General features: G+C 50.2%; 15 non-coding genes across 15 annotated transcripts; all 15 read left to right on the top strand.

Moving 5' to 3' along the window:
• Nucleotides 1–2,123: 2,123 nt before the first annotated feature.
• Trnaa-agc (transfer RNA alanine (anticodon AGC)) lies at nt 2,124–2,196 on the top strand. The gene has a single exon. It is a non-coding gene; the product is annotated as a tRNA-Ala (tRNA).
• Nucleotides 2,197–8,010: 5,814 nt separating this feature from the next.
• Nucleotides 8,011–8,084, top strand: Trnaa-agc (transfer RNA alanine (anticodon AGC)). The gene has a single exon. It is a non-coding gene; the product is annotated as a tRNA-Ala (tRNA).
• A 5,831-nt stretch (nt 8,085–13,915) lies between these two features.
• Nucleotides 13,916–13,989, top strand: Trnaa-agc (transfer RNA alanine (anticodon AGC)). The gene has a single exon. It is a non-coding gene; the product is annotated as a tRNA-Ala (tRNA).
• A 2,872-nt stretch (nt 13,990–16,861) lies between these two features.
• Nucleotides 16,862–16,935, top strand: Trnaa-agc (transfer RNA alanine (anticodon AGC)). The gene has a single exon. It is a non-coding gene; the product is annotated as a tRNA-Ala (tRNA).
• A 2,846-nt stretch (nt 16,936–19,781) lies between these two features.
• On the top strand, nt 19,782–19,855 carry Trnaa-agc (transfer RNA alanine (anticodon AGC)). Its single transcript has one exon. It is a non-coding gene; the product is annotated as a tRNA-Ala (tRNA).
• Nucleotides 19,856–21,243: 1,388 nt separating this feature from the next.
• Trnaa-agc (transfer RNA alanine (anticodon AGC)) lies at nt 21,244–21,317 on the top strand. The gene has a single exon. It is a non-coding gene; the product is annotated as a tRNA-Ala (tRNA).
• Nucleotides 21,318–22,703: 1,386 nt separating this feature from the next.
• Nucleotides 22,704–22,777, top strand: Trnaa-agc (transfer RNA alanine (anticodon AGC)). The gene has a single exon. It is a non-coding gene; the product is annotated as a tRNA-Ala (tRNA).
• A 1,387-nt stretch (nt 22,778–24,164) lies between these two features.
• Trnaa-agc (transfer RNA alanine (anticodon AGC)) lies at nt 24,165–24,238 on the top strand. Its single transcript has one exon. It is a non-coding gene; the product is annotated as a tRNA-Ala (tRNA).
• Nucleotides 24,239–28,544: 4,306 nt separating this feature from the next.
• Trnaa-agc (transfer RNA alanine (anticodon AGC)) lies at nt 28,545–28,618 on the top strand. The gene has a single exon. It is a non-coding gene; the product is annotated as a tRNA-Ala (tRNA).
• Nucleotides 28,619–30,004: 1,386 nt separating this feature from the next.
• On the top strand, nt 30,005–30,078 carry Trnaa-agc (transfer RNA alanine (anticodon AGC)). The gene has a single exon. It is a non-coding gene; the product is annotated as a tRNA-Ala (tRNA).
• Nucleotides 30,079–31,475: 1,397 nt separating this feature from the next.
• Nucleotides 31,476–31,549, top strand: Trnaa-agc (transfer RNA alanine (anticodon AGC)). Its single transcript has one exon. It is a non-coding gene; the product is annotated as a tRNA-Ala (tRNA).
• A 1,386-nt stretch (nt 31,550–32,935) lies between these two features.
• Trnaa-agc (transfer RNA alanine (anticodon AGC)) lies at nt 32,936–33,009 on the top strand. The gene has a single exon. It is a non-coding gene; the product is annotated as a tRNA-Ala (tRNA).
• Nucleotides 33,010–34,536: 1,527 nt separating this feature from the next.
• Trnaa-agc (transfer RNA alanine (anticodon AGC)) lies at nt 34,537–34,610 on the top strand. The gene has a single exon. It is a non-coding gene; the product is annotated as a tRNA-Ala (tRNA).
• Nucleotides 34,611–35,997: 1,387 nt separating this feature from the next.
• Trnaa-agc (transfer RNA alanine (anticodon AGC)) lies at nt 35,998–36,072 on the top strand. Its single transcript has one exon. It is a non-coding gene; the product is annotated as a tRNA-Ala (tRNA).
• A 10,098-nt stretch (nt 36,073–46,170) lies between these two features.
• On the top strand, nt 46,171–46,244 carry Trnaa-agc (transfer RNA alanine (anticodon AGC)). The gene has a single exon. It is a non-coding gene; the product is annotated as a tRNA-Ala (tRNA).
• The last annotated feature ends 24,485 nt before the right edge of the window (nt 46,245–70,729 follow it).

A 70,729-nucleotide genomic window follows, 5' to 3' on the forward strand; every position in this document is an offset into this window, starting at 1 on the left:
AAACTACTTGGAACTCTTGTGTATATGAACGTGTCCGCGCCTTTGTATTCTGGTACCTTCGCCGCTGCAAACCAACCAACCATCGTGTCCGTGCACATCAGAGACGCAAAGAATGGAGAATAGCCAGGCTTGGTCGTGTGTGTAGCTGTAGCTCAGTTGGCAGATCGTTCGCTTAGCGTGTGAACGGTCTCGGGTTCAAGCCCCGGCTCCTCCATGTTTTGTGGTCAGTGCATGGTAAGTGTTGGTCGCGGCGAACATAAACGCACGCAAGAAGTTGCAAAACCAGCGTCACAGACTGATATGATGTATACTGTCATAAGGAGAGCAAGGTGTAAGTGTGGGGACCGGCTGTTATCGTGGTGTCATCGAGTGCAGATCTGTCTTAGGTATCACGGCTTAACGTCATTGAAGTCTAGAGGTGGACAACACGTTCGTCTTACTCAGAGCGGTGTCTGAACTCTATTTTCGACGTTATGCGTGCCACTTTCATTGTGGCCAACTACGATTCGATACAGAATGCACGAAACCTGAAAGACACCCTCACTGATACATAGAGAGTAGTGTTTGTCTGCGGAATAATGGGAGTGCAAGGGTCTGTGACGTTGATATGACTGTATGTAGCACTACTAGTTATCGGCGGGGGGGGGGGGGGGTGGGCGTAGCTCAGATGGTACAGCGCTCGCTTAGCGTGCGAGAGGTACTGGGATCGATACCCAGCGCCTCCAGAATTTTTAACACACCTACATGCGCACCTTGCCATGCAAGTGGAATAATTCCCAACCGGCAGAGGTGTGTAGGCAGATACAAGCGAACGATTAGCATCCACAATTGCGCCGATTTCACGTAAATCCCACTGCACGTTCCCATTCTTTGCGTGCAGTCGGCTGCTACTGGTGTTGCTGGTTGTGACTGCTGATAACAGATGCCGTAGCAATCAATTCATGGAGTGAGTTGTATGTTTTGCGATAGTCTGTCTCTGACAAGGAAGCACAGGTGATATAGGTGCGAACACAGGAAGCTTGCAGCCCCTCGCTGCCTGCAGACACAGAGCAGCCACACTAGAAGAGCGGCCTAAGCCGTAGGCGAAATGTGCTCATTCGCTTTGGCGCGACGTCGAACTATAAATAAGGCTGTCACTAGCGTGAGCGTTGCGTGAGCGTCGTGTAAAGTCGGAAAAGTCATCTGCATGGGTGATTGCCAAGTTTAGGGAGCGTTTCGTAGTACGATCAGTGCTAAGGGGACGCGGAAACTTATTGTGTGCCAGTGTTTTGCAGTTGGACGACAAGAGTTTTACGCAGTAGCAAAGAGCGAGGCACTGAGTTGGCATGAACAATGGAGAGCACAATGGGGCTCGAGATGTGCTTGTTACCTCAGGTGCTGTGTGATTGTGGACAAGGAGTGAAATGGACCAATTTGTGACCGCCCTTTCAATTTAAGACGTTCAAAACAGACGGAATTTGCATTCGTAATACCAGAGCATCGAAACTACTTGGAACTCTTGTGTATATGAACGTGTCCTCGCCTTTGTATTCTGGTACCTTCGCCGCTACAAACCAACCATCCATCGTGTCAGTGCACATCAGAGTCGCAAAGAATGGAGAATAGCCAGGCTTGGTCGTGTGTGTAGCTGTAGCTCAGTTGGCAGATCGTTCGCTTAGCGTGTGAACGGTCTCGGGTTCAAGCCCCGGCTCCTCCATGTTTTGTGGTCAGTGCATGGTAAGTGTTGGTCGCGGCGAACATAAACGCACGCAAGAAGTTGCAAAACCAGCGTCACAGACTGATATGATGTATACTGTCATAAGGAGAGCAAGGTGTAAGTGTGGGGACCGGCTGTTATCGTGGTGTCATCGAGTGCAGATCTGTCTTAGGTATCACGGCTTAACGTCATTGAAGTCTAGAGGTGGACAACACGTTCGTCCTACTCAGAGCGGTGTCTGAACTCTATTTTCGACGTTATGCGTGCCACTTTCATTGTGGCCAACTACGATTCGATACAGAATGCACGAAACCTGAAAGACACCCTCACTGATACATAGAGAGTAGTGTTTGTCTGCGGAATAATGGGAGTGCAAGGGTCTGTGACGTTGATATGACTGTATGTAGCACTACTAGTTAGCGGGGGGGGGGGCGTAGCTCAGATGGTACAGCGCTCGCTTAGCGTGCGAGAGGTACTGGGATCGATACCCAGCGCCTCCAGAATTTTTAACACACCTACATGCGCACCTTGCCATGCAAGTGGAATAATTCCCAACCGGCAGAGGTGTGTAGGCAGATACAAGCGAACGATTAGCATCCACAATTGCGCCGATTTCACGTAAATCCCACTGCACGTTCCCATTCTTTGCGTGCAGTCGGCTGCTACTGGTGTTGCTGGTTGTGACTGCTGATAACAGATGCCGTAGCAATCAATTCATGGAGTGAGTTGTATGTTTTGCGATAGTCTGTCTCTGACAAGGAAGCACAGGTGATATAGGTGCGAACACAGGAAGCTTGCAGCCCCTCGCTGCCTGCAGACACAGAGCAGCCACACTAGAAGAGCGGCCTAAGCCGTAGGCGAAATGTGCTCATTCGCTTTGGCGCGACGTCGAACTATAAATAAGGCTGTCACTAGCGTGAGCGTTGCGTGAGCGTCGTGTAAAGTCGGAAAAGTCATCTGCATGGGTGATTGCCAAGTTTAGGGAGCGTTTCGTAGTACGATCAGTGCTAAGGGGACGCGGAAACTTATTGTGTCCCAGTGTTTTGCAGTTGGACGACAAGAGTTTTACGCAGTAGCAAAGAGCGAGGCACTGAGTTGGCATGAACAATGGAGAGCACAATGGGGCTTGAGATGTGCTTGTTACCTCAGGTGCTGTGTGATTGTGGACAAGGAGTGAAATGGACCAATTTGTGACCGCCCTTTCAATTTAAGACGTTCAAAACAGACGGAATTTGCATTCGTAATACCAGAGCATCGAAACTACTTGGAACTCTTGTGTATATGAACGTGTCCGCGCCTTTGTATTCTGGTACCTTCGCCGCTACAAACCAACCAACCATCGTGTCAGTGCACATCAGAGTCGCAAAGAATGGAGAATAGCCAGGCTTGGTCGTGTGTGTAGCTGTAGCTCAGTTGGCAGATCGTTCGCTTAGCGTGTGAACGGTCTCGGGTTCAAGCCCCGGCTCCTCCATGTTTTGTGGTCAGTGCATGGTAAGTGTTGGTCGCGGCGAACATAAACGCACGCAAGAAGTTGCAAAACCAGCGTCACAGACTGATATGATGTATACTGTCATAAGGAGAGCAAGGTGTAAGTGTGGGGACCGGCTGTTATCGTGGTGTCATCGAGTGCAGATCTGTCTTAGGTATCACGGCTTAACGTCATTGAAGTCTAGAGGTGGACAACACGTTCGTCCTACTCAGAGCGGTGTCTGAACTCTATTTTCGACGTTATGCGTGCCACTTTCATTGTGGCCAACTACGATTCGATACAGAATGCACGAAACCTGAAAGACACCCTCACTGATACATAGAGAGTAGTGTTTGTCTGCGGAATAATGGGAGTGCAAGGGTCTGTGACGTTGATATGACTGTATGTAGCACTACTAGTTATTGGTGGGGGGGGGTGGTCGTAGCTCAGATGGTACAGCGCTCGCTTAGCGTGCGAGAGGTACTGGGATCGATACCCAGCGCCTCCAGAATTTTTAACACACCTACATGCGCACCTTGCCATGCAAGTGGAATAATTCCCAACCGGCAGAGGTGTGTAGGCAGATACAAGCGAACGATTAGCATCCACAATTGCGCCGATTTCACGTAAATCCCACTGCACGTTCCCATTCTTTGCGTGCAGTCGGCTGCTACTGGTGTTGCTGGTTGTGACTGCTGATAACAGATGCCGTAGCAATCAATTCATGGAGTGAGTTGTATGTTTTGCGATAGTCTGTCTCTGACAAGGAAGCACAGGTGATATAGGTGCGAACACAGGAAGCTTGCAGCCCCTCGCTGCCTGAAGACACAGAGCAGCCACACTAGAAGAGCGGCCTAAGCCGTAGGCGAAATGTGCTCATTCGCTTTGGCACGACGTCGAACTATAAATAAGTCTGTCACTAGCGTGAGCGATGCGTGAGCGTCGTGTAAAGTCGGAAAAGTCATCTGCATGGGTGATTGCCAAGTTTGGGGAGCGTTTCGTAGTACGATCAGTGCAAAGGGGACGCGGAAACTTATTGTGTCCCAGTGTTTTGCAGTTGGATGACAAGAGTTTTACGCAGTAGCAAAGAGCGAGGCACTGAGTTGGCATGAACAATGGAGAGCACAATGGGGCTCGAGATGTGCTTGTTACCTCAGGTGCTGTGTGATTGTGGACAAGGAGTGAAATGGACCAATTTGTGACCGCCCTTTCAATTTAAGACGTTCAAAACAGACGGAATTTGCATTCGTAATACCAGAGCATCGAAACTACTTGGAACTCTTGTGTATATGAACGTGTCCGCGCCTTTGTATTCTGGTACCTTCGCCGCTGCAAACCAACCAACCATCGTGTCCGTGCACATCAGAGACGCAAAGAATGGAGAATAGCCAGGGTTGGTCGTGTGTGTAGCTGTAGCTCAGTTGGCAGATCGTTCGCTTAGCGTGTGAACGGTCTCGGGTTCAAGCCCCGGCTCCTCCATGTTTTGTGGTCAGTGCATGGTAAGTGTTGGTCGCGGCGAACATAAACGCACGCAAGAAGTTGCAAAACCAGCGTCACAGACTGATATGATGTATACTGTCATAAGGAGAGCAAGGTGTAAGTGTGGGGACCGGCTGTTATCGTGGTGTCATCGAGTGCAGATCTGTCTTAGGTATCACGGCTTAACGTCATTGAAGTCTAGAGGTGGACAACACGTTCGTCTTACTCAGAGCGGTGTCTGAACTCTATTTTCGACGTTATGCGTGCCACTTTCATTGTGGCCAACTACGATTCGATACAGAATGCACGAAACCTGAAAGACACCCTCACTGATACATAGAGAGTAGTGTTTGTCTGCGGAATAATGGGAGTGCAAGGGTCTGTGACGTTGATATGACTGTATGTAACACTACTAGTTATCGGGGTGGGCGTAGCTCAGATGGTACAGCGCTCGCTTAGCGTGCGAGAGGTACTGGGATCGATACCCAGCGCCTCCAGAATTTTTAACACACCTACATGCGCACCTTGCCATGCAAGTGGAATAATTCCCAACCGGCAGCGATGTGTAGGCAGATACAAGCGAACGATTAGCATCCACAATTGCGCCGATTTCACGTAAATCCCACTGCACGTTCCCATTCTTTGCGTGCAGTCGGCTGCTACTGGTGTTGCTGGGTGTGACTGCTGATAACAGATGCCGTAGCAATCAATTCATGGAGTGAGTTGTATGTTTTGCGATAGTCTGTCTCTGACAAGGAAGCACAGGTGATATAGGTGCGAACACAGGAAGCTTGCAGCCCCTCGCTGCCTGCAGACACAGAGCAGCCAAACTAGAAGAGCGGCCTAAGCCGTAGGCGAAATGTGCTCATTCGCTTTGGCGCGACGTCGAACTATAAATAAGGCTGTCACTAGCGTGAGCGTTGCGTGAGCGTCGTGTAAAGTCGGAAAAGTCATCTGCATGGGTGATTGCCAAGTTTGGGGAGCGTTTCGTAGTACGATCAGTGCAAAGGGGACGCGGAAACTTATTGTGTCCCAGTGTTTTGCAGTTGGACGACAAGAGTTTTACGCAGTAGCAAAGAGCGAGGCACTGAGTTGGCATGAACAATGGAGAGCACAATGGGGCTCGAGATGTGCTTGTTACCTCAGGTGCTGTGTGATTGTGGACAAGGAGTGAAATGGACCAATTTGTGACCGCCCTTTCAATTTAAGACGTTCAAAACAGACGGAATTTGCATTCGTAATGCCAGAGCATCGAAAGTACTTGGAACTCTTGTGTATATGAACGTGTCCGCGCCTTTGTATTCTGGTACCTTCGCCGCTACAAACCAACCAACCATCGTGTCCGTGCACATCAGAGTCGCAAAGAATGGAGAATAGCCAGGCTTGGTCGTGTGTGTAGCTGTAGCTCAGTTGGCAGATCGTTCGCTTAGCGTGTGAACGGTCTCGGGTTCAAACCCCGGCTCCCCCATGTTTTGTGGTCAGTGCATGGTAAGTGTTGGTCGCGGCGAACATAAACGCACGCAAGAAGTTGCAAAACCAGCGTCACAGACTGATATGATGTATACTGTCATAAGGAGAGCAAGATGTAAGTGTGGGGACCGGCTGTTATCGTGGTGTCATCGAGTGCAGATCTGTCTTAGGTATCACGGCTTAACGTGATTGAAGTCTAGAGGTGGACAAAACGTTCGTCTTACTCAGAGCGGTGTCTGAACTCTATTTTCGACGTTATGCGTGCCACTTTCATTGTGGCCAACTACGATTCGATACAGAATGCACGAAACCTGAAAGACACCCTCACTGATACATAGAGAGTAGTGTTTGTTTGCGGAATAATGGGAGTGCAAGGGTCTGTGACGTTGATATGACTGTATGTAGCACTACTAGTTATCGGGGGGGATGGGCGTAGCTCAGATGGTAGAGCGCTCGCTTAGCGTGTGAGAGGTACTGGGATAGATACCCAGCGCCTCCAGAATTTTTAACACACCTACATGCGCACCTTGCCATGCAAGTGGAATAATTCCCAACCGGCAGAGGTGTGTAGGCAGATACAAGCGAACGATTAGCATCCACAATTGCGCCGATTTCACGTAAATCCCACTGCACGTTCCCATTCTTTGCGTGCAGTCGGCTGCTACTGGTGTTGCTGGTTGTGACTGCTGATAACAGATGCCGTAGCATTCAATTCATGGAGTGAGTTGTATGTTTTGCGATAGTCTGTCTCTGACAAGGAAGCACAGGTGATATAGGTGCGAACACAGGAAGCTTGCAGCCCCTCGCTGCCTGCAGACACAGAGCAGCCACACTAGAAGAGCGGCCTAAGACGTAGGCGAAATGTGCTCATTCGCTTTGGCGCGACGTCGAACTATAAATAAGGCTGTCACTAGCGTGAGCGTTGCGTGAGCGTCGTGTAAAGTCGGAAAAGTCATCTGCATGGGTGATTGCCAAGTTTGGGGAGCGTTTCGTAGTACGATCAGTGCAAAGGGGACGCGGAAACTTATTGTGTCCCAGTGTTTTGCAGTTGGACGACAAGAGTTTTACGCAGTAGCAAAGAGCGAGGCACTGAGTTGGCATGAACAATGGAGAGCACAATGGGGCTCGAGATGTGCTTGTTACCTCAGGTGCTGTGTGATTGTGGACAAGGAGTGAAATGGACCAATTTGTGACCGCCCTTTCAATTTAAGACGTTCAAAACAGACGGAATTTGCATTCGTAATGCCAGAGCATCGAAAGTACTTGGAACTCTTGTGTATATGAACGTGTCCGCGCCTTTGTATTCTGGTACCTTCGCCGCTACAAACCAACCAACCATCGTGTCTGTGCACATCGGAGTCGCAAAGAATGGAGAATAGCCAGGCTTGGTCGTGTGTGTAGCTGTAGCTCAGTTGGCAGATCGTTCGCTTAGCGTGTGAACGGTCTCGGGTTCAAACCCCGGCTCCTCCATGTTTGGAGGTCAGTGCATGGTAAGTGTTGGTTGCGGCGAACATAAACGCACGCAAGAAGTTGCAAAACCAGCGTCACAGACTGATATGATGTATACTGTCATAAGGAGAGCAAGGTGTAAGTGTGGGGACCGGCTGTTATCGTGGTGTCATCGAGTGCAGATCTGTCTTAGGTATCACGGCTTAACGTCATTGAAGTCTAGAGGTGGACAACACGTTCGTCTTACTCAGAGCGGTGTCTGAACTCTATTTTCGACGTTATGTTTGCCACTTTCATTGTGGCCAACTACGATTCGATACAGAATGCACGAAACCTGAAAGACACCCTCACTGATACATAGAGAGTAGTGTTTGTCTGCGGAATAATGGGAGTGCAAGGGTCTGTGACGTTGATATGACTGTATGTAGCACTACTAGTTATCGGGGGGGGTGGGCGTAGCTCAGATGGTAGAGCGCTCGCTTAGCGTGCGAGAGGTACTGGGATCGATACCCAGCGCCTCCAGAACTTTTAACACACCTACATGCGCACCTTGCCATGCAAGTGGAATAATTCCCAACCGGCAGAGGTGTGTAGGCAGATACAAGCGAACGATTAGCATCCACAATTGCGCCGATTTCACGTAAATCCCACTGCACGTTTCCATTCTTTGCGTGCAGTCGGCTGCTACTGGTGTTGCTGGTTGTGACTGCTGATAACAGATGCCGTAGCAATCAATTCATGGAGTGAGTTGTATGTTTTGCGATAGTCTGTCTCTGACAAGGAAGCACAGGTGATATAGGTGCGAACACAGGAAGCTTGCAGCCCCTCGCTGCCTGCAGACACAGAGCAGCCACACTAGAAGAGCGGCCTAAGCCGTAGGCGAAATGTGCTCATTCACTTTGGCGCGACGTCGAACTATAAATAAGGCTGTCACTAGCGTGAGCCTTGCGTGAGCGTCGTGTAAAGTCGGAAAAGTTATCTGCATGGGTGATTGCCAAGTTTGGGGAGCGTTTCGTAGTACGATCAGTGCAAAGGGGACGCGGAAACTTGTTGTGTCCCAGTGTTTTGCAGTTGGACGACAAGAGTTTGACATAGTAGCAAAGAGCGAGGCACTGAGTTGGCATGAACAATGGAGAGCACAATGGGGCTCGAGATGTGCTTGTTACCTCAGGTGCTGTGTGATTGTGGACAAGGAGTGAAATGGACCAATTTGTGACCGCCCTTTCAATTTAAGACGTTCAAAACAGACGGAATTTGCATTCGTAATACCAGAGCATCGAAACTACTTGGAACTCTTGTGTATATGAACGTGTCCGCGCCTTTGTATTCTGGTACCTTCGCCGCTACAAACCAACCAACCATCGTGGCCGTGCACATCAGAGTCGCAAAGAATGGAGAATAGCCAGGCTTGGTCGTGTGTGTAGCTGTAGCGCAGTTGGCAGATCGTTCGCTTAGCGTGTGAACGGTCTCGGGTTCAAGCCCCGGCTCCTCCATGTTTTGTGGTCAGTGCATGGTAAGTGTTGGTCGCGGCGAACATAAACGCACGCAAGAAGTTGCAAAACCAGCGTCACAGACTGATATGATGTATACTGTCATAAGGAGAGCAAGATGTAAGTGTGGGGACCGGCTGTTATCGTGGTGTCATCGAGTGCAGATCTGTCTTAGGTATCACGGCTTAACGTCATTGAAGTCTAGAGGTGGACAAAACGTTCGTCTTACTCAGAGCGGTGTCTGAATTCTATTTTCGACGTTATGCGTGCCACTTTCATTGTGGCCAACTACGATTCGATACAGAATGCACGAAACCTGAAAGACACCCTCACTGATACATAGAGAGTAGTGTTTGTCTGCGGAATAATGGGAGTGCAAGGGTCTGTGACGTTGATATGACTGTATGTAGCACTACTAGTTATCGGGGGGGGGGGGGGGGGGGGGCGGGGCGTAGCTCAGATGGTAGAGCGCTCGCTTAGCGTGTGAGAGGTACTGGGATCGATACCCAGCGCCTCCAGAATTTTTAACACACCTACATGCGCACCTTGCCATGCAAGTGGAATAATTCCCAACCGGCAGAGGTGTGTAGGCAGATACAAGCGAACGATTAGCATCCACAATTGCGCCGATTTCACGTAAATCCCACTGCACGTTCCCATTCTTTGCGTGCAGTCGGCTGCTACTGGTGTTGCTGGTTGTGACTGCTGATAACAGATGCCGTAGCAATCAATTCATGGAGTGAGTTGTATGTTTTGCGATAGTCTGTCTCTGACAAGGAAGCACAGGTGATATAGGTGCGAACACAGGAAGCTTGCAGCCCCTCGCTGCCTGCAGACACAGAGCAGCCACACTAGAAGAGCGGCCTAAGCCGTAGGCGAAATGTGCTCATTCGCTTTGGCGCGACGTCGAACTATAAATAAGGCTGTCACTAGCGTGAGCGTTGCGTGAGCGTCGTGTAAAGTCGGAAAAGTCATCTGCATGGGTGATTGCCAAGTTTGGGGAGCGTTTCGTAGTACGATCAGTGCAAAGGGGACGCGGAAACTTATTGTGTCCCAGTGTTTTGCAGTTGGACGACAAGAGTTTTACGCAGTAGCAAAGAGCGAGGCACTGAGTTGGCATGAACAATGGAGAGCACAATGGGGCTCGAGATGAGCTTGTTACCTCAGGTGCTGTGTGATTGTGGACAAGGAGTGAAATGGACCAATTTGTGACCGCCCTTTCAATTTAAGACGTTCAAAACAGACGGAATTTGCATTCGTAATACCAGAGCATCGAAACTACTTGGAACTCTTGTGTATATGAACGTGTCCGCGCCTTTGTATTCTGGTACCTTCGCCGCTACAAACCAACCAACCATCGTGTCCGTGCACATCAGAGTCGCAAAGAATGGAGAATAGCCAGGCTTGGTCGTGTGTGTAGCTGTAGCTCAGTTGGCAGATCGTTCGCTTAGCGTGTGAACGGTCTCGGGTTCAAGCCCCGGCTCCTCCATGTTTTGTGGTCAGTGCATGGTAAGTGTTGGTCGCGGCGAACATAAACGCACGCAAGAAGTTGCAAAACCAGCGTCACAGACTGATATGATGTATACTGTCATAAGGAGAGCAAGATGTAAGTGTGGGGACCGGCTGTTATCGTGGTGTCATCGAGTGCAGATCTGTCTTAGGTATCACGGCTTAACGTCATTGAAGTCTAGAGGTGGACAAAACGTTCGTCTTACTCAGAGCGGTGTCTGAATTCTATTTTCGACGTTATGCGTGCCACTTTCATTGTGGCCAACTACGATTCGATACAGAATGCACGAAACCAGAAAGACACCCTCACTGATACATAGAGAGTAGTGTTTGTCTGCGGAATAATGGGAGTGCAAGGGTCTGCGACGTTGATATGACTGTATGTAGCACTACTAGTTATCGGGGGGGTGGGCGTAGCTCAGATGGTAGAGCGCTCGCTTAGCGTGTGAGAGGTACTGGGATAGATACCCAGCGCCTCCAGAATTTTTAACACACCTACATGCGCACCTTGCCATGCAAGTGGAATAATTCCCAACCGGCAGAGGTGTGTAGGCAGATACAAGCGAACGATTAGCATCCACAATTGCGCCGATTTCACGTAAATCCCACTGCACGTTCCCATTCTTTGCGTGCAGTCGGCTGCTACTGATGTTGCTGGTTGTGACTGCTGATAACAGATGCCGTAGCAATCAATTCATGGAGTGAGTTGTATGTTTTGCGATAGTCTGTCTCTGACAAGGAAGCACAGGTGATATAGGTGCGAACACAGGAAGCTTGCAGCCCCTCGCTGCCTGCAGACACAGAGCAGCCACACTAGAAGAGCGGCCTAAGCCGTAGGCGAAATGTGCTCATTCGCTTTGGCGCGACGTCGAACTATAAATAAGGCTGTCACTAGCGTGAGCGTTGCGTGAGCGTCGTGTAAAGTCGGAAAAGTCATCTGCATGGGTGATTGCCAAGTTTGGGGAGCGTTTCGTAGTACGATCAGTGCAAAGGGGACGCGGAAACTTATTGTGTCCCAGTGTTTTGCAGTTGGACGACAAGAGTTTTACGCAGTAGCAAAGAGCGAGGCACTGAGTTGGCATGAACAATGGAGAGCACAATGGGGCTCGAGATGTGCTTGTTACCTCAGGTGCTGTGTGATTGTGGACAACGAGTGAAATGGACCAATTTGTGACCGCCCTTTCAATTTAAGACGTTCAAAACAGACGGAATTTGCATTCGTAATGCCAGAGCATCGAAAGTACTTGGAACTCTTGTGTATATGAACGTGTCCGCGCCTTTGTATTCTGGTACCTTCGCCGCTACAAACCAACCAACCATCGTGTCCGTGCACATCAGAGTCGCAAAGAATGGAGAATAGCCAGGCTTGGTCGTGTGTGTAGCTGTAGCTCAGTTGGCAGATCGTTCGCTTAGCGTGTGAACGGTCTCGGGTTCAAACCCCGGCTCCCCCATGTTTTGTGGTCAGTGCATGGTAAGTGTTGGTCGCGGCGAACATAAACGCACGCAAGAAGTTGCAAAACCAGCGTCACAGACTGATATGATGTATACTGTCATAAGGAGAGCAAGATGTAAGTGTGGGGACCGGCTGTTATCGTGGTGTCATCGAGTGCAGATCTGTCTTAGGTATCACGGCTTAACGTGATTGAAGTCTAGAGGTGGACAAAACGTTCGTCTTACTCAGAGCGGTGTCTGAACTCTATTTTCGACGTTATGCGTGCCACTTTCATTGTGGCCAACTACGATTCGATACAGAATGCACGAAACCTGAAAGACACCCTCACTGATACATAGAGAGTAGTGTTTGTTTGCGGAATAATGGGAGTGCAAGGGTCTGTGACGTTGATATGACTGTATGTAGCACTACTAGTTATCGGGGGGGATGGGCGTAGCTCAGATGGTAGAGCGCTCGCTTAGCGTGTGAGAGGTATTGGGATCGATACCCAGCGCCTCCAGAATTTTTAACACACCTACATGCGCACCTTGCCATGCAAGTGGAATAATTCCCAACCGGCAGAGGTGTGTAGGCAGATACAAGCGAACGATTAGCATCCACAATTGCGCCGATTTCACGTAAATCCCACTGCACGTTCCCATTCTTTGCGTGCAGTCGGCTGCTACTGGTGTTGCTGGTTGTGACTGCTGATAACAGATGCCGTAGCATTCAATTCATGGAGTGAGTTGTATGTTTTGCGATAGTCTGTCTCTGACAAGGAAGCACAGGTGATATAGGTGCGAACACAGGAAGCTTGCAGTCCCTCGCTGCCTGCAGACACAGAGCAGCCACACTAGAAGAGCGGCCTAAGACGTAGGCGAAATGTGCTCATTCGCTTTGGCGCGACGTCGAACTATAAATAAGGCTGTCACTAGCGTGAGCGTTGCGTGAGCTGAGCGTCGTGTAAAGTCGGAAAAGTCATCTGCATGGGTGATTGCCAAGTTTGGGGAGCGTTTCGTAGTACGATCAGTGCAAAGAAGACGCGGAAACTTATTGTGTCCCAGTGTTTTGCAGTTGGACGACAAGAGTTTTACGCAGTAGCAAAGAGCGAGGCACTGAGTTGGCATGAACAATGGAGAGCACAATGGGGCTCGAGATGTGCTTGTTACCTCAGGTGCTGTGTGATTGTGGACAAGGAGTGAAATGGACCAATTTGTGACCGCCCTTTCAATTTAAGACGTTCAAAACAGACGGAATTTGCATTCGTAATGCCAGAGCATCGAAAGTACTTGGAACTCTTGTGTATATGAACGTGTCCGCGCCTTTGTATTCTGGTACCTTCGCCGCTACAAACCAACCAACCATCGTGTCCGTGCACATCAGAGTCGCAAAGAATGGAGAATAGCCAGGCTTGGTCGTGTGTGTAGCTGTAGCTCAGTTGGCAGATCGTTCGCTTAGCGTGTGAACGGTCTCGGGTTCAAACCCCGGCTCCTCCATGTTTTGAGGTCAGTGCATGGTAAGTGTTGGTTGTGGCGAACATAAACGCACGCAAGAAGTTGCAAAACCAGCGTCACAGACTGATATGATGTATACTGTCATAAGGAGAGCAAGGTGTAAGTGTGGGGACCGGCTGTTATCGTGGTGTCATCGAGTGCAGATCTGTCTTAGGTATCACGGCTTAACGTCATTGAAGTCTAGAGGTGGACAACACGTTCGTCTTACTCAGAGCGGTGTCTGAACTCTATTTTCGACGTTATGTTTGCCACTTTCATTGTGGCCAACTACGATTCGATACAGAATGCACGAAACCTGAAAGACACCCTCACTGATACATAGAGAGTAGTGTTTGTCTGCGGAATAATGGGAGTGCAAGGGTCTGTGACGTTGATATGACTGTATGTAGCACTACTAGTTATCGGGGGGGTGGGCGTAGCTCAGATGGTAGAGCGCTCGCTTAGCGTGCGAGAGGTACTGGGATCGATACCCAGCGCCTCCAGAACTTTTAACACACCTACATGCGCACCTTGCCATGCAAGTGGAATAATTCCCAACCGGCAGAGGTGTGTAGGCAGATACAAGCGAACGATTAGCATCCACAATTGCGCCGATTTCACGTAAATCCCACTGCACGTTCCCATTCTTTGCGTGCAGTCGGCTGCTACTGGTGTTGCTGGTTGTGACTGCTGATAACAGATGCCGTAGCAATCAATTCATGGAGTGAGTTGTATGTTTTGCGATAGTCTGTCTCTGACAAGGAAGCACAGGTGATATAGGTGCGAACACAAGAAGCTTGCAGCCCCTCGCTGCCTGCAGACACAGAGCAGCCACACTAGAAGAGCGGCCTAAGCCGTAGGCGAAATGTGCTCATTCACTTTGGCGCGACGTCGAACTATAAATAAGGCTGTCACTAGCGTGAGCCTTGCGTGAGCGTCGTGTAAAGTCGGAAAAGTTATCTGCATGGGTGATTGCCAAGTTTGGGGAGCGTTTCGTAGTACGATCAGTGCAAAGGGGACGCGGAAACTTGTTGTGTCCCAGTGTTTTGCAGTTGGACGACAAGAGTTTGACATAGTAGCAAAGAGCGAGGCACTGAGTTGGCATGAACAATGGAGAGCACAATGGGGCTCGAGATGTGCTTGTTACCTCAGGTGCTGTGTGATTGTGGACAAGGAGTGAAATGGACCAATTTGTGACCGCCCTTTCAATTTAAGACGTTCAAAACAGACGGAATTTGCATTCGTAATACCAGAGCATCGAAACTACTTGGAACTCTTGTGTATATGAACGTGTCCGCGCCTTTGTATTCTGGTACCTTCGCCGCTACAAACCAACCAACCATCGTGTCCGTGCACATCAGAGTCGCAAAGAATGGAGAATAGCCAGGCTTGGTCGTGTGTGTAGCTGTAGCTCAGTTGGCAGATCGTTCGCTTAGCGTGTGAACGGTCTCGGGTGCAAACCCCGGCTCCTCCATGTTTTGAGGTCAGTGCATGGTAAGTGTTGGTCGCGGCGAACATAAACGCACGCAAGAAGTTGCAAAACCAGCGTCACAGACTGATATGATGTATACTGTCATAAGGAGAGCAAGATGTAAGTGTGGGGACCGGCTGTTATCGTGGTGTCATCGAGTGCAGATCTGTCTTAGGTATCACGGCTTAACGTCATTGAAGTCTAGAGGTGGACAACACGTTCGTCTTACTCAGAGCGGTGTCTGAACTCTATTTTCGACGTTATGTTTGCCACATTCATTGTGGCCTACTACGATTCAATACATAATGCACGAAACCTGAAAGACACCCCCACTGATACATAGAGAGTAGTGTTTGTCTGCGGAATAATGGGAGTGCAAGGGTCTGTGACGTTGATATGACTGTATGTAGCACTACTAGTTATCGGGGGGGTGGGCGTAGCTCAGATGGTAGAGCGCTCGCTTAGCGTGCGAGAGGTACTGGGATCGATAACCAGCGCCTCCAGAACTTTTAACACACCTACATGCGCACCTTGCCATGCAAGTGGAATAATTCCCAACCGGCAGAGGTGTGTAGGCAGATACAAGCGAACGATTAGCATCCACAATTGCGCCGACTTCACGTAAATCCCACCGCACGTTCCCATTCTTTGAGTGCAGTCGGCTGCTACTGGTGTTGCTGGTTGTGACTGCTGATAACAGATGCCGTAGCAATCAATTCATGGAGTGAGTTGTATGTTTTGCGATAGTCTGTCTCTGACAAGGAAGCACAGGTGATATAGGTGCGAACACAGGAAGCTTGCAGCCCCTCGCTGCCTGCAGACACAGAGCAGCCACACTAGAAGAGCGGCCTAAGCCGTAGGCGAAATGTGCTCATTCACTTTGGCGCGACGTCGAACTATAAATAAGGCTGTCACTAGCGTGAGCGTTGCGTGAGCGTCGTGTAAAGTCGGAAAAATTATCTGCATGGGTGATTGCCAAGTTTATGGAGCGTTTCGTAGTACGATCAGTGCAAAGGGGACGCGGAAACTTGTTGTGTCCCAGTGTTTTGCAGTTGGACGACAAGAGTTTGACATAGTAGCAAAGAGCGAGGCACTGAGTTGGCATGAACAATGGAGAGCACAATGGGGCTCGAGATGTGCTTGTTACCTCAGGTGCTGTGTGATTGTGGACAAGGAGTGAAATGGACCAATTTGTGACCGCCCTTTCAATTTAAGACGTTCAAAACAGACGGAATTTGCATTCGTAATACCAGAGCATCGAAACTACTTGGAACTCTTGTGTATATGAACGTGTCCGCGCCTTTGTATTCTGGTACCTTCGCCGCTACAAACCAACCAACCATCGTGTCCGTGCACATCAGAGTCGCAAAGAATGGAGAATAGCCAGGCTTGGTCGTGTGTGTAGCTGTAGCTCAGTTGGCAGATCGTTCGCTTAGCGTGTGAACGGTCTCGGGTTCAAACCCCGGCTCCTCCATGTTTTGTGGTCAGTGCATGGTAAGTGTTGGTCGCGGCGAACATAAACGCACGCAAGAAGTTGCAAAACCAGCGTCACAGACTGATATGATGTATACTGTCATAAGGAGAGCAAGATGTAAGTGTGGGGACCGGCTGTTATCGTGGTGTCATCGAGTGCAGATCTGTCTTAGGTATCACGGCTTAACGTCATTGAAGTCTAGAGGTGGACAAAACGTTCGTCTTACTCAGAGCGGTGTCTGAACTCTATTTTCGACGTTATGCGTGCCACTTTCATTGTGGCCAACTACGATTCGATACAGAATGCACGAAACCTGAAAGACACCCTCACTGATACATAGAGAGTAGTGTTTGTCTGCGGAATAATGGGAGTGCAAGGGTCTGTGACGTTGATATGACTGTATGTAGCACTACTAGTTATCGGGGGTGGGGGTGGGCGTAGCTCAGATGGTAGAGCGCTCGCTTAGCGTGCGAGAGGTACTGGGATCGATACCCAGCGCCTCCAGAATTTTTAACACACCTACATGCGCACCTTGCCATGCAAGTGGAATAATTCCCAACCGGCAGAGGTGTGTAGGCAGATACAAGCGAACGATTAGCATCCACAATTGCGCCGATTTCACGTAAATCCCACTGCACGTTCCCATTCTTTGCGTGCAGTCGGCTGCTACTGGTGTTGCTGGTTGTGACTGCTGATAACAGATGCCGTAGCAATCAATTCATGGAGTGAGTTGTATGTTTTGCGATAGTCTGTCTCTGACAAGGAAGCACAGGTGATATAGGTGCGAACACAAGAAGCTTGCAGCCCCTCGCTGCCTGCAGACACAGAGCAGCCACACTAGAAGAGCGGCCTAAGCCGTAGGCGAAATGTGCTCATTCACTTTGGCGCGACGTCGAACTATAAATAAGGCTGTCACTAGCGTGAGCGTCGTGTAAAGTCGGAAAAGTTATCTGCATGGGTGAGTGCCAAGTTTGGGGAGCGTTTCGTAGTACGATCAGTGCAAAGGGGACGCGGAAACTTGTTGTGTCCCAGTGTTTTGCAGTTGGACGACAAGAGTTTGACATAGTAGCAAAGAGCGAGGCACTGAGTTGGCATGAACAATGGAGAGCACAATGGGGCTCGAGATGTGCTTGTTACCTCCGGTGCTGTGTGATTGTGGACAAGGAGTGAAATGGACCAATTTGTGACCGCCCTTTCAATTTAAGACGTTCAAAACAGACGGAATTTGCATTCGTAATACCAGAGCATCGAAACTACTTGGAACTCTTGTGTATATGAACGTGTCCGCGCCTTTGTATTCTGGTACCTTCGCCGCTACAAACCAACCATACATCGTGTCCGTGCACATCAGAGTCGCAAAGAATGGAGAATAGCCAGGCTTGGTCGTGTGTGTAGCTGTAGCTCAGTTGGCAGATCGTTCGCTTAGCGTGTGAACGGTCTCGGGTTCAAACCCCGGCTCCTCCATGTTTTGTGGTCAGTGCATGGTAAGTGTTGGTCGCGGCGAACATAAACGCACGCAAGAAGTTGCAAAACCAGCGTCACAGACTGATATGATGTATACTGTCATAAGGAGAGCAAGATGTAAGTGTGGGGACCGGCTGTTATCGTGGTGTCATCGAGTGCAGATCTGTCTTAGGTATCACGGCTTAACGTCATTGAAGTCTAGAGGTGGACAAAACGTTCGTCTTACTCAGACCGGTGTCTGAACTCTATTTTCGACGTTATGCGTGCCACTTTCATTGTGGCCAACTACGATTCGATACAGAATGCACGAAACCTGAAAAACACCCTCACTGATACATAGAGAGTAGTGTTTGTCTGCGGAATAATGGGAGTGCAAGGGTCTGTGACGTTGATATGACTGTATGTAGCACTACTAGTTATCGGGGGGGTGGACGTAGCTCAGATGGTAGAGCGCTCGCTTAGCGTGTGAGAGGTACTGGGATCGATACCCAGCGCCTCCAGAATTTTTAACACACCTACATGCGCACCTTGCCATGCAAGTGGAATAATTCCCAACCGGCAGAGGTGTGTAGGCAGATACAAGCGAACGATTAGCATCCACAATTGCGCCGATTTCACGTAAATCCCACTGCACGTTCCCATTCTTTGCGTGCAGTCGGCTGCTACTGGTGTTGCTGGTTGTGACTGCTGATAACAGATGCCGTAGCAATCAATTCATGGAGTGAGTTGTATGTTTTGCGATAGTCTGTCTCTGACTAGGAAGCACAGGTGATATAGGTGCGAACACAGGAAGCTTGCAGCCCCTCGCTGCCTGCAGACACAGAGCAGCCACACTAGAAGAGCGGCCTAAGCCGTAGGCGAAATGTGCTTATTCGCTTTGGCGCGACGTCGAACTATAAATAAGGCTGTCACTAGCGTGAGCGTCGTGTAAAGTCGGAAAAGTCATCTGCATGGGTGATTGCCAAGTTTGGGGAGCGTTTCGTAGTACGATCAGTGCAAAGGGGACGCGGAAACTTGTTGTGTCCCAGTGTTTTGCAGTTGGACGACAAGAGTTTGACATAGTAGCAAAGAGCGAGGCACTGAGTTGGCATGAACAATGGAGAGCACAATGGGGCTCGAGATGTGATTGTTACCTCAGGTGCTGTGTGATTGTGGACAAGGAGTGAAATGGACCAATTTGTGACCGCCCTTTCAATTTAAGACGTTCAAAACAGACGGAATTTGCATTCGTAATACCAGAGCATCGAAACTACTTGGAACTCTTGCGTATATGAACGTGTCCGCGCCTTTGTATTCAGGTACCTTCGCCGCTACAAACCAACCAACCATCGTGTCCGTGCACATCAGAGTCGCAAAGAATGGAGAATAGCCAGGCTTGGTCGTGTGTGTAGCTGTAGCTCAGTTGGCAGATCGTTCGCTTAGCGTGTGAACGGTCTCGGGTTCAAGCCCCGGCTCCTCCATGTTTTGTGGTCAGTGCATGGTAAGTGTTGGTCGCGGCGAACATAAACGCACGCAAGAAGTTGCAAAACCAGCGTCACAGACTGATATGATGTATACTGTCATAAGGAGAGCAAGGTGTAAGTGTGGGGACCGGCTGTTATCGTGGTGTCATCGAGTGCAGATCTGTCTTGGGTATCACGGCTTAACGTCATTGAAGTCTGGAGGTGGACAACACGTTCGTCTTACTCAGAGCGGTGTCTGAACTCTATTTTCGACGTTATGCGTGCCACTTTCATTGTGGCCAACTACGATTCGATACAGAATGCACGAAACCTGAAAGACACTCTCACTGATACATAGAGAGTAGTGTTTGTCTGCGGAATAATGGGAGTGCAAGGGTCTGTGACGTTGATATGACTGTATGTAGTACTACTAGTTATCGGGGGGGTGGGCGTAGCTCAGATGGTAGAGCGCTCGCTTAGCGTGCGAGAGGTACTGGGATCGATACCCAGCGCCTCCAGAATTTTTAACACACCTACATGCGCACCTTGCCATGCAAGTGGAATAATTCCCAACCGGCAGAGGTGTGTAGGCAGATACAAGCGAACGATTAGCATCCACAATTGCGCCGATTTCACGTAAATCCCACTGCACGTTCCCATTCTTTGCGTGCAGTCGGCTGCTACTGGTGTTGCTGGTTGTGACTGCTGATAACAGATGCCGTAGCAATCAATTCATGGAGTGAGTTGTATGTTTTGCGATAGTCTGTCTCTGACAAGGAAGCACAGGTGGTATAGGTGCGAACACAGGAAGCTTGCAGCCCCTCGCTGCCTGCAGACACAGAGCAGCCACACTAGAAGAGCGGCCTAAGCCGTAGGCGAAATGTGCTCATTCGCGTTGGCGCGACGTCGAACTATAAATAAGGCTGTCACTAGCGTGAGCGTCGTGTAAAGTCGGAAAAGTCATCTGCATGGGTGATTGCCAAGTTTGGGGAGCGTTTCGTAGTACGATCAGTCCAAAGGGGACGCGGAAACTTGTTGTGTCCCAGTGTTTTGCAGTTGGACGACAAGAGTTTGACATAGTAGCAAAGAGCGAGGCACTGAGTTGGCATGAACAATGGAGAGCACAATGGGGCTCGAGATGTGCTTGTTACCTCAGGTGCTGTGTGATTGTGGACAAGGAGTGAAATGGACCAATTTGTGACCGCCCTTTCACTTTAAGACGTTCAAAACAGACGGAATTTGCATTCGTAATACCAGAGCGTCGAAACTACTTGGAACTCTTGTGTATATGAACGTGTCCGCGCCTTTGTATTCTGGTACCTTCGCCGCTACAAACCAACCAACCATCGTGTCCGTGCACATCAGAGTCGCAAAGAATGGAGAATAGCCAGGCTTGGTCGTGTGTGTGTAGCTGTAGCTCAGTTGGCAGATCGTTCGCTTAGCGTGTGAACGGTCTCGGGTTCAAGCCCCGGCTCCTCCATGTTTTGTGGTCAGTGCATGGTAAGTGTTGGTCGCGGCGAACATAAACGCACGCAAGAAGTTGCAAAACCAGCGTCACAGACTGATATGATGTATACTGTCATAAGGAGAGCAAGGTGTAAGTGTGGGGACCGGCTATTATCGTGGTGTCATCGAGTGCAGATCTGTCTTAGGTATCACGGCTTAACGTCATTGAAGTCTAGAGGTGGACAACACGTTCGTCTTACTCAGAGCGGTGTCTGAACTCTATTTTCGACGTTATGCGTGCCACTTTCATTGTGGCCAACTACGATTCGATACAGAATGCACGAAACCTGAAAGACACTCTCACTGATACATAGAGAGTAGTGTTTGTCTGCGGAATAATGGGAGTGCAAGGGTCTGTGACGTTGATATGACTGTATGTAGCACTACTAGTTATCGGGGGGGTGGGCGTAGCTCAGATGGTAGAGCGCTCGCTTAGCGTGCGAGAGGTACTGGGATCGATACCCAGCGCCTCCAGAATTTTTAACACACCTACATGCGCACCTTGCCATGCAAGTGGAATAATTCCCAACCGGCAGAGGTGTGTAGGCAGATACAAGCGAACGATTAGCATCCACAATTGCGCCGATTTCACGTAAATCCCACTGCACGTTCCCATTCTTTGCGTGCAGTCGGCTGCTACTGGTGTTGCTGGTTGTGACTGCTGATAACAGATGCCGTAGCAATCAATTCATGGAGTGAGTTGTATGTTTTGCGATAGTCTGTCTCTGACAAGGAAGCACAGGTGATATAGGTGCGAACACAGGAAGCTTGCAGCCCCTCGCTGCCTGCAGACACAGAGCAGCCACACTAGAAGAGCGGCCTAAGCCGTAGGCGAAATGTGCTCATTCGCTTTGGCGCGACGTCGATATATAAATAAGGCTGTCACTAGCGTGAGCGTCGTGTAAAGTCGGAAAAGTCATCTGCATGGGTGATTGCCAAGTTTGGGGAGCGTTTCGTAGTACGATCAGTGCAAAGGGGACGCGGAAACTTGTTGTGTCCCAGTGTTTTGCAGTTGGACGACAAGAGTTTGACATAGTAGCAAAGAGCGAGGCACTGAGTTGGCATGAACAATGGAGAGCACAATGGGGCTCGAGATGTGCTTGTTACCTCAGGTGGTGTGTGATTGTGGACAAGGAGTGAAATGGACCAATTTGTGACCGCCCTTTCAATTTAAGACGTTCAAAACAGACGGAATTTGCATTCGTAATACCAGAGCATCGAAACTACTTGGAACTCTTGTGTATATGAACGTGTCCGCGCCTTTGTATTCTGGTACCTTCGCCGCTACAAACCAACCAACCATCGTGTCCGTGCACATCAGAGTCGCAAAGAATGGAGAATAGCCAGGCTTGGTCGTGTGGGTAGCTGTAGCTCAGTTGGCAGATCGTTCGCTTAGCGTGTGAACGGTCTCGGGTTCAAGCCCCGGCTCCCCCATGTTTTGTGGTCAGTGCATGGTAAGTGTTGGCCGCGGCGAACATAAACGCACGCAAGAAGTTGCAAAACCAGCGTCACAGACTGATATGATGTATACTGTCATAAGGAGAGCAAGGTGTAAGTGTGGGGACCGGCTGTTATCGTGGTGTCATCGAGTGCAGATCTGTCTTAGGTATCACGGCTTAACGTCATTGAAGTCTAGAGGTGGACAACACGTTCGTCTTACTCAGAGCGGTGTCTGAACTCTATTTTCGACGTTATGCGTGCCACTTTCATTGTGGCCAACTACGATTCGATACAGAATGCACGAAACCTGAAAGACACCCTCACTGATACATAGAGAGTAGTGTTTGTCTGCGGAATAATGCGAGTGCAAGGGTCTGTGACGTTGATATGACTGTATGTAGCACTACTAGTTATCGGGGGGGTGGGCGTAGCTCAGTTGGTAGAGCGCTCGCTTAGCGTGCGAGAGGTACTGGGATCGATACCCAGCGCCTCCAGAATTTTTAACACACCTACATGCGCACCTTGCCATGCAAGTGGACTAATTCCCAACCGGCAGAGGTGTGTAGGCAGATACAAGCGAACGATTAGCATCCACAATTGCGCCGATTTCACGTAAATCCCACTGCACGTTCCCATTCTTTGCGTGCAGTCGGCTGCTACTGGTGTTGCTGGTTGTGACTGCTGATAACAGATGCCGTAGCAATCAATTCATGGCGTGAGTTGTATGTTTTGCGATAGTCTGTCTCTGACAAGGAAGCACAGGTGATATAGGTGCGAACACAGGAAGCTTGCAGCCCCTCGCTGCCTGCAGACACAGAGCAGCCACACTAGAAGAGCGGCCTAAGCCGTAGGAGAAATGTGCTCATTCACTTTGGCGCGACGTCGAACTATAAATAAGGCTGTCACTAGCGTGAGCGTCGTGTAAAGTCGGAAAAGTCATCTGCATGGGTGATTGCCAAGTTTGGGGAGCGTTTCGTAGTACGATCAGTGCAAAGGAGACGCGGAAACTTGTTGTGTCCCAGTGTTTTTTCAGTTGGACGACAAGAGTTGGACATAGTAGCAAAGAGCGAGGCACTGAGTTGGCATGAACAATGGAGAGCACAATGGGGCTCGAGATGTGCTTGTTACCTCAGGTGGTGTGTGATTGTGGACAAGGAGTGAAATGGACCAATTTGTGACCGCCCTTTCAATTTAAGACGTTCAAAACAGACGGAATTTGCATTCGTAATACCAGAGCATCGAAACTACTTGGAACTCTTGTGTATATGAACGTGTCCGCGCCTTTGTATTCTGGTACCTTCGCCGCTACAAACCAACCAACCATCGTGTCCGTGCACATCAGAGTCGCAAAGAATGGAGAATAGCCAGGCTTGGTCGTGTGTGTAGCTGTAGCTCAGATGGCAGATCGTTCGCTTAGCGTGTGAACGGTCTCGGGTTCAAGCCCCGGCTCCTCCATGTTTTGTGGTCAGTGCATGGTAAGTGTTGGCCGCGGCGAACATAAACGCACGCAAGAAGTTGCAAAACCAGCGTCACAGACTGATATGATGTATACTGTCATAAGGAGAGCAAGGTGTAAGTGTGGGGACCGGCTGTTATCGTGGTGTCATCGAGTGCAGATCTGTCTTAGGTATCACGGCTTAACGTCATTGAAGTCTAGAGGTGGACAACACGTTCGTCTTATTCAGAGCGGTGTCTGAACTCTATTTTCGACGTTATGCGTGCCACTTTCATTGTGGCCAACTACGATTCGATACAGAATGCACGAAACCTGAAAGACACCCTCACTGATACATAGAGAGTAGTGTTTGTCTGCGGAATAATGGGAGTGCAAGGGTCTGTGACGTTGATATGACTGTATGTAGCACTACTAGTTATCGGGGGGGTGGGCGTAGCTCAGATGGTAGAGCGCTCGCTTAGCGTGCGAGAGGTACTGGGATCGATACCCAGCGCCTCCAGAATTTTTAACACACCTACATGCGCACCTTGCCATGCAAGTGGAATAATTCCCAACCGGCAGAGGTGTGTAGGCAGATACAAGCGAACGATTAGCATCCACAATTGCGCCGATTTCACGTAAATCCCACTGCACGTTCCCATTCTTTGCGTGCAGTCGGCTGCCACTGGTGTTGCTGGTTGTGACTGCTGATAACAGATGCCGTAGCAATCAATTCATGGCGTGAGTTGTATGTTTTGCGATAGTCTGTCTCTGACAAGGAAGCACAGGGGATATGGGTGCGAACACAGGAAGCTTGCAGCCCCTCGCTGCCTGCAGACACAGAGCAGCCACACTAGAAGAGCGGCCTAAGCCGTAGGAGAAATGTGCTCATTCACTTTGGCGCGACGTCGAACTATAAATAAGGCTGTCACTAGCGTGAGCGTCGTGTAAAGTCGGAAAAGTCATCTGCATGGGTGATTGCCAAGTTTGGGGAGCGTTTCGTAGTACGATCAGTGCAAAGGGGACGCGGAAACTTGTTGTGTCCCAGTGTTTTGCAGTTGGACGACAAGAGTTTGACATAGTAGCAAAGAGCGAGGCACTGAGTTGGCATGAACAATGGAGAGCACAATGGGGCTCGAGATGTGCTTGTTACCTCAGGTGCTGTGTGATTGTGGACAAGGAGTGAAATGGACCAATTTGTGACCGCCCTTTCAATTTAAGACGTTCAAAACAGACGGAATTTGCATTCGTAATACCAGAGCATCGAAACTACTTGGAACTCTTGTGTATATGAACGTGTCCGCGCCTTTGTATTCTGGTACCTTCGCCGCTACAAACCAACCAACCATCGTGTCCGTGCACATCAGAATCGCAAAGAATGGAGAATAGCCAGGCTTGGTCGTGTGTGTAGCTGTAGCTCAGTTGGCAGATCGTTCGCTTAGCGTGTGAACGGTCTCGGGTTCAAGCCCCGGCTCCTCCATGTTTTGTGGTCAGTGCATGGTAAGTGTTGGTCGCGGCGAACATAAACGCACGCAAGAAGTTGCAAAACCAGCGTCACAGACTGATATGATGTATACTGTCATAAGGAGAGCAAGATGTAAGTGTGGGGACCGGCTGTTATCGTGGTGTCATCGAGTGCAGATCTGTCTTAGGTATCACGGCTTAACGTCATTGAAGTCTAGAGGTGGACAACACGTTCGTCTTACTCAGAGCGGTGTCTGAACTCTATTTTCGACGTTATGCGTGCCACTTTCATTGTGGCCAACTACGATTCGATACAGAATGCACGAAACCTGAAAGTCACCCTCACTGATACATAGAGAGTAGTGTTTGTCTGCGGAATAATGGGAGTGCAAGGGTCTGTGACGTTGATATGACTGTATGTAGCACTACTAGTTATCGGGGAGGTGGGCGTAGCTCAGATGGTAGAACGCTCGCTTAGCGTGCGAGAGGTACTGGGATCGATACCCAGCGCCTCCAGAATTTTTAACACACCTACATGCGCACCTTGCCATGCAAGTGGACTAATTCCCAACCGGCAGAGGTGTGTAGGCAGATACAAGCGAACGATTAGCATCCACAATTGCGCCGATTTCACGTAAATCCCACTGCACGTTCCCATTCTTTGCGTGCAGTCGGCTGCCACTGGTGTTGCTGGTTGTGACTGCTGATAACAGATGCCGTAGCAATCAATTCATGGCGTGAGTTGTATGTTTTGCGATAGTCTGTCTCTGACAAGGAAGCACAGGGGATATGGGTGCGAACACAGGAAGCTTGCAGCCCCTCGCTGCCTGCAGACACAGAGCAGCCACACTAGAAGAGCGGCCTAAGCCGTAGGAGAAATGTGCTCATTCACTTTGGCGCGACGTCGAACTATAAATAAGGCTGTCACTAGCGTGAGCGTCGTGTAAAGTCGGAAAAGTCATCTGCATGGGTGATTGCCAAGTTTGGGGAGCGTTTCGTAGTACGATCAGTGCAAAGGGGACGCGGAAACTTGTTGTGTCCCAGTGTTTTGCAGTTGGACGACAAGAGTTTGACATAGTAGCAAAGAGCGAGGCACTGAGTTGGCATGAACAATGGAGAGCACAATGGGGCTCGAGATGTGCTTGTTACCTCAGGTGCTGTGTGATTGTGGACAAGGAGTGAAATGGACCAATTTGTGACCGCCCTTTCAATTTAAGACGTTCAAAACAGACGGAATTTGCATTCGTAATACCAGAGCATCGAAACTACTTGGAACTCTTGTGTATATGAACGTGTCCGCGCCTTTGTATTCTGGTACCTTCGCCGCTACAAACCAACCAACCATCGTGTCCGTGCACATCAGAATCGCAAAGAATGGAGAATAGCCAGGCTTGGTCGTGTGTGTAGCTGTAGCTCAGTTGGCAGATCGTTCGCTTAGCGTGTGAACGGTCTCGGGTTCAAGCCCCGGCTCCTCCATGTTTTGTGGTCAGTGCATGGTAAGTGTTGGTCGCGGCGAACATAAACGCACGCAAGAAGTTGCAAAACCAGCGTCACAGACTGATATGATGTATACTGTCATAAGGAGAGCAAGATGTAAGTGTGGGGACCGGCTGTTATCGTGGTGTCATCGAGTGCAGATCTGTCTTAGGTATCACGGCTTAACGTCATTGAAGTCTAGAGGTGGACAACACGTTCGTCTTACTCAGAGCGGTGTCTGAACTCTATTTTCGACGTTATGCGTGCCACTTTCATTGTGGCCAACTACGATTCGATACAGAATGCACGAAACCTGAAAGTCACCCTCACTGATACATAGAGAGTAGTGTTTGTCTGCGGAATAATGGGAGTGCAAGGGTCTGTGACGTTGATATGACTGTATGTAGCACTACTAGTTATCGGGGAGGTGGGCGTAGCTCAGATGGTAGAACGCTCGCTTAGCGTGCGAGAGGTACTGGGATCGATACCCAGCGCCTCCAGAATTTTTAACACACCTACATGCGCACCTTGCCATGCAAGTGGACTAATTCCCAACCGGCAGAGGGGTGTAGGCAGATACAAGCGAACGATTAGCATCCACAATTGCGCCGATTTCACGTAAATCCCACTGCACGTTCCCATTCTTTGCGTGCAGTCGGCTGCTACTGGTGTTGCTGGTTGTGACTGCTGATAACAGATGCCGTAGCAATCAATTCATGGCGTGAGTTGTATGTTTTGCGATAGTCTGTCTCTGACAAGGAAGCACAGGTGATATAGGTGCGAACACAGGAAGCTTGCAGCCCCTCGCTGCCTGCAGACACAGAGCAGCCACACTAGAAGAGCGGCCTAAGCCGTAGGCGAAATGTGCTCATTCACTTTGGCGCGACGTCGAACTATAAATAAGGCTGTCACTAGCGTGAGCGTCGTGTAAAGTCGGAAAAGTCATCTTCATGGGTGATTGCCAAGTTTGGGGAGCGTTTCGTAGTACGATCAGTGCAAAGGGGACGCGGAAACTTGTTGTGTCCCAGTGTTTTGCAGTTGGACGACAAGAGTTTGACATAGTAGTAAAGAGCGAGGCACTGAGTTGGCATGAACAATGGAGAGCACAATGGGGCTCGAGATGTGCTTGTTACCTCAGGTGCTGTGAGATTGTGGACAAGGAGTGAAATGGACCAATTTGTGACCGCCCTTTCAATTTAAGACGTTCAAAACAGACGGAATTTGCATTCGTAATACCAGAGCATCGAAACTACTTGGAACTCTTGTGTATATGAACGTGTCCGCGCCTTTGTATTCTGGTACCTTCGCCGCTACAAACCAACCAACCATCGTGTCCGTGCACATCAGAGTCGCAAAGAATGGAGAATAGCCAGGCTTGGTCGTGTGTGTAGCTGTAGCTCAGTTGGCGGATCGTTCGCTTAGCGTGTGAACGGTCTCGGGTTCAAGCCCCGGCTCCTCCATGTTTTGTGGTCAGTGCATGGTAAGTGTTGGTCGCGGCGAACATAAACGCACGCAAGAAGTTGCAAAACCAGCGTCACAGACTGATATGATGTATACTGTCATAAGGAGAGCAAGGTGTAAGTGTGGGGACCGGCTGTTATCGTGGTGTCATCGAGTGCAGATCTGTCTTAGGTATCACGGCTTAACGTCATTGAAGTCTAGAGGTGGACAACACGTTCGTCTTACTCAGAGCGGTGTCTGAACTCTATTTTCGACGTTATGCGTGCCACTTTCATTGTGGCCAACTACGATTCGATACAGAATGCACGAAACCTGAAAGACACCCTCACTGATACATAGAGAGTAGTGTTTGTCTGCGGAATAATGGGAGTGCAAGGGTCTGTGACGTTGATATGACTGTATGTAGCACTACTAGTTATCGGGGGGGTGGGCGTAGCTCAGATGGTAGAGCGCTCGCTTAGCGTGCGAGAGGTACTGGGATCGATACCCAGCGCCTCCAGTATTTTTAACACACCTACATGCGCACCTTGCCATGCAAGTGGAATAATTCCCAACCGGCAGAGGTGTGTAGGCAGATACAAGCGAACGATTAGCATCCACAATTGCGCCGATTTCACGTAAATCCCACTGCACGTTCCCATTCTTTGCGTGCAGTCGGCTGCTACTGGTGTTGCTGGTTGTGACTGCTGATAACAGATGCCGTAGCAATCAATTCATGGCGTGAGTTGTATGTTTTGCGATAGTCTGTCTCTGACAAGGAAGCACAGGTGATATAGGTGCGAACACAGGAAGCTTGCAGCCCCTCGCTGCCTGCAGACACAGAGCAGCCACACTAGAAGAGCGGCCTAAGCCGTAGGCGAAATGTGCTCATTCACTTTGGCGCGACGTCGAACTATAAATAAGGCTGTCACTAGCGTGAGCGTCGTGTAAAGTCGGAAATGTCATCTGCATGGGTGATTGCCAAGTTTGGGGAGCGTTTCGTAGTACGATCAGTGCAAAGGGGACGCGGAAACTTGTTGTGTCCCAGTGTTTTGCAGTTGGACGACAAGAGTTTTACGCAGTAGCAAAGAGCGAGGCACTGAGTTGGCATGAACAATGGAGAGCACAATGGGGCTCGAGATGGGCTTGTTACCTCAGGTGCTGTGTGATTGTGGACAAGGAGTGAAATGGACCAATTTGTGACCGCCCTTTCAATTTAAGACGTTCAAAACAGACGGAATTTGCATTCGTAATACCAGAGCATCGAAACTACTTGGAACTCTTGTGTATATGAACGTGTCCGCGCCTTTGTATTCTGGTACCTTCGCCGCTACAAACCAACCAACCATCGTGTCCGTGCACATCAGAGTCGCAAAGAATGGAGAATAGCCAGGCTTGGTAGTGTGTGTAGCTGTAGCTCAGTTGGCAGATCGTTCGCTTAGCGTGTGAACGGTCTCGGGTTCAAGCCCCGGCTCCTCCATGTTTTGTGGTCAGTGCATGGTAAGTGTTGGTCGCGGCGAACATAAACGCACGCAAGAAGTTGCAAAACCAGCGTCACAGACTGATATGATGTATACTGTCATAAGGAGAGCAAGGTGTAAGTGTGGGGACCGGCTGTTATCGTGGTGTCATCGAGTGCAGATCTGTCTTAGGTATCACGGCTTAACGTCATTGAAGTCTAGAGGTGGACAACACGTTCGTCTTACTCAGAGCGGTGTCTGAACTCTATTTTCGACGTTATGCGTGCCACTTTCATTGTGGCCAACTACGATTCGATACAGAATGCACGAAACCTGAAAGACACCCTCACTGATACATAGAGAGTAGTGTTTGTCTGCGGAATAATGGGAGTGCAAGGGTCTGTGACGTTGATATGACTGTATGTAGCACTACTAGTTATCGGGGGGGTGGGCGTAGCTCAGATGGTAGAGCGCTCGCTTAGCGTGCGAGAGGTACTGGGATCGATACCCAGCGCCTCCAGAATTTTTAACACACCTACATGCGCACCTTGCCATGCAAGTGGAATAATTCCCAACCGGCAGAGGTGTGTAGGCAGATACAAGCGAACGATTAGCATCCACAATTGCGCCGATTTCACGTAAATCCCACTGCACGTTCCCATTCTTTGCGTACAGTCGGCTGCTACTGGTGTTGCTGGTTGTGACTGCTGATAACAGATGCCGTAGCAATCAATTCATGGAGTGAGTTGTATGTTTTGCGATAGTCTGTCTCTGACAACGAAGCACAGGTGATATAGGTGCGAACACAGGAAGCTTGCAGCCCCTCGCTGCCTGCAGACACAGAGCAGCCACACTAGAAGAGCGGCCTAAGCCGTAGGCGAAATGTGCTCATTCGCTTTGGCGCGACGTCGAACTATAAATAAGGCTGTCACTAGCGTGAGCGTTGCGTGAGCGTCGTGTAAAGTCGGAAATGTCATCTGCATGGGTGATTGCCAAGTTTGGGGAGCGTTTAGTAGTACGATCAGTGCAAAGGGGACGCGGAAACTTATTGTGTCCCAGTGTTTTGCAGTTGGACGACAAGAGTTTTACGCAGTAGCAAAGAGCGAGGCACTGAGTTGGCATGAACAATGGAGAGCACAATGGGGCTCGAGATGTGCTTGTTACCTCAGGTGCTGTGTGATTGTGGACAAGGAGTGAAATGGACCAATTTGTGACCGCCCTTTCAATTTAAGACGTTCAAAACAGACGGAATTTGCATTCGTAATACCAGAGCATCGAAACTACTTGGAACTCTTGTGTATATGAACGTGTCCGCGCCTTTGTATTCTGGTACCTTCGCCGCTACAAACCAACCAACCATCGTGGACGTGCACATCAGAGTCGCAAAGAATGGAGAATAGCCAGGCTTGGTCGTGTGTGTAGCTGTAGCTCAGTTGGCAGATCATTCGCTTAGCGTGTGAACGGTCTCGGGTTCAAGCCCCGGCTCCTCCATGTTTTGTGGTCAGTGCATGGTAAGTGTTGGTCGCGGCGAACATAAACGCACGCAAGAAGTTGCAAAACCAGCGTCACAGACTGATATGATGAATACTGTCATAAGGAGAGCAAGGTGTAAGTGTGGGGACCGGCTGTTATCGTGGTGTCATCGAGTGCAGATCTGTCTTAGGTATCACGGCTTAACGTCATTGAAGTCTAGAGGTGGACAACACGTTCGTCTTACTCAGAGCGGTGTCTGAACTCTATTTTCGACGTTATGCGTGCCACTTTCATTGTGGCCAACTACGATTCGATACAGAATGCACGAAACCTGAAAGACACCCTCACTGATACATAGAGAGTAGTGTTTGTCTGCGGAATAATGGGAGTGCAAGGGTCTGTGACGTTGATATGACTGTATGTAGCACTACTAGTTATCGGGGGGGTGGGCGTAGCTCAGATGGTAGAGCGCTCGCTTAGCGTGCGAGAGGTACTGGGATCGATACCCAGCGCCTCCAGAATTTTTAACACACCTACATGCTCACCTTGCCATGCAAGTGGAATAATTCCCAACCGGCAGAGGTGTGTAGGCAGATACAAGCGAACGATTAGCATCCACAATTGCGCCGATTTCACGTAAATCCCACTGCACGTTCCCATTCTTTGCGTGCAGTCGGCTGCTACTGGTGTTGCTGGTTGTGACTGCTGATAACAGATGCCGTAGCAATCAATTCATGGCGTGAGTTGTATGTTTTGCGATAGTCTGTCTCTGACAAGGAAGCACAGGTGATATACGTGCGAACACAGGAAGCTTGCAGCCCCTCGCTGCCTGCAGACACAGAGCAGCCACACTAGAAGAGCGGCCTAAGCCGTAGGCGAAATGTGCTCATTCACTTTGGCGCGACGTCGAACTATAAATAAGGCTGTCACTAGCGTGAGCGTCGTGTAAAGTCGGAAAAGTCATCTGCATGGGTGATTGCCAAGTTTGGGGAGCGTTTCGTAGTAAGATCAGTGCAAAGGGGACGCGGAAACTTATTGTGTCCCAGTGTTTTGCAGTTGGACGACAAGAGTTTTACGCAGTAGCAAAGAGCGAGGCACTGAGTTGGCATGAACAATGGAGAGCACAATGGGGCTCGAGATGTGCTTGTTACCTCAGGTGGTGTGTGATTGTGGACAAGGAGTGAAATGGACCAATTTGTGACCGCCCTTTCAATTTAAGACGTTCAAAACAGACGGAATTTGCATTCGTAATACCAGAGCATCGAAACTACTTGGAACTCTTGTGTATATGAACGTGTCCGCGCCTTTGTATTCTGGTACCTTCGCCGCTACAAACCAACCAACCATCGTGTCCGTGCACATCAGAGTCGCAAAGAATGGAGAATAGCCAGGCTTGTTCGTGTGTGTAGCTGTAGCTCAGTTGGCAGATCGTTCGCTTAGCGTGTGAACGGTCTCGGGTTCAAGCCCCGGCTCCTCCAAGTTTTGTGGTCAGTGCATGGTAAGTATTGGTCGCGGCGAACATAAACGCACGCAAGAAGTTGCAAAACCAGCGTCACAGACTGATATGATGTATACTGTCATAAGGAGAGCAAGGTGTAAGTGTGGGGACCGGCTGTTATCGTGGTGTCATCGAGTGCAGATCTGTCTTAGGTGTCACGGCTTAACGTCATTGAAGTCTAGAGGTGGACAACACGTTCGTCTTACTCAGAGCGGTGTCTGAAGTCTATTTTCGACGTTATGCGTGCCACTTTCATTGTGGCCAACTACGATTCGATACAGAATGCACGAAACCTGAAAGACACCCTCACTGATACATAGAGAGTAGTGTTTGCCTGCGGAATAATGGGAGTGCAAGGGTCTGTGACGTTGATATGACTGTATGTAGCACTACAAGTTATCGGGGGGGTGGACGTAGCTCAGATGGTAGAGCGCTCGCTTAGCGTGCGAGAGGTACTGGGATCGATACCCAGCGTCTCCAGAATTTTTAACTTACCTACATGCGCACCTTGCCATGCAAGTGGAATAATTCCCAACCGGCAGAGGTGTGTAGGCAGATACAAGCGAACGATTAGCATCCACAGCGTGCGAGAGGTACTGGGATCGATACCCAGCGCCTCCAGAATTTTTAACTTACCTACATGCGCACCTTGCCAAGCAAGTGGAATAATTCCCAACCGGCAGAGGTGTGTAGGCAGATACAAGCGAACGATTAGCATCCACAATTGCGCCGATTTCACGTAAATCCCACTGCACGTTCCCATTCTTTGCGTGCAGTCGGCTGCTACTGGTGGTGCTGGTTGTGACTGCTGATAACAGATGCCGTAGCAATCAATTCATGGAGTGAGTTGTATGTTTTGCGATAGTCTGTCTCTGACAAGGAAGCACAGGTGATATAGGTGCGAACACAGGAAGCTTGCAGCCCCTCGCTGCCTGCAGACACAGAGCAGCCACACTAGAAGAGCGGCCTAAGCCGTAGGCGAAATGTGCTCATTCGCTTTGGCGCGACGTCGAACTATAAATAAGGCTGTCACTAGCGTGAGCGTCGTGTAAAGTCGGAAAAGTCATCTGCATGGGTGATTGCCAAGTTTGGGGAGCGTTTCGTAGTACGATCAGTACAAAGGGGACGCGGAAACTTATTGTGTCCCAGTGTTTTGCAGTTGGACGACAAGAGTTTTACGCAGTAGCAAAGAGCGAGGCACTGAGTTGGCATGAACAATGGAGAGCACAATGGGGCTCGAGATGTGCTTGTTACCTCAGGTGCTGTGTGATTGTGGACAAGGAGTGAAATGGACCAATTTGTGACCGCCCTTTCAATTTAAGACGTTCAAAACAGACGGAATTTGCATTCGTAATACCAGAGCATCGAAACTACTTGGAACTCTTGTGTATATAAACGTGTCCGCGCCTTTGTATTCTGGTACCTTCGCCGCTACAAACCAACCAACCATCGTGTCCGTGCACATCAGAGTCGCAAAGAATGGAGAATAGCCAGGCTTGGTAGTGTGTGTAGCTGTAGCTCAGTTGGCAGATCGTTCGCTTAGCGTGTGAACGGTCTCGGGTTCAAGCCCCGGCTCCTCCATGTTTTGTGGTCAGTGCATGGTAAGTGTTGGTCGCGGCGAACATAAACGCACGCAAGAAGTTGCAAAACCAGCGTCACAGACTGATATGATGTATACTGTCATAAGGAGAGCAAGGTGTAAGTGTGGGGACCGGCTGTTATCGTGGTGTCATCGAGTGCAGATCTGTCTTAGGTATCACGGCTTAACGTCATTGAAGTCTAGAGGTGGACAACACGTTCGTCTTACTCAGAGCGGTGTCTGAACTCTATTTTCGACGTTATGCGTGCCACTTTCATTGTGGCCAACTACGATTCGATACAGAATGCACGAAACCTGAAAGACACCCTCACTGATACATAGAGAGTAGTGTTTGTCTGCGGAATAATGGGAGTGCAAGGGTCTGTGACGTTGATATGACTGTATGTAGCACTACTAGTTATCGGGGGGGTGGGCGTAGCTCAGATGGTAGAGCGCTCGCTTAGCGTGCGAGAGGTACTGGGATCGATACCCAGCGCCTCCAGAATTTTTAACACACCTACATGCGCACCTTGCCATGCAAGTGGAATAATTCCCAACCGGCAGAGGTGTGTAGGCAGATACGAGCGAACGATTAGCATCCACAATTGCGCCGATTTCACGTAAATCCCACTGCACGTTCCCATTCTTTGCGTGCAGTCGGCTGCTACTGGTGTTGCTGGTTGTGACTGCTGATAACAGATGCCGTAGCAATCAATTCATGGAGTGAGTTGTATGTTTTGCGATAGTCTGTCTCTGACAAGGAAGCACAGGTGATATAGGTGCGAACACAGGAAGCTTGCAGCCCCTCGCTGCCTGCAGACACAGAGCAGCCACACTAGAAGAGCGGCCTAAGCCGTAGGCGAAATGTGCTCATTCGCTTTGGCGCGACGTCGTTTATAAATAAGGCTGTCACTAGCGTGAGCGTCGTGTAAAGTCGGAAAAGTCTTCTGCATGGGTGATTGCCAAGTTTGGGGAGCGTTTCGTAGTAAGATCAGTGCAAAGGGGACGCGGAAACTTATTGTGTCCCAGTGTTTTGCAGTTGGACGACAAGAGTTTTACGCAGTAGCAAAGAGCGAGGCACTGAGTTGGCATGAACAATGGAGAGCACAATGGGGCTCGAGATGTGCTTGTTACCTCAGGTGGTGTGTGATTGTGGACAAGGAGTGAAATGGACCAATTTGTGACCGCCCTTTCAATTTAAGACGTTCAAAACAGACGGAATTTGCATTCGTAATACCAGAGCATCGAAACTACTTGGAACTCTTGTGTATATGAACGTGTCCGCGCCTTTGTATTCTGGTACCTTCGCCGCTACAAACCAACCAACCATCGTGTCCGTGCACATCAGAGTCACAAAGAATGGAGAATAGCCAGGCTTGTTCGTGTGTGTGTAGCTGTAGCTCAGTTGGCAGATCGTTCGTTTAGCGTGTGAACGGTCTCGGGTTCAAGCCCCGGCTCCTCCATGTTTTGTGGTCAGTGCATGGTAAGTGTTGGTCGCGGCGAACATAAACGCACGCAAGAAGTTGCAAAACCAGCGTCACAGACTGATATGATGTATACTGTCATAAGGAGAGCAAGGTGTAAGTGTGGGGACGGGCTGTTATCGTGGTGTCATCGAGTGCAGATCTGTCTTAGGTATCACGGCTTAACGTCATTGAAGTCTAGAGGTGGACAACACGTTCGTCTTACTCAGAGCGGTGTCTAAACTCTATTTTCGACGTTACGCGTGCCACTTTCATTGTGGCCAACTACGATTCGATACAGAATGCACGAAACCTGAAAGACACCCTCACTGATACATAGAGAGTAGTGTTTGTCTGCGGAATAATGGGAGTGCAAGGGTCTGTGACGTTGATATGACTGTATGTAGCACCACTAGTTATCGGGGGGGATGGGCGTAGCTCAGATGGTAGAGCGCTCGCTTAGCGTGCGAGAGGTACTGGGATCGATACCCAGCGCCTCCAGAATTTTTAACACACCTACATGCGCACCTTGCCATGCAAGTGGAATAATTCCCAACCGGCAGAGGTGTGTAGGCAGATACGAGCGAACGATTAGCATCCACAATTGCGCCGATTTCACGTAAATCCCACTGCACGTTCCCATTCTTTGCGTGCAGTCGGCTGCTACTGGTGTTGCTGGTTGTGACTGCTGATAACAGATGCCGTAGCAATCAATTCATGGAGTGAGTTGTATGTTTTGCGATAGTCTGTCTCTGACAAGGAAGCACAGGTGATATAGGTGCGAACACAGGAAGCTTGCAGCCCCTCGCTGCCTGCAGACACAGAGCAGCCACACTAGAAGAGCGGCCTAAGCCGTAGGCGAAACGTGCTCATTCGCTTTGGCGCGACGTCGTTTATAAATAAGGCTGTCACTAGCGTGAGCGTCGTGTAAAGTCGGAAAAGTCTTCTGCATGGGTGATTGCCAAGTTTGGGGAGCGTTTCGTAGTACGATCAGTGCAAAGGGGACGCGGAAACTTATTGTGTCCCAGTGTTTTGCAGTTGGACGACAAGAGTTTTACGCAGTAGCAAAGAGCGAGGCACTGAGTTGGCATGAACAATGGAGAGCACAATGGGGCTCGAGATGTGCTTGTTACCTCAGGTGCTGTGTGATTGTGGACAAGGAGTGAAATGGACCAATTTGTGACCGCCCTTTCAATTTAAGACGTTCAAAACAGACGGAATTTGCATTCGTAATACCAGAGCATCGAAACTACTTGGAACTCTTGTGTATATGAACGTGTCCGCGCCTTTGTATTCTGGTACCTTCGCCGCTACAAACCAACCAACCGTCGTGTCCGTGCACATCAGAGTCGCAAAGAATGGAGAATAGCCAGGCTTGGTCGTGTGTGTAGCTGTAGCTCAGTTGGCAGATCGTTCGCTTAGCGTGTGAACGGTCTCGGGTTCAAGCCCCGGCTCCTCCATGTTTTGTGGTCAGTGCATGGTAAGTGTTGGTCGCGGTGAACATAAACGCACGCAAGAAGTTGCAAAACCAGCGTCTCAGACTGATATGATGTATACTGTCATAAGGAGAGCAAGGTGTAAGTGTGGGGACCGGCTGTTATCGTGGTGTCATCGAGTGCAGATCTGTCTTAGGTATCACGGCTTAACGTCATTGAAGTCTGGAGGTGGACAACACGTTCGTCTTACTCAGAGCGGTGTCTGAACTCTATTTTCGACGTTATGCGTGCCACTTTCATTGTGGCCAACTACGATTCGATACAGAATGCTCGAAACCTGAAAGACAAATTCACTGATACATAGAGAGTAGTGATTGTCTGCGGAATAATGGGAGTGCAAGGGTCTGTGACGTTGATATGACTGTATGTAGCACTACTAGTTATCGGGGGGGTGGGCGTAGCTCAGATGGTAAAGCGCTCGCTTAGCGTGCGACAGGTACTGGGATCGATACCCAGCGCCTCCAGAATTTTTAACACACCTACATGCGCACCTTGCCATGCGAGTGGAATAATTCCCAACCGGCAGATACAAGCGAACGATTAGCATCCACAATTGCGCCGATTTCACGTAAATCCCACTGCACGTTCCCATTCTTTGCGTGCAGTCGGCTGCTACTGGTGTTGCTGGTTGTGACTGCTGATAACAGATGCCGTAGCAATCAATTCATGGAGTGAGTTGTATGTTTGCGATAGTCTGTCTCTGACAAGGAAGCACAGGTGATATAGGTGCGAACACAGGAAGCTTGCAGCCCCTTGCTGCCTGCAGACACAGAGCAGCCACACTAGAAGAGCGGCCTAAGCCGTAGGCGAAATGTGCTCATTCGCTTTGGCGCGACGTCGAACTATAAATAAGGCTGTCACTAGCGTGAGCGTCGTGTAAAGTCGGAAAAGTCATCTGCATGGGTGATTGCCAAGTTTGGGGAGCATTTCGTAGTACGATCAGTGCAAAGGGGACGCGGAAACTTATTGTGTCCCAGTGTTTTGCAGTTGGACGACAAGAGTTTTACGCAGTAGCAAAGAGCGAGGCACTGAGTTGGCATGAACAATGGAGAGCACAATGGGGCTCGAGATGTGCTTGTTACCTCAGGTGCTGTGTGATTGTGGACAAGGAGTGAAATGGACCAATTTGTGACCGCCCTTTCAATTTTAGACGTTCAAAACAGACGGAATTTGCATTCGTAATACCAGAGCATCGAAACTACTTGGAACTCTTGTGTATATGAACGTGTCCGCGCCTTTGTATTCTGGTACCTTCGCCGCTACAAACCAACCAACCGTCGTGTCCGTGCACATCAGAGTCGCAAAGAATGGAGAATAGCCAGGCTAGGTCGTGTGTGTAGCTGTAGCTCAGTTGGCAGATCGTTCGCTTAGCGTGTGAACGGTCTCGCGTTCAAGCCCGGGCTCCTCCATGTTTTGTGGTCAGTGCATGGTAAGTGTTGGTCGCGGCGAACATAAACGCACGCAAGAAGTTGCAAAACCAGCGCCACAGACTGATATGATGTATACTGTCATAAGGAGAGCAAGGTGTAAGCGTGGGGACCGGCTTTTATCGTGGTGTCATCGAGTGCAGATCTGTCTTAGGTATCACGGCTTAACGTCATTGAAGTCTGGAGGTGGACAACACGTTCGTCTTACTCAGAGCGGTGTCTGAACTCTATTTTCGAAGTTATGCGTGCCACTTTCATTGTGGCCAACTACGATTCGATACAGAATGCACGAAACCTGAAAGACACCCTCACTGATACATAGAGAGTAGTGTTTGTCTGCGGAATAATGGGAGTGCAATGGTCTGTGACGTTGATATGACTGTATGTAGCACTACTAGTTATCGGGGGGGTGGGCGTAGCTCAGATGGTAGAGCGCTCGCTTAGCGTGCGACAGGTACTGGGATCGATACCCAGCGCCTCCAGAATTTTTAACACACCTACATGCGCACCTTGCCATGCGAGTGGAATAATTCCCAACCGGCAGATACAAGCGAACGATTAGCATCCACAATTGCGCCGATTTCACGTAAATCCCACTGCACGTTCCCATTCTTTGCGTGCAGTCGGCTGCTACTGGTGTTGCTGGTTGTGACTGCTGATAACAGATGCCGTAGCAATCAATTCATGGAGTGAGTTGTATGTTTTGCGATAGTCTGTCTCTGACAACGAAGCACAGGTGATATAGGTGCGAACACAGGAAGCTTGCAGCCCCTCGCTGCCTGCAGACACAGAGCAGCCACACTAGAAGAGCGGCCTAAGCCGTAGGCGAAATGTGCTCATTCACTTTGGCGCGACGTCGAACTATAAATAAGGCTGTCACTAGCGTGAGCGTCGTGTAAAGTCGGAAAAGTCATCTGCATGGGTGATTGCCAAGTTTGGTAAGCGTTTCGTAGTACGATCAGTGCAAAGGGGACGCGGAAACTTATTGTGTCCCAGTGTTTTGCAGTTGGACGACAAGAGTTTTACGCAGTAGCAAAGAGCGAGGCACTGAGTTGGCATGAACAATGGAGAGCACAATGGGGCTCGAGATGTGCTTGTTACCTCAGGTGCTGTGTGATTGTGGACAAGGAGTGAAATGGACCAATTTGTGACCGCCCTTTCAATTTAAGACGTTCAAAACAGACGGAATTTGCATTCGTAATACCAGAGCATCGAAACTACTTGGAACTCTTGTGTATATGAACGTGTCCGCGCCTTTGTATTCTGGTACCTTCGCCGCTACAAACCAACCAACCGTCGTGTCCGTGCACATCAGAGTCGCAAAGAATGGAGAATAGCCAGGCTTGGTCGTGTGTGTAGCTGTAGCTCAGTTGGCAGGTCGTTCGCTTAGCGTGTGAACGGTCTCGGGTTCAAGCCCCGGCTCCTCCATGTTTTGTGGTCAGTGCATGGTAAGTGTTGGTCGCGGCGAACATAAACGCACGCAAGAAGTTGCAAAACCAGCGCCACAGACTGATATGATGTATACTGTCATAAGGAGAGCAAGGTGTAAGCGTGGGGACCGGCTTTTATCGTGGTGTCATCGAGTGCAGATCTGTCTTAGGTATCACGGCTTAACGTCATTGAAGTCTGGAGGTGGACAACACGTTCGTCTTACTCAGAGCGGTGTCTGAACTCTGTTTTCGAAGTTATGCGTGCCACTTTCATTGTGGCCAACTACGATTCGATACAGAATGCACGAAACCTGAAAGACACCCTCACTGACACATAGAGAGTAGTGTTTGTCTGCGGAATAATGGGAGTGCAATGGTCTGTGACGTTGATATGACTGTATGTAGCACTACTAGTTATCGGGGGGGTGGGCGTAGCTCAGATGGTAGAGCGCTCGCTTAGCGTGCGACAGGTACTGGGATCGATACCCAGCGCCTCCAGAATTTTTAACACACCTACATGCGCACCTTGCCATGCGAGTGGAATAATTCCCAACCGGCAGATACAAGCGAACGATTAGCATCCACAATTGCGCCGATTTCACGTAAATCCCACTGCACGTTCCCATTCTTTGCGTGCAGTCGGCTGCTACTGGTGTTGCTGGTTGTGACTGCTGATAACAGATGCCGTAGCAATCAATTCATGGAGTGAGTTGTATGTTTTGCGATAGTCTGTCTCTGACAAGGAAGCACAGGTGATATAGGTGCGAACACAGGAAACTTGCAGCCCCTCGCTGCCTGCAGACACAGAGCAGCCACACTAGAAGAGCGGCCTAAGCCGTAGGCGAAATGTGCTCATTCGCTTTGGCGCGACGTCGTTTATAAATAAGGCTGTCACTAGCGTGAGCGTCGTGTAAAGTCGGAAAAGTCTTCTGCATGGGTGATTGCCAAGTTTGGGGAGCGTTTCGTAGTACGATCAGTGCAAAGGGGACGCGGAAACTTATTGTGTCCCAGTGTTTTGCAGTTGGACGACAAGAGTTTTACGCAGTAGCAAAGAGCGAGGCACTGAGTTGGCATGAACAATGGAGAGCACAATGGGGCTCGAGATGTGCTTGTTACCTCAGGTGCTGTGTGATTGTGGACAAGGAGTGAAATGGACCAATTTGTGACCGCCCTTTCAATTTAAGACGTTCAAAACAGACGGAATTTGCATTCGTAATACCAGAGCATCGAAACTACTTGGAACTCTTGTGTATATGAACGTGTCCGCGCCTTTGTATTCTGGTACCTTCGCCGCTACAAACCAACCAACCATCGTGTCCGTGCACATCAGAGTCACAAAGAATGGAGAATAGCCAGGCTTGTTCGTGTGTGTAGCTGTAGCTCAGTTGGCAGATCGTTCGTTTAGCGTGTGAACGGTCTCGGGTTCAAGCCCCGGCTCCTCCATGTTTTGTGGTCAGTGCATGGTAAGTGTTGGTCGCGGCGAACATAAACGCACGCAAGAAGTTGCAAAACCAGCGTCACAGACTGATATGATGTATACTGTCATAAGGAGAGCAAGGTGTAAGTGTGGGGACGGGCTGTTATCGTGGTGTCATCGAGTGCAGATCTGTCTTAGGTATCACGGCTTAACGTCATTGAAGTCTGGAGGTGGACAACACGTTCGTCTTACTCAGAGCGGTGTCTGAACTCTATTTTCGACGTTATGCGTGCCACTTTCATTGTGGCCAACTACGATTCGATACAGAATGCACGAAACCTGAAAGACACCCTCACAGATACATAGAGAGTAGTGTTTGTCTGCGGAATAATGGGAGTGCAAGGGTCTGTGACGTTGATATGACTGTATGTAGCATTACTAGTTACCGGGGGGGTGGGCGCAGCTCAGATGGTAGAGCGCTCGCTTAGCGTGCGAGAGGTACTGGGATCGATACCCAGTGCCTCCAGAATTTTTAACACATCTACATGCGCATCTTGCCATGCAAGTGGAATAATTCCCAACCGGCAGAGGTGTGTAGGCAGATACAAGCGAACGATTAGCATCCACAATTGCGCCGATTTCACGTAAATCCCACTGCACGTTCCCATTCTTTGCGTGCAGTCGGCTGCTACTGGTGTTGCTGGTTGTGACTGCTGATAACAGATGCCGTAGCAATCAATTCATGGAGTGAGTTGTATGTTTTGCGATAGTCTGTCTCTGACAAGGAAGCACAGGTGATATAGGTGCGAACACAGGAAGCTTGCAGCCCCTCGCTGCCTGCAGACACAGAGCAGCCACACTAGAAGAGCGGCCTAAGCCGTAGGCGAAATGTGCTCATTCGCTTTGGCGCGACGTCGAACTATAAATAAGGCTGTCACTAGCGTGAGCGTTGCGTGAGCGTCGTGTAAAGTCGGAAAAGTCATCTGCATGGGTGATTGCCAAGTTTGGGGAGCGTTTCGTAGTACGATCAGTGCAAAGGGGACGCGGAAACTTATTGTGTCCCAGTGTTTTGCAGTTGGACGACAAGAGTTTTACGCAGTAGCAAAGAGCGAGGCACTGAGTTGGCATGAACAATGGAGAGCACAATGGGGCTCGAGATGTGCTTGTTACCTCAGGTGCTGTGTGATTGTGGACAAGGAGTGAAATGGACCAATTTGTGACCGCCCTTTCAATTTAAGACGTTCAAAACAGACGGAATTTGCATTCGTAATACCAGAGCATCGAAACTACTTGGAACTCTTGTGTATATGAACGTGTCCGCGCCTTTGTATTCTGGTACCTTCGCCGCTACAAACCAACCAACCATCGTGTCCGTGCACATCAGAGTCGCAAAGAATGGAGAATAGCCAGGCTTGTTCGTGTGTGTAGCTGTAGCTCAGTTGGCAGATCGTTCGCTTAGCGTGTGAACGGTCTCGGGTTCAAGCCCCGGCTCCTCCATGTTTTGTGGTCAGTGCATGGTAAGTATTGGTCGCGGCGAACATAAACGCACGCAAGAAGTTGCAAAACCAGCGTCACAGACTGATATGATGTATACTGTCATAAGGAGAGCAAGGTGTAAGTGTGGGGACCGGCTGTTATCGTGGTGTCATCGAGTGCAGATCTGTCTTAGGTATCACGGCTTAACGTCGTTGAAGTCTGGAGGTGGACAACACGTTCGTCTTACTCAGAGCGGTGTCTGAACTCTATTTTCGACGTTATGCGTGCCACTTTCATTGTGGCCAACTACGATTCGATACAGAATGCACGAAACCTGAAAGACACCCTCACTAATACATAGAGAGTAGTGTTTGTCTGCGGAATAATGGGAGTGCAAGGGTCTGTGACGTTGATATGACTGTATGTAGCACTACTAGTTACCGGGGGGGTGGCCGTAGCTCAGATGGTAGAGCGCTCGCTTAGCTTGCGAGAGGTACTGGGATCGATACCCAGCGCCTCCAGAATTTTTAACACACCTACATGCGCACCTTGCCATGCAAGTGGAATAATTCCCAACCGGCAGAGGTGTGTAGGCAGATACAAGCGAACGATTAGCATCCACAATTGCGCCGATTTCACGTAAATCCCACTGCACGTTCCCATTCTTTGCGTACAGTCGGCTGCTACTGGTGTTGCTGGTTGTGACTGCTGATAACAGATGCCGTAGCAATCAATTCATGGCGTGAGTTGTATGTTTTGCGATAGTCTGTCTCTGACAAGGAAGCACAGGTGATATAGGTGCGAACACAGGAAGCTTGCAGCCCCTCGCTGCCTGCAGACACAAGGCAGCCACACTAGAAGAGCGGCCTAAGCCGTAGGCGAAATGTGCTCATTCGCTTTGGCGCGACGTCGAACTATAAATAAGGCTGTCACTAGCGTGAGCGTCGTGTAAAGTCGGAAAAGTCATCTGCATGGGTGATTGCCAAGTTTGGGGAGCGTTTCGTAGTACGATCAGTGCAAAGGGGACGCGGAAACTTATTGTGTCCCAGTGTTTTGCAGTTGGACGACAAGAGTTTTACGCAGTAGCAAAGAGCGAGGCACTGAGTTGGCATGAACAATGGAGAGCACAATGGAGCTCGAGATGTGCTTGTTACCTAAGGTGCTGTGTGATTGTGGACAAGGAGTGAAATGGACCAATTTGTGACCGCCCTTTCAATTTAAGACGTTCAAAACAGACGGAATTTGCATTCGTAATACCAGAGCATCGAAACTACTTGGAACTCTTGTGTATATGAAAGTGTCCGCGCCTTTGTATTCTGGTACCTTCGCCGCTACAAACCAACCAACCGTCGTGTCCGTGCACATCAGAGTCGCAAAGAATGGAGAATAGCCAGGCTTGGTCGTGTGTGTAGCTGTAGCTCAGTTGGCAGATCGTTCGCTTAGCGTGTGAACGGTCTCGGGTTCAAGCCCCGGCTCCTCCATGTTTTGTGGTCAGTGCATGGTAAGTGTTGGTCGCGGCGAACATAAACGCACGCAAGAAGTTGCAAAACCAGCGTCACAGACTGATATGATGTATACTGTCATAAGGAGAGCAAGGTGTAAGTGTGGGGACCGGCTGTTATCGTGGTGTCATCGAGTGCAGATCTGTCTTAGGTATCACGGCTTAACGTCATTGAAGTCTGGAGGTGGACAACACGTTCGTCTTACTCAGAGCGGTGTCTGAACTCTATTTTCGAAGTTATGCGTGCCACTTTCATTGTGGCCAACTACGATTCGATACAGAATGCACGAAACCTGAAAGACACCCTCACTGATACATAGAGAGTAGTGTTTGTCTGCGGAATAATGGGAGTGCAATGGTCTGTGACGTTGATATGACTGTATGTAGCACTACTAGTTATCGGGGGGGTGGGCGTAGCTCAGATGGTAAAGCGCTCGCTTAGCGTGCGACAGGTACTGGGATCGATACCCAGCGCCTCCAGAATTTTTAACACACCTACATGCGCACCTTGCCATGCGAGTGGAATAATTCCCAACCGGCAGATACAAGCGAACGATTAGCATCCACAATTGCGCCGATTTCACGTAAATCCCACTGCACGTTCCCATTCTTTGCGTGCAGTCGGCTGCTACTGGTGTTGCTGGTTGTGACTGCTGATAACAGATGCCGTAGCAATCAATTCATGGAGTGAGTTGTATGTTTTGCGATAGTCTGTCTCTGACAAGGAAGCACAGGTGATATAGGTGCGAACACAGGAAGCTTGCAGCCCCTCGCTGCCTGCAGACACAGAGCAGCCACACTAGAAGAGCGGCCTAAGCCGTAGGCGAAATGTGCTCATTCGCTTTGGCGCGACGTCGAACTATAAATAAGGCTGTCACTAGCGTGAGCGTCGTGTAAAGTCGGAAAAGTCATCTGCATGGGTGATTGCCAAGTTTGGGGAGCGTTTCGTAGTACGATCAGTGCAAAGGGGACGCGGAAACTTATTGTGTCCCAGTGTTTTGCAGTTGGACGACAAGAGTTTTACGCAGTAGCAAAGAGCGAGGCACTGAGTTGGCATGAACAATGGAGAGCACAATGGGGCTCGAGATGTGCTTGTTACCTCAGGTGCTGTGTGATTGTGGACAAGGAGTGAAATGGACCAATTTGTGACCGCCCTTTCAATTTAAGACGTTCAAAACAGACGAAATTTGCATTCGTAATACCAGAGCATCGAAACTACTTGGAACTCTTGTGTATATGAACGTGTCCGCGCCTTTGTATTCTGGTACCTTCGCCGCTACAAACCAACCAACCATCGTGTCCGTGCACATCAGAGTCGCAAAGAGTGGAGAATAGCCAGATTTGTTCGTGTGTGTAGTTGTAGCTCAGTTGGCAGATCGTTCGGTTAGCGTGTGAACGGTCTCGGGTTCAAGCCCCGGCTCCTCCATGTTTTGTGGTCAGTGCATGGTAAGTGTTGGTCGCGGCGAACATAAACGCACGCAAGAAGTTGCAAAACCAGCGTCACAGACTGATATGATGTATACTGTCATAAGGAGAGCAAGGTGTAAGTGTGGGGACCGGCTGTTATCGTGGTGTCATCGAGTGCAGATCTGTCTTAGGTATCACGGCTTAGCGTCATTGAAGTCTAGAGGTGGACAACACGTTCGTCTTACTCAGAGCGGTGTCTGAACTCTATTTTCGACGTTATGCGTGCCACTTTCATTGTGGCCAACTACGATTCGATACAGAATGCACGAAACCTGAAAGACACCCTCACTGATACATAGAGAGCAGTGTTTGTCTGCGGAATAATGGGAGTGCAAGTGTCTGTGACGTTGATATGACTGCATGTAGCACTACTAGTTATCGGGGTGGTGGGCGTAGCTCAGATGGTAGAGCGCTCGCTTAGCGTGCGAGAGGTACTGGGATCGATACCCAGCGTCTCCAGAATTTTTAACACACCTACATGCGCACCTTGCCATGCAAGTGGAATAATTCCCAACCGGCAGAGGTGTGTAGGCAGATACAAGCGAACGATTAGCATCCACAATTGCGCCGATTTCACGTAAATCCCACTGCACGTTCCCATTCTTTGCGTGCAGTCGGCTGCTACTGGTGTTGCTGGTTGTGACTGCTGATAACAGATGCCGTAGCAATCAATTCATGGAGTGAGTTGTATGTTTTGCGATAGTCTGTCTCTGACAAGGAAGCACAGGTGATATAGGTGCGAACACAGGAAGCTTGCAGAACCTCGCTGCCTGCAGACACAGAGCAGCCACACTAGAAGAGCGGCCTAAGCCGTAGGCGAAATGTGCTCATTCGCTTTGGCGCGACGTCGAACTATAAATAAGGCTGTCACTAGCGTGAGCGTTGCGTGAGCGTCGTGTAAAGTCGGAAAAGTCATCTGCATGGGTGATTGCCAAGTTTGGTAAGCGTTTCGTAGTACGATCAGTGCAAAGGGGACGCGGAAACTTATTGTGTCCCAGTGTTTTGCAGTTGGACGACAAGAGTTTTACGCAGTAGCAAAGAGCGAGGCACTGAGTTGGCATGAACAATGGAGAGCACAATGGGGCTCGAGATGTGCTTGTTACCTCAGGTGCTGTGTGATTGTGGACAAGGAGTGAAATGGACCAATTTGTGACCGCCCTTTCAATTTAAGACGTTCAAAACAGACGGAATTTGCATTCGTAATACCAGAGCATCGAAACTACTTGGAACTCTTGTGTATATGAACGTGTCCGCGCCTTTGTATTCTGGTACCTTCGCCGCTACAAACCAACCAACCATCGTGTCCGTGCACATCAGAGTCGCAAAGAATGGAGAATAGCCAGATTTGTTCGTGTGTGTAGTTGTAGCTCAGTTGGCAGATCGTTCGCTTAGCGTGTGAACGGTCTCGGGTTCAAGCCCCGGCTCCTCCATGTTTTGTGGTCAGTGCATGGTAAGTGTTGGTCGCGGCGAACATAAACGCACGCAAGAAGTTGCAAAACCAGCGTCACAGACTGATATGATGTATACTGTCATAAGGAGAGCAAGGTGTAAGTGTGGGGACCGGCTGTTATCGTGGTGTCATCGAGTGCAGATCTGTCTTAGGTATCACGGCTTAACGTCATTGAAGTCTGGAGGTGGACAACACGTTCGTCTTACTCAGAGCGGTGTCTGAACTCTATTTTCGACGTTATACGTGCCACTTTCATTGTGGCCAACTACGATTCGATACAGAATGCTCGAAACCTGAAAGACAAATTCACTGATACATAGAGAGTAGTGTTTGTCTGTGGAATAATGGGAGTGCAAGGGTCTGTGACGTTGATATGACTGTATGTAGCACTACTAGTTATCGGGGGGGTGGGCGTAGCTCAGATGGTAAAGCGCTCGCTTAGCGTGCGACAGGTACTGGGATCGATACCCAGCGCCTCCAGAATTTTTAACACACCTACATGCGCACCTTGCAATGGGAGTGGAATAATTCCCAACCGGCAGATACAAGCGAACGATTAGCATCCACAATTGCGCCGATTTCACGTAAATCCCACTGCACGTTCCTATTCTTTGCGTGCAGTCGGCTGCTACTGGTGTTGCTGGTTGTGACTGCTGATAACAGATGCCGTAGCAATCAATTCATGGAGTGAGTTGTATGTTTTGCGATAGTCTGTCTCTGACAAGGAAGCACAGGTGATATAGGTGCGAACACAGGAAGCTTGCAGCCCCTCGCTGCCTGCAGACACAGAGCAGCCACACTAGAAGAGCGGCCTAAGCCGTAGGCGAAATGTGCTCATTCGCTTTGGCGCGACGTCGAACTATAAATAAGGCTGTCACTAGCGTGAGCGTCGTGTAAAGTCGGAAAAGTCATCTGCATGGGTGATTGCCAAGTTTGGGGAGCGTTTCGTAGTACGATCAGTGCAAAGGGGACGCGGAAACTTATTGTGTCCCAGTGTTTTGCAGTTGGACGACAAGAGTTTTACGCAGTAGCAGAGAGCGAGGCACTGAGTTGGCATGAACAATGGAGAGCACAATGGGGCTCGAGATGTGCTTGTTACCTCAGGTGCTGTGTGATTGTGGACAAGGAGTGAAATGGACCAATTTGTGACCACCCTTTCAATTTAAGACGTTCAAAACAGACGGAATTTGCATTCGTAATACCAGAGCATCGAAACTACTTGGAACTCTTGTGTATATGAACGTGTCCGCGCCTTTGTATTCTGGTACCTTCGCCGCTACAAACCAACCAACCATCGTGTCCGTGCACATCAGAGTCGCAAAGAATGGAGAATAGCCAGATTTCTTCGTGTGTGTAGTTGTAGCTCAGTTGGCAGATCGTTCGCTTAGCGTGTGAACGGTCTCGGGTTCAAGCCCCGGCTCCTCCATGTTTTGTGGTCAGTGCATGGTAAGTGTTGGTCGCGGCGAACATAAACGCACGCAAGAAGTTGCAAAACCAGCGTCACAGACTGATATGATGTATACTGTCATAAGGAGAGCAAGGTGTAAGTGTGGGGACCGGCTGTTATCGTGGTGTCATCGAGTGCAGATCTGTCTTAGGTATCACGGCTTAACGTCATTGAAGTCTGGAGGTGGACAACACGTTCGTCTTACTCAGAGCGGTGTCTGAACTCTATTTTCGAAGTTATGCGTGCCACTTTCATTGTGGCCAACTACGATTCGATACAGAATGCACGAAACCTGAAAGACAAATTCACTGATACATAGAGAGTAGTGTTTGTCTGCGGAATAATGGGAGTGCAAGGGTCTGTGACGTTGATATGACTGTATATAGCACTACTAGTTATCGGGGGGTGGGCGTAGCTCAGATGGTAAAGCGCTCGCTTAGCGTGCGACAGGTACTGGCATCGATACCCAGCGCCTCCAGAATTTTTAACACACCTACATGCGCACCTTGCCATGCGAGTGGAATAATTCCCAACCGGCAGATACAAGCGAACGATTAGCATCCACAATTGCGCCGATTTCACGTAAATCCCACTGCACGTTCCCATTCTTTGCGTGCAGTCGGCTGCTACTGGTGTTGCTGGTTGTGACTGCTGATAACAGATGCCGTAGCAATCAATTCATGGAGTGAGTTGTATGTTTTGCGATAGTCTGTCTCTGACAAGGAAGCACAGGTGATATAGGTGCGAACACAGGAAGCTTGCAGCCCCTCGCTGCCTGCAGACACAGAGTAGCCACACTAGAAGAGCGGCCTAAGCCGTAGGCGAAATGTGCTCATTCGCTTTGGCGCGACGTCGAACTATAAATAAGGCTGTCACTAGCTTGAGCGTCGTGTAAAGTCGGAAAAGTCATCTGCATGGGTGATTGCCAAGTTTGGGGAGCGTTTCGTAGTACGATCAGTGCAAAGGGGACGCGGAAACTTATTGTGTCCCAGTGTTTTGCAGTTGGACGACAAGAGTTTTACGCAGTAGCAAAGAGCGAGGCACTGAGTTGGCATGAACAATGGAGAGCACAATGGGGCTCGAGATGTGCTTGTTACCTCAGGTGCTGTGTGATTGTGGACAAGGAGTGAAATGGACCAATTTGTGACCGCCCTTTCAATTTAAGACGTTCAAAACAGACGGAATTTGCATTCGTAATACCAGAGCATCGAAACTACTTGGAACTCTTGTGTATATGAACGTGTCCGCGCCTTTGTATTCTGGTACCTTCGCCGCTACAAACCAACCAACCATCGTGTCCGTGCACATCAGAGTCGCAAAGAATGGAGAATAGCCAGATTTGTTCGTGTGTGTAGTTGTAGCTCAGTTGGCAGTTCGTTCGCTTAGCGTGTGAACGGTCTCAGGTTCAAGCCCCGGCTCCTCCATGTTTTGTGGTCAGTGCATGGTAAGTGTTGGTCGCGGCGAACATAAACGCACGCAAGAAGTTGCAAAACCAGCGTCACAGACTGATATGATGTATACTGTCATAAGGAGAGCAAGATGTAAGTGTGGGGACCGGCTGTTATCGTGGTGTCATCGAGTGCAGATCTGTCTTAGGTATCACGGCTTAACGTCATTGAAGTCTGGAGGTGGACAACACGTTCGTCTTACTCAGAGCGGTGTCTGAACTCTATTTTCGAAGTTATGCGTGCCACTTTCATTGTGGCCAACTACGATTCGATACAGAATGCACGAAACCTGAAAGACACCCTCACTGATACATAGAGAGTAGTGTTTGTCTGCGGAATAATGGGAGTGCAATGGTCTGTGACGTTGATATGACTGTATGTAGCACTTCTAGTTATCGGGGGGGTGGGCGTAGCTCTGATGGTAAAGCGCTCGCTTAGCGTGCGACAGGTACTGGGATCGATACCCAGCGCCTCCAGAATTTTTAACACACCTACGTGCGCACCTTGCCATGCGAGTGGAATAATTCCCAAACGGCAGATACAAGCGAACGATTAGCATCCACAATTGCGCCGATTTCACGTATATCCCACTGCACGTTCCCATTCTTTGCGTGCAGTCGGCTGCTACTGGTGTTGCTGGTTGTGACTGCTGATAACAGATGCCGTAGCAATCAATTCATGGAGTGAGTTGTATGTTTTGCGATAGTCTGTCTCTGACAAGGAAGCACAGGTGATATAGGTGCGAACACAGGAAGCTTGCAGCCCCTCGCTGCCTGCAGACACAGAGCAGCCACACTAGAAGAGCGGCCTAAGCCGTAGGCGAAATGTGCTCATTCGCTTTGGCGCGACGTCGAACTATAAATAAGGCTGTCACTAGCGTGAGCGTTGCGTGAGCGTCGTGTAAAGTCGGAAAAGTCATCTGCATGGGTGATTGCCAAGTTTGGTAAGCGTTTCGTAGTACGATCAGTGCAAAGGGGACGCGGAAACTTATTGTGTCCCAGTGTTTTGCAGTTGGACGACAAGAGTTTTACGCAGTAGCAAAGAGCGAGGCACTGAGTTGGCATGAACAATGGAGAGCACAATGGGGCTCGAGATGTGCTTGTTACCTCAGGTGCTGTGTGATTGTGGACAAGGAGTGAAATGGACCAATTTGTGACCACCCTTTCAATTTAAGACGTTCAAAACAGACGGAATTTGCATTCGTAATACCAGAGCATCGAAACTACTTGGAACTCTTGTGTATATGAACGTGTCCGCGCCTTTGTATTCTGGTACCTTCGCCGCTACAAACCAACCAACCATCGTGTCCGTGCACATCAGAGTCGCAAAGAATGGAGAATAGCCAGGCTTGGTAGTGTGTGTAGCTGTAGCTCAGTTGGCAGATCGTTCGCTTAGCGTGTGAACGGTCTCGGGTTCAAGCCCCGGCTCCTCCATGTTTTGTGGTCAGTGCATGGTAAGTATTGGTCGCGGCGAACATAAACGCACGCAAGAAGTTGCAAAACCAGCGTCACAGACTGATATGATGTATACTATCATAAGGAGAGCAAGGTGTAAGTGTGGGGACCGGCTGTTATCGTGGTGTCATCGAGTGCAGATCTGTCTTAGGTATCACGGCTTAACGTCATTGAAGTCTGGAGGTGGACAACACGTTCGTCTTACTCAGAGCGGTGTCTGAACTCTATTTTCGACGTTATGCGTGCCACTTTCATTGTGGCCAACTACGATTCGATACAGAATGCACGAAACCTGAAAGACACCCTCACTAATACATAGAGAGTAGTGTTTGTCTGCGGAATAATGGGAGTGCAAGGGTCTGTGACGTTGATATGACTGTATGTAGCACTACTAGTTACCGGGGGGGTGGGCGTAGCTCAGATGGTAGAGCGCTCGCTTAGCTTGCGAGAGGTACTGGGATCGATACCCAGTGCCTCCAGAATTTTTAACACATCTACATGCGCACCTTGCCATGCAAGTGGAATAATTCCGAACCGGCAGAGGTGTGTAGGCAGATACAAGCGAACGATTAGCATCCACAATTGCGCCGATTTCACGTAAATCCCACTGCACGTTCCCATTCTTTGCGTGCAGTCGGCTGCTACTGGTGTTGCTGGTTGTGACTGCTGATAACAGATGCCGTAGCAATCAATTCATGGAGTGAGTTGTATGGTTTGCGATAGTCTGTCTCTGACAAGGAAGCACAGGTGATATAGGTGCGAACACAGGAAGCTTGCAGCCCCTCGCTGCCTGCAGACACAGAGCAGCCACACTAGAAGAGCGGCCTAAGCCGTAGGCGAAATGTGCTCATTCGCTTTGGCGCGACGTCGAACTATAAATAAGGCTGTCACTAGCGTGGGCGTTGCGTGAGCGTCGTGTAAAGTCGGTAAAGTCATTTGCATGGGTGATTGCCAAGTTTGGGGAGCGTTTCGTAGTACGATCAGTGCAAAGGGGACGCGGAAACTTGTTGTGTCCCAGTGTTTTGCAGTTGGACGACAAGAGTTTTACACAGTAGCAAAGAGCGAGGCACTGAGTTGGCATGAACAATGGAGAGCACAATGGGGCTCGAGATGTGCTTGTTACCTCAGGTGCTGTGTGATTGTGGACAAGGAGTGAAATGGACCAATTTGTGACCGCCCTTTCAATTTAAGACGTTCAAAACAGACGGAATTTGCATTCGTAATACCAGAGCATCGAAACTACTTGGAACTCTTGTGTATATGAACGTGTCCGCGCCTTTGTATTCTGGTACCTTCGCCGCTACAAACCAACCAACCGTCGTGTCCGTGCACATCAGAGTCGCAAAGAATGGAGAATAGCCAGGCTTGGTCGTGTGTGTAGCTGTAGCTCAGTTGGCAGATCGATCGCTTAGCGTGTGAACGGTCTCGGGTTGAAGCCCCGGCTTCTCCATGTTTTGTGGTCAATGCATGGTAAGTGTTGGTCGCGGCGAACATAAACGCACGCAAGAAGTTGCAAAACCAGCGTCACAGACTGATATGATGTATACTGTCATAAGGAGAGCAAGGTGTAAGTGTGGGGACCGGCTGTTATCGTGGTGTCATCGAGTGCAGATCTGTCTTAGGTATCACGGCTTAACGTCATTGAAGTCAGGAGGTGGACAACACGTTCGTCTTACGCAGAGCGGTGTCTGAACTCTATTTTCGACGTTATGCGTGCCACTTTCATTGTGGCCAACTACGATTCGATACAGAATGCATGAAACCTGAAAGACAAATTCACTGATACATAGAGAGTAGTGTTTGTCTGCGGAATAATGGGAGTGCAAGGGTCTGTGACGTTGATATGACTGTATGTAGCACTACTAGTTATCGGGGGGGTGGGCGTAGCTCAGATGGTAAAGCGCTCGCTTAGCGTGCGACAGGTACTGGGATCGATACCCAGCGCCTCCAGAATTTTTAACACACCTACATGCGCACCTTGCCATGCGAGTGGAATAATTCCCAACAGGCAGATACAAGCGAACGATTAGCATCCACAATTGCGCCGATTTCACGTAAATCCCACTGCACGTTCCCATTCTTTGCGTGCAGTCGGCTGCTCCTGGTGTTGCTGGTTGTGACTGCTGATAACAGATGCCGTAGCAATCAATTCATGGAGTGAGTTGTATGTTTTGCGATAGTCTGTCTCTGACAACGAAGCGCAGGTGATATAGGTGCGAACACAGGAAGCTTGCAGCCCCTCGCTGCCTGCAGACACAGAGCAGCCACACTAGAAGAGCGGCCTAAGCCGTAGGCGAAATGTGCTCATTCGCTTTGGCGCGACGTCGAACTATAAATAAGGCTGTCACTAGCGTGGGCGTTGCGTGAGCGTCGTGTGAAGTCGGTAAAGTCATTTGCATGGGTGATTGCCAAGTTTGGGGAGCGTTTCGTAGTACGATCAGTGCAAAGGGGACGCGGAAACTTGTTGTGTCCCAGTGTTTTGCAGTTGGACGACAAGAGTTTTACACAGTAGCAAAGAGCGAGGCACTGAGTTGGCATGAACAATGGAGAGCACAATGGGGCTCCAGATGTGCTTGTTACCTCAGGTGCTGTGTGATTGTGGACAAGGAGTGAAATGGACCAATTTGTGACCGCCCTTTCAATTTAAGACGTTCAAAACAGACGGAATTTGCATTCGTAATACCAGAGCATCGAAACTACTTGGAACTCTTGTGTATATGAACGTGTCCGCGCCTTTGTATTCTGGTACCTTCGCCGCTACAAACCAACCAACCGTCGTGTCCGTGCACATCAGAGTCGCAAAAAAGAATGGAGAATAGCCAGGCTTGGTCGTGTGTGTAGCTGTAGCTCAGTTGGCAGATCGATCGCTTAGCGTGTGAACGGTCTCGCGTTCAAGCCCCGGCTCCTCCATGTTTTGTGGTCAGTGCATGGTAAGTGTTGGTCGCGGCGAACATAAACGAACGCAAGAAGTTGCAAAACCAGCGTCACAGACTGATATGATGTATACTGTCATAAGGAGAGCAAGGTGTAAGTGTGGGGACCGGCTGTTATCGTGGTGTCATCGAGTGCAGATCTGTCTTAGGTATCACGGCTTAACGTCATTGAAGTCTGGAGGTGGACAACACGTTCGTCTTACTCAGAGCGGTGTCTGAACTCTATTTTCGACGTTATGCGTGCCACTTTCATTGTGGGCAACTACGATTCGATACAGAATGCACGAAACCTGAAAGACAAATTCACTGATACATAGAGAGTAGTGATTGTCTGCGGAATAATGGGAGTGCAATGGTCTGTGACGTTGATATGACTGTATGTAGCACTACTAGTTATCGGGGGGGGGGGGGGGGGGGGTTGGGCTTAGCTCAGATGGTAAAGCGCTCGCTTAGCGTGCGACAGGTACTGGGATCGATACCCAGCGCCTCCAGAATTTTTAACACATGTACATGCGCACCTTGCCATGCGAGTGGAATAATTCCCAACCGGCAGATACAAGCGAACGATTAGCATCCACAATTGCGCCGATTTCACGTAAATCCCACTGCACGTTCCCATTCTTTGCGTGCAGTCGGCTGCTACTGGTGTTGCTGGTTGTGACTGCTGATAACAGATGCCGTAGCAATCAATTCATGGAGTGAGTTGTATGTTTTGCGATAGTCTGTCTCTGACAAGGAAGCACAGGTGATATAGGTGCAAACACAGGAAGCTTGCAGCCCCTCGCTGCCTGCAGACACAGAGCAGCCACACTAGAAGAGCGGCCTAAGCCGTAGGCGAAATGTGCTCATTCGCTTTGGCGCGACGTCGAACTATAAATAAGGCTGTCACTAGCGTGAGCGTCGTGTAAAGTCGGAAAAGTCATCTGCATGGGTAATTGCCAAGTTTGGGGAGCGTTTCGTAGTACGATCAGTGCAAAGGGGACGCGGAAACTTATTGTGTCCCAGTGTTTTGCAGTCGGACGACAAGAGTTTTACGCAGTAGCAAAGAGCGAGGCACTGAGTTGGCATGAACAATGGAGAGCACAATGGGGCTCGAGATGTGCTTGTTACCTCAGGTGCTGTGTGATTGTGGACAAGGAGTGAAATGGACCAATTTGTGACCGCCCTTTCAATTTAAGACGATCAAAACAGACGGAATTTGCATTCGTAATACCAGAGCATCGAAACTACTTGGAACTCTTGTGTATATGAACGTGTCCGCGCCTTTGTATTCTGGTACCTTCGCCGCTACAAACCAACCAACCGTCGTGTCCGTGCACATCAGAGTCGCAAAGAATGGAGAATAGCCAGGCTTGGTCCAGTGTGTAGCTGTAGCTCAGTTGGCAGATCGTTCGCTTAGCGTGTGAACGGTCTCGGGTTCAAGCCCCGGCTCCTCCTTTTTTTGTGGTCAGTGCATGGTAAGTGTTGGTCGCGGCGAACATAAACGCACGCAAGAAGTTGCAAAACCAGCGTCACAGACTGATATGATGTATACTGTCATAAGGAGAGCAAGGTGTAAGTGTGGGGACCGGCTGTTATCGTGGTGTCATCGAGTGCAGATCTGTCTTAGGTATCACGGCTTAACGTCATTGAAGTTTGGAGGTGGACAACACGTTCGTCTTACTCAGAGCGGTGTCTGAACTCTATTTTCGAAGTTATGCGTGCCACTTTCATTGTGGCCAACTACGATTCGATACAGAATGCACGAAACCTGAAAGACACCCTCACTGATACATAGAGAGTAGTGTTTGTCTGCGGAATAATGGGAGTGCAATGGTCTGTGACGTTGATATGACTGTATGTAGCACTACTAGTTATCGGAGGGGTGGGCGTAGCTCAGATGGTAAAGCGCTCGCTTAGCGTGCGACAGGTACTGGGATCGATACCCAGCGCCTCCAGAATTTTTAACACACCTACATGCGCACCTTGCCATGCGAGTGGAATAATTCCCAACCGGCAGATACAAGCGAACGATTAGCATCCACAATTGCGCCGATTTCACGTAAATCCCACTGCACGTTCCCATTCTTTGCGTGCAGTCGGCTGCTACTGGTGTTGCTGGTTGTGACTGCTGATAACAGATGCCGTAGCAATCAATTCATGGAGTGAGTTGTATGTTTTGCGATAGTCTGTCTCTGACAAGGAAGCACAGGTGACATAGGAGCGAACACAGGAAGCTTGCAGCCCCTCGCTGCCTGCAGACACAGAGCAGCCACACTAGAAGAGCGGCCTAAGCCGTAGGCGAAATGTGCTCATTCGCTTTGGCGCGACGTCGAACTATAAATAAGGCTGTCACTAGCGTGAGCGTCGTGTAAAGTCGGAAAAGTCATCTGCATGGGTGATTGCCAAGTTTGGGGAGCGTTTCGTAGTACGATCAGTGCAAAGGGGACGCGGAAACTTGTTGTGTCCCGGTGTTTTGCAGTTGGACGACAAGAGTTTTACACAGTAGCAAAGAGCGAGGCACTGAGTTGGCATGAACAATGGAGAGCACAATGGGGCTATAATGTGCTTGTTACCTCAGGTGCTGTGTGATTGTGGACAAGGAGTGAAATGGACCAATTTGTGACCGCCCTTTCAATTTAAGACGTTCAAAACAGACGGAATTTGCATTCGTAATACCAGAGCATCGAAACTACTTGGAACTCTTGTGTATATGAACGTGTCCGCGCCTTTGTATTCTGGTACCTTCGCCGCTACAAACCAACCAACCGTCGTGTCCGTGCACATCAGAGTCGCAAAGAATGGAGAATAGCCAGGCTTGGTCTAGTGTGTAGCTGTAGCTCAGTTGGCAGATCGTTCGCTTAGCGTGTGAACGGTCTCTGGTTCAAGCCCCGGCTCCTCCATGTTTTGTGGTCAGTGCATGGTAAGTGTTGGTCGCGGCGAACATAAACGCACGCAAGAAGTTGCAAAATTAGCGTCACAGACTGATATGATGTATACTGTCATAAGGAGAGCAAGGTGTAAGTGTGGGGACCGGCTGTTATCGTGGTGTCATCGAGTGCAGATCTGTCTTAGGTCTCACGGCTTAACGTCATTGAAGTCTGGAGGTGGACAACACGTTCGTCTTACTCAGAGCGGTGTCTGAACTCTATTTTCGAAGTTATGCGTGCCACTTTCATTGTGGCCAACTACAATTCGATACAGAATGCACGAAACCTGAAAGACACCCTCACTGATACATAGAGAGTAGTGTTTGTCTGCGGAATAATGGGAGTGCAATGGTCTGTGACGTTGATATGACTGTATGTCGCACTACTAGTTATCGGGGGGGTGGGCGTAGCTCAGATGGTAAAGCGCTCGCTTAGCGTGCGACAGGTACTAGGATCGATACCCAGCGCCTCCAGAATTTTTAACACACCTACATGCGCACCTTGCCATGCGAGTGGAATAATTCCCAACCGGCAGATACAAGCGAACGATTAGCATCCACAATTGCGCCGATTTCACGTAAATCCCACTGCACGTTCCCATTCTTTGCGTGCAGTCGGCTGCTACTGGTGTTGCTGGTTGTGACTGCTGATAACAGATGCCGTAGCAATCAATTCATGGAGTGAGTTGTATGTTTTGCGATAGTCTGTCTCTGACAAGGAAGCACAGGTGATATAGGTGCGAACACAGGAAGCTTGGAGCCCCTGGCTGCCTGCAGACACAGAGCAGCCACACTAGAAGAGCGGCCTAAGCCGTAGGCGAAATGTGCTCATTCGCTTTGGCGCGACGTCGAAATATAAATAAGGCTGTCACTAGCGTGAGCGTAGACCGTTCTTCGGCGTAACTCGAGAGGGTTGCGCCCTTCGATATTATTGTCGTTAATTTCGAAGTGATAGGTGTTTCAGTGATCGCTGCAGCTGCCGTTGTCCCGAGCCTTTGCCGCCGTTGGTCCCAGCCGCCGCTGCCGCCGCCGCCGGTTCCCACCACCGCCGCCGCCGCCGCCGCCGCCGCCGCCGCTGCCGCCGCCGGTCTCCCGCCGACGCCGGTTGCCGCCATCGTATCCGGTTCCTGCCGCTGCTGCCGCTGCTGCTATTGCCAACCGCTGCCGCCGCCGCCGCCGCCGGTTCCCGCCGCCGCCGCCGCCGCCGCCGCCGCCGCCGCCGGTCTCCCGCCGACGTCGCCGCCGGTTGCCGCCACCGTATCCGGTTCCTGCCGCTGCTGCTGTTGCCGACCGCCGCTGCCGCCGCCGCCGCCGCCGCCGCCGCCGCCGCTCCCTGCCCGTCTTTCTTTCTGTCGTCTCTGCTTACGTCTTACCCTTCCTCTTCGTCAGTCTCTTGTCCTTGTCCTTTGACTGTCCCCTGTTATTTTTCCTCTTTTCCCCTCTCCCACTTATCCTCTCACCATGACGACCCCCACAACTACCGCCACTACCACTGCCATCGTGTACACGTCCCCCTCACTTGCTGCCACCACCATCACGTGGTGTGCTCATTCACCGCCTCCCCCATATATTCCCCCCCTCCTCACTCTTCCCACCCCCGCTCCTTTTGTTGCTCCCTCCCCTGTTCCTACCCCCCATGCCTCACGTGACCCATTCCCTCCCCTCCCACATGTGACTCATGCCACCCCCGCCAGGGTTGTTGCCCGTCGGGCCACCACCCACGCCACACCATCATCATCGTCATCACCATCACCATCACCATCACCATCGCCCTCGCCATCGCCAGTGCCAACCACTGCCACTGCATCTTCTGTGGCGCCAGCTCCAGCCCCAGCGCCAGCACCAGCACCACCACCAGTGCCTGCACCGCCGGTGGGACCTGCCGTCTCCCGCCATCTCCCGGTCGTCCCCATCCCCCACACCTCTTCCCGTCCCTCTCCCGCTGTGAAACGTCCCAGCGGCACCCCAGCCTCTTCTGCTCCCAAGAAGTCGCAGACTCTCCCCCCTCCAACCCCCCAGGATGCCATGGATACCACCTCACCTTCCCTATCTACTCCCTCCTCTACCTCCCCCTCCTACAGGTACCTCCTTTCTCACCCTGATCCCTCTCTCCTGGAGGCCCGCAATCTTACCCTTCTCCTCCGCCAGCACTTCCCCGGAGCCCCGATCTCCCTTCTCACCCCCCGTCGGGACTCCGTCCTGATCACATCCCCCAGCCCCACCCTCCACTCCGACATCCTCTCCCGCATTCCCCTCAAACGGTTTGGTCCCCATGCCTCCCTTGCCCCTGCTCCCCCCCCCCCTCCTCATCCCGACAACCCCAGCCGCCCCGTCGCCCACCGACCCTCACTGCCGTGATCACTCGGCTTAGCCCGATGATCACGGAGGAGGAGGTGTTGGCGGAGCTGAAGGCCCATCCCTATCTAGAGGTTCGAGCTGTCCGCCGGATTCACAATCCAGCCGGCCCCACCCGCCTCATGCGGGTGTTCTCCGAGCATGCTCCCTCCATAGACCTCCTCCTCAAGGAGGGTGCCTTCCTTTTCAACCGCCGTTATAAGGTCGACCCCTCCCGCTCCCCTCCACAGTCCATCCGCTGCCAGAGGTGCTTGCGCTATAATGCACATCCTACATCTGAGTGCCGCGAGGCCCCCGTCTGCCCGCACTGCAAAGAAGCGCACTTCCTCCGGCAGTGCCCCAACCTTCAGTCCCCCCCCTCCTGTAACACCTGTAACCTCCAACACCCAACCTACTCCCAAAAGTGCAAGGCCCGACCCCCTCCCTCCGCTCCTGAACTCACTGTCCCTGTCCGCCCCTTGGATGCCCCCACCCCTCCCGGCAATTCCCTCCGTCCCCCCCCCACAGCTGAGGACATCATCCGCTTTGTAACCGTTGTCCTTCAGAACATCCACCCCTTTCAGCGCCCCCACACCCTCCAGCAGGTATCCCTTGCCGCCCGTTCCGTCTTCCAGCTCAACACTTACGCCACCTACTCCCATAACCAGGCCCATTTTACCTTCTCCCGTCTCGACACCCTCGTCTAAATTCCCACTATGGCGCGACAGCAACGTATCCTGTTTAACAACATCCGTTCCCTTCCTGTCAACAAGAATCTCCTTATGCATACCCTCACCACCCACCGCGTGGATGCCTTCCTCCTAAACGAAACATTCCTCCAGCCCCACCATACTGTCCATACCTCGCCCTACCTCCTTCACCGCTCTGACAACCCCCTCCCGATAGCGCGTGGCGGAGTTGCCATTGGCCACCATCGCCAGATCCCTGTTCGGCTCCAACCCCTCCTTCCCAACCCCACGGAACACCTGATCCTTAGTCTATTCTTCCCCGGCCTCACCGTTACCTGCGCCACCATCTATGTCCGCCCCTCTGCCCCTATTCCTTTTGACTTCCTTTCCCACATCGACCGTACCTTCTCCTCCTACGTGATTGCCGCAGATCTCAATATCCATAGTCGCTCCGCCACCCAGTTACGGCGGTGGCATCGGTTCCTCGCCACCATCCAAGGAGATGTCCTTCCTCTTCCCCAACACACCCGCCCTGAATCCAATACCACACCCGATGTCGTCCTAGCCTCCCCCAATCTCCTTGGCCGCATAGCGGTGGACGTCCTCGACCCTATTGGCAGTGACCATCTCCCTGTCCTTCTTACCATATCAGACGGTCGTCGCCCCCGTCCCGATCCTCGCCTTGACCCTCCCCCCAAGTATGTCCATGATTACTCCCGTGCCGACTGGAATGCATACCGGGATACCCTTACTACCTGGGTCGATAGCCACCCCCTCACCTACCACCGCCCACATGACATAACCCATGCCGCATCCTTTCTCCAGCAGACCTTGTCTGAGGCCGTGGAGGCCCACATCCCTACCGTCGCCATCCACCCGCACCGTCCCACTTTACCCCCACAGGCCGTCCTCCTCCTTCGAGAATCCCGTCGTCTCTACCGTGCCTTCCTCCACACGCGTGACCGGGACATACTACAACGCCACCGGCAACTCCAGAGACACATCCGGAACTTGCTCGCGGCTAAGAAACGCTGGGACTGGCGACAGACATGCACCCGTCTTAATGCTACCCTACCTATTAACTCGTCCAAATCCTGGTCAGCCTTCCGCCGCCTTACTGGATCAAAACCCCCCCCTTACTATCCTCTCCTTCATAATGACAATCCCTTTCCTGACAACCTTAGTAAGGCCAACCATTTTGCCTCCTACCTCACCGATGTCTTTACCATCCCTGACGATCCCCAGTTCGATTATTCCCTCTTCCCCGATGTCCGCGATCGAACTGACACCTCTATCCCTCCACTAGCTCCTGGCTTCCAGTACTTGGACAACATTACACACACTGAACTCAATACCCCTATAACTACTCAAGACATCATCGATATACTCCGCACCAAACGCAACACTGCTCCTGGTCACGACCATGTTACTTACCGTCACCTCCGTGAAGCTCCCGCCCCCTTCCTCTCCACCCTGGCCAGGCTGTACAATGTGGTCTTGTCCACCGGCTTCTACCCCGACCTGTGGAAAACCTCCCGGATCCTGATGTTCCTCAAACCCGATAAACCACCTTCCGCTGTCTCCTCCTACCGTCCTATAAGCCTTACCTCGGTCTTCAGCAAGGTCCTGGAATCCATTCTAACCCGCCGCATCCACCAGCATCTCCACCGGCACCGCTTCCTTCCCTCCACCCAATGTGGCTTTCGACCATCCTTCTCTGCCGATGACCTTCTCCTTCACCTCACTCACCTCCTCTCCGAACAACTCAACTCCCGTCGCTCCGCCATATTCCTCTCCCTTGACCTTGAACGCGCCTATGACCGAGTGTGGCATTCTGGTCTCCTCTTCAAGCTCCAAACCTTTGCTCTTCCTATTAACTACGTCCGTCTGATCGCCTCCTTCATTTCCCACCGCCCTTCCTATGTCACTATCCACAACACTGATTCCTACACCTTCTACCCCTCTGCCGGTGTGCCCCAAGGTTCCGTCCTTTCCCCTCTTCTTTACCTTCTTTATACGGCGGACATGCCTCCACCTGCACCCCCCCTTCACCTTCTCCAGTACGCCGATGACACCGCCTTCCTTGCCCTTGCCCCCACCCTGCAACGCTCCCAACACCTTCTCCAATCCCATCTTGACCGGTTCACCTCTTGGTGTAACCAGTGGTTGCTCAAGGTCAATCCTTCCAAGACCAAGGCAATCATCGTAGGCAAAACCACCCCTTCCTTCCGTCTCCTTGATTTCTATCTTACCATTTATGGCCGTCCTATTAACCTCACACCCACCCTCAAGTACCTTGGCGTCACCCTTGACCGTCGCCTCTCCTGGACCCCTCATCTCCGGACAATCCAAGCCAAGGCACGCTCCCGACTCCACCTCCTGAAGCTCCTTTCTGGCCGCACATGGGGTCTGGACCCCTCCACCGTCCTCCACACCTATAAATCTCTCATCCGCCCTATCCTCTGTTTTGCCCATCCCGCCTGGATCTCTGCCCAACCTACCTTTTACAAATCCCTTCAAATCCTTGAACGGCATGCACTCCGCCTCGCCTATCGCATCCGCCTCCCTTCCCCCACGCGGCTCCTCTATGACCTCATCCCCTTCCCACACCTCCTTCTCTTCCTCCAACGGATACGGATCCTCTACACCTCCCGCAAGCTTGATCCTCCCCACCCGCTTGTCTCTTCCATCCTCTACCACCCCAACCCACTGCCGCGCCTGTACTCCTGTATCCCACCTGCTCTCCATCTTCACACTCTCCACACCCTCTCCCAAGGTGGCTTCCGCCGACTCCCCCTCCCGGATGATGCCCTCCTCCCCTCCATCTACCCCTCCTACCAACTTTGAGCCTTGCCTTCCCCTCTCCTCTCATTTTCCTGTGGGAACCCTCTCTCCCTTCTCTCCCTCCCTCTCTCCCTCCTTTCATCCTTACCTCCCCTCCCCCTCTCCCTGGGCTTCCACCCCCCTTTTTTCGTTTTCTCCCCTCCTCCTCCCTGGCATCCTATCTCCCCCTCCCTCCTTCCCTCCCCCTGTTTTTTTCCCTTGGCAGGCCCCCAGCTTTTCGGTGTGGACAGTGCCCCTGCAAGCGCCGAAGCCCATCTCCGCAGTGTCCGTGTCTTTCGTCCCGTCTGTGCCTCGAGTGTTTCTTCATTTTCTGCTCCACCGTTCACCTGTGCTAGTGTTCTCTGTTCCGTGCTGTGCTGCCCGTCTTTTTAAAACTGAAACAGTGCTGCGTCGGTGAACGACTTCATTTCTTTTTATTCTCTGTTGTCTTCTGATTTTTGTCCTCCATGTCTGTGTTTTGAGATTATGTCTTCCTGTTTTTCTCTCTTGTATGTTTCTTGTGGCCGAAGAGCGGCATATTAGGCCGCTGCCGGCCTACCTTTGTAGGTATAAAATGACAATAAAGGAAAAAAAAAAAAAAAAAAAAAAAGCGTGAGCGTTGCGTGAGCGTCGTGTAAAGTCGGAAAAGACATTTGCATGGGTGATTGCCTAGTTTGGGGAGCGTTTCGTAGTACGATCAGTGCAAAGGGGACGCGGAAACTTATTGTATCCATGTGTTTTGCAGTTGGACGACAAGAGTTTTACGCAGTAGCAAAGAGCGAGGCACTGAGTTGGCATGAACAATGGAGAGCACAATGGGGCTCGAGATGTGCTTGTTACCTCAGGTGCTGTGTGATTGTGGACAAGGAGTGAAATGGACCAATTTGTGACCGCCCTTTCAATTTAAGACGTTCAAAACAGACGGAATTTGCATTCGTAATACCAGAGCATCGAAACTACTTGGAACTCTTGTGTATATGAACGTGCCCGCGCCTTTGTATTCTGATACCTTCGCCGCTACAAACCAACCAACCGTCGTGTCCGTGCACATCAGAGTCGCAAAGAATGGAGAATAGCCAGGCTTGGTCTAGTGTGTAGCTGTAGCTCAGTTGGCAGATCGTTCGCTTAGCGTGTGAACGGTCTCTGGTTCAAGCCCCGGCTCCTCCATGTTTTGTGGTCAGTGCATGGTAAGTGTTGGTCGCGGCGAACATAAACGCACGCAAGAAGTTGCAAAACCAGCGTCACAGACTGATATGATGTATACTGTCATAAGGAGAGCAAGGTGTAAGTGTGGGGACCGGCTGTTATCGTGGTGTCATCGAGTGCAGATCTGTCTTAGGTATCACGGTTTAACGTCATTGAAGTCTGGAGGTGGACAACACGTTCGTCTTACTCAGAGCGGTGTCTGAACTCTATTTTCGACGTTATGCGTGCCACTTTCATTGTGGCCAACTACGATTCGATACAGAATGCACGAAACCTGAAAGACACCCTCACTGATACATAGAGAGTAGTGTTTGTCTGCGGAATAATGGGAGTGCAATGGTCTGTGACGTTGATATGACTGTATGTAGCACTACTAGTTATCGGGGGGGTGGGCGTAGCTCAGATGGTAAAGCGCTCGCTTAGCGCGCGACAGGTACTGGGATCAATACCCAGCGCCTCCAGAATTTTTAACACACCTACATGCGCACCTTGCCATGCGAGTGGAATAATTCCCAACCGGCAGATACAAGCGAACGATTAGCATCCACAATTGCGCCGATTTCACGTAAATCCCACTGCACGTTCCCATTCTTTGCGTGCAGTCGGCTGCTACTGGTGTTGCTGGTTGTGACTGCTGATAACAGATGCCGTAGCAATCAATTCATGGAGTGAGTTGTATGTTTTGCGATAGTCTGTCTCTGACAAGGAAGCACAGGTGATATAGGTGCGAACACAGGAAGCTTGCAGCCCCTCGCTGCCTGCAGACACAGAGCAGCCACACTAGAAGAGCGGCCTAAGCCGTAGGCGAAATGTGCTCATTCGCTTTGGCGCGACGTCGAACTATAAATAAGGCTGTCACTAGCGTGAGCGTCGTGTAAAGTCGGAAAAGTCATCTGCATGGGTGATTGCCAAGTTTGGGGAGCGTTTCGTAGTACGATCAGTGCAAAGGGGACGCGGAAACTTGTTGTGTCCCAGTGTTTTGCAGTTGGACGACAAGAGTTTGACATAGTAGCAAAGAGCGAGGCACTGAGTTGGCATGAACAATGGAGAGCCCAATGGGGCTCGAGATGTGCTTGTTACCTCAGGTGCTGTGTGATTGTGGACAAGGAGTGAAATGGACCAATTTGTGACCGCCCTTTCAATTTAAGACGATCAAAACAGACGGAATTTGCATTCGTAATACCAGAGCATCGAAACTACTTGGAACTCTTGTGTATATGAACGTGTCCGCGCCTTTGTATTCTGGTACCTTCGCCGCTACAAACCAACCAACCGTCGTGTCCGTGCACATCAGAGTCGCAAAGAATGGAGAATAGCCAGGCTTGGTCCAGTGTGTAGCTGTAGCTCAGTTGGCAGATCGTTCGCTTAGCGTGTGAACGGTCTCGGGTTCAAGCCCCGGCTCCTCCTTTTTTTGTGGTCAGTGCATGGTAAGTGTTGGTCGCGGCGAACATAAACGCACGCAAGAAGTTGCAAAACCAGCGTCACAGACTGATATGATGTATACTGTCATAAGGAGAGCAAGGTGTAAGTGTGGGGACCGGCTGTTATCGTGGTGTCATCGAGTGCAGATCTGTCTTAGGTATCACGGCTTAACGTCATTGAAGTTTGGAGGTGGACAACACGTTCGTCTTACTCAGAGCGGTGTCGGAACTCTATTTTCGAAGTTATGCGTGCCACTTTCATTGTGGCCAACTACGATTCGATACAGAATGCACGAAACCTGATAGACACCCTCACTGATACATAGAGAGTAGTGTTTGTCTGCGGAATAATGGGAGTGCAATGGTCTGTGACGTTGATATGACTGTATGTAGCACTACTAGTTATCGGAGGGGTGGGCGTAGCTCAGATGGTAAAGCGCTCGCTTAGCGTGCGACAGTTACTGGGATCGATACCCAGCGCCTCCAGAATTTTTAACACACCTACATGCGCACCTTGCCATGCGAGTGGAATAATTCCCAACCGGCAGATACAAGCGAACGATTAGCATCCACAATTGCGCCGATTTCACGTAAATCCCACTGCACGTTCCCATTCTTTGCGTGCAGTCGGCTGCTACTGGTGTTGCTGGTTGTGACTGCTGATAACAGATGCCGTAGCAATCAATTCATGGAGTGAGTTGTATGTTTTGCGATAGTCTGTCTCTGACAAGGAAGCACAGGTGATATAGGTGCGAACACAGGAAGCTTGCAGCCCCTCGCTGCCTGCAGACACAGAGCAGCCACACTAGAAGAGCGGCCTAAGCCGTAGGCGAAATGTGCTCATTCGCTTTGGCGCGACGTCGAACTATAAATAAGGCTGTCACTATCGTGAGCGTCGTGTAAAGTCGGAAAAGTCATCTGCATGGGTGATTGCCAAGTTTGGGGAGCGTTTCGTAGTACGATCAGTGCAAAGGGGACGCGGAAACTTGTTGTGTCCCAGTGTTTTGCAGTTGGACGACAAGAGTTTTACACAGTAGCAAAGTGCGAGGCACTGAGTTGGCATGAACAATGGAGAGCACAATGGGGCTCGAGATGTGCTTGTTACCTCAGGTGCTGTGTGATTGTGGACAAGGAGTGAAATGAACCAATTTGTGACCGCCCTTTCAATTTAAGACGTTCAAAACAGACGGAATTTGCATTCGTAATACCAGAGCATCGAAACTACTTGGAACTCTTGTGTATATGAACGTGTCCGCGCCTTTGTATTCTGGTACCTTCGCCGCTACAAACCAACCAACCGTCGTGTCCGTGCACATCAGAGTCGCAAAGAATGGAGAATAGCCAGGCTTGGTCGTGTGTGTAGCTGTAGCTCAGTTGGCAGATCGTTCGCTTAGCGTGTGAACGGTCTCGGGTTCAAGCCCCGGCTCCTCTATGTTTTGTGGTCAGTGCATGGTAAGTGTTGGTCGCGGCGCACATAAACGCACGCAAGAAGTTGCAAAACCAGCGTCACAGACTGATATGATGTATACTGTCATAAGGAGAGCAAGGTGTAAGTGTGGGGACCGGCTGTTATCGTGGTGTCATCGAGTGCAGATCTGTCTTAGGTATCACGGCTTAACGTCATTGAAGTCTGGAGGTGGACAACACGTTCGTCTTACTCAGAGCGGTGTCTGAACTCTATTTTCGAAGTTATGCGTGCCACTTTCATTGTGGCCAACTACAATTCGATACAGAATGCACGAAACCTGAAAGACACCCTCACTGATACATAGAGAGTAGTGTTTGTCTGCGGAATAATGGGAGTGCAAGGGTCTGTGACGTTGATATGACTGTATGTAGCACTACTAGTTATCGGGGGGGTGGGCGTAGCTCAGATGGTAAAGCGCTCGCTTAGCGTGCGAGAGGTACTGGGATCGATACCCAGTGCCTCCAGAATTTTTAACACGTCTACATGCGCACCTTGCCATGCAAGTGGAATAATTCCCAACCGCCAGAGGTGTGTAGGCAGATACAAGCGAACGATTAGCATTCACAATTGCGCCGATTTCACGTAAATCCCACTGCACGTTCCCATTCTTTGCGTGCAGTCGGCTGCTACTGGTGTTGCTGGTTGTGACTGCTGATAACAGATGCCGTAGCAATCAATTCATGGAGTGAGTTGTATGTTTTGCGATAGTCTGTCTCTGACAAGGAAGCACAGGTGATATAGGTGCGAACACAGGAAGCTTGCAGCCCCTCGCTGCCTGCAGACACAGAGCAGCCACACTAGAAGAGCGGCCTAAGCCGTAGGCGAAATGTGCTCATTCGCTTTGGCGCGACGTCGAAATATAAATAAGGCTGTCACTAGCGTGAGCGTTGCGTGAGCGTCGTGTAAAGTCGGAAAAGTCATTTGCATGGGTGACTGCCTAGTTTGGGGAGCGTTTCGTAGTACGATCAGTGCAAAGGGGACGCGGAAACTTATTGTATCCATGTGTTTTGCAGTTGGACGACAAGAGTTTTACGCAGTAGCAAAGAGCGAGGCACTGAGTTGGCATGAACAATGGAGAGCACAATGGGGCTCGAGATGTGCTTGTTACCTCAGGTGCTGTGTGATTGTCGACAAGGAGTGAAATTGACCAATTTGTGACCGCCCTTTCAATTTAAGACGTTCAAAACAGACGGAATTTGCATTCGTAATACCAGAGCATCGAAACTACTTGGAACTCTTGTGTATATGAACGTGCCCGCGCCTTTGTATTCTGGTACCTTCGCCGCTACAAACCAACCAACCGTCGTGTCCGTGCACATCAGAGTCGCAAAGAATGGAGAATAGCCAGGCTTGGTCTAGTGTGTAGCTGTAGCTCAGTTGGCAGATCGTTCGCTTAGCGTGTGAACGGTCTCTGGTTCAAGCCCCGGCTCCTCCATGTTTTGTGGTCAGTGCATGGTAAGTGTTGGTCGCGGCGAACATAAACGCACGCAAGAAGTTGCAAAACCAGCGTCACAGACTGATATGATGTATACTGTCATAAGGAGAGCAAGGTGTAAGTGTGGGGACCGGCTGTTATCGTGGTGTCATCGAGTGCAGATCTGTCTTAGGTATCACGGTTTAACGTCATTGAAGTCTGGAGGTGGACAACACGTTCGTCTTACTCAGAGCGGTGTCTGAACTCTATTTTCGACGTTATGCGTGCCACTTTCATTGTGGCCAACTACGATTCGATACAGAATGCACGAAACCTGAAAGACACCCTCACTGATACATAGAGAGTAGTGTTTGTCTGCGGAATAATGGGAGTGCAATGGTCTGTGACGTTGATATGACTGTATGTAGCACTACTAGTTATCGGGGGGGTGGGCGTAGCTCAGATGGTAAAGCGCTCGCTTAGCGTGCGACAGGTACTGGGATCAATACCCAGCGCCTCCAGAATTTTTAACACACCTACATGCGCACCTTGCCATGCGAGTGGAATAATTCCCAACCGGCAGATACAAGCGAACGATTAGCATCCACAATTGCGCCGATTTCACGTAAATCCCACTGCACGTTCCCATTCTTTGCGTGCAGTCGGCTGCTACTGGTGTTGCTGGTTGTGACTGCTGATAACAGATGCCGTAGCAATCAATTCATGGAGTGAGTTGTATGTTTTGCGATAGTCTGTCTCTGACAAGGAAGCACAGGTGATATAGGTGCGAACACAGGAAGCTTGCAGCCCCTCGCTGCCTGCAGACACAGAGCAGCCACACTAGAAGAGCGGCCTAAGCCGTAGGCGAAATGTGCTCATTCGCTTTGGCGCGACGTCGAACTATAAATAAGGCTGTCACTAGCGTGAGCGTCGTGTAAAGTCGGAAAAGTCATCTGCATGGGTGATTGCCAAGTTTGGGGAGCGTTTCGTAGTACGATCAGTGCAAAGGGGACGCGGAAACTTGTTGTGTCCCAGTGTTTTGCAGTTGGACGACAAGAGTTTTACGCAGTAGCAAAGAGCGAGGCACTGAGTTGGCATGAACAATGGAGAGCACAATGGGGCTCGAGATGTGCTTGTTACCTCAGGTGCTGTGTGATTGTGGACAAGGAGTGAAATGGACCAATTTGTGACCGCCCTTTCAATTTAAGACGTTCAAAACAGACGGAATTTGCATTCGTAATACCAGAGCATCGAAACTACTTGGAACTCTTGTGTATATGAACGTGTCCGCGCCTTTGTATTCTGGTACCTTCGCCGCTACAAACCAACCAACCATCGTGTCCGTGCACATCAGAGTCGCAAAGAATGGAGAATAGCCAGGCTTGGTCGTGTGTGTAGCTGTAGCTCAGTTGGCAGATCGTTCGCTTAGCGTGTGAACGGTCTCGGGTTCAAGCGCCGGTTCCTCCATGTTTTGTGGTCAGTGCATGGTAAGTGTTGGTCGCGGCGAACATAAACGCACGCAAGAAGTTGCAAAACCAGCGTCACAGACTGATATGATGTATACTGTCATAAGGAGAGCAAGATGTAAGTGTGGGGACCGGCTGTTATCGTGGTGTCATCGAGTGCAGATCTGTCTTAGGTATCACGGCTTAACGTCATTGAAGTCTAGAGGTGGACAACACGTTCGTCTTACTCAGAGCGGTGTCTGAACTCTATTTTCGACGTTATGCGTGCCACTTTCATTGTGGCCAACTACGATTCGATACAGAATGCACGAAACCTGAAAGACACCCTCACTGATACATAGAGAGTAGTGTTTGTCTGCGGAATAATGGGAGTGCAAGGGTCTGTGACGTTGATATGAATGTATGTAGCACTACTAGTTATCGGGGGGGTGGGCGTAGCTCAGATGGAAGAGCGCTCGCTTAGCGTGCGAGAGGTACTGGGAT

This window comes from Schistocerca gregaria, chromosome 3 (assembly GCF_023897955.1).
Source record: "Schistocerca gregaria isolate iqSchGreg1 chromosome 3, iqSchGreg1.2, whole genome shotgun sequence".
NCBI classification, from domain to species: Eukaryota; Metazoa; Arthropoda; class Insecta; order Orthoptera; family Acrididae; genus Schistocerca; species Schistocerca gregaria.